The following is a 60,948-nucleotide window of genomic DNA, read 5'->3' as shown; positions in this document are numbered from 1 at the left end:
GGAGTTCAGACATTTTAAATGTTGTATTTTATTTCTTAATTGTATGTAAGTTTTTAGCATGGCCTGATCAGAGTTCTTAAATTTACATCTGACTTTTTATTAACAAGATTGAAGTGTTTTTAAAAGATCTCTAAATATATATGACTTTTTATCAAGATTTACTTGGCTTCTTTGTAAAGACTCGAGTAAGATTGAAGTGACTTTTAAAAACTACATCTTATCCTTTAAAATCCTGCTTCCATGTAGATGACATTGGAAGATGACTTCAGAATAGCTTAGACTATCTTTCTAACGGGTACTGCAACAGCTTAAGACCTACTTTTCTGCAAAAGCTGGTGAATTACCTTCCGGGAGCGGAGAGGAGCGGAGCGGAGCAGACCTATATGGACCGATATGAGGAGAACGTTGAGAGCGGAGCCGACAAATCCAATCCGAGGATCGAGGCCCAGTCTCTTACCTTCCAGGAGTGCAGTGGAGATCTTCCAGTGTGCTGGAGTTTTGAAAAAAAGAAGCCAACTGTGATGTCAGAGGAGAGCTGCAAGGTGATTGGTTGGTGAGTCACTGCTGTTAGTGTATTTAAATATCATAAAGAAAAGGGCAACGTTTTTTAGTTGAAAAAAAACCTCTGCTGATAAGTTGAGTACTACTAAAGTGTTTTTTTTATTCAGTGTAACTTATGAAGGACTTTAGATTGTAGTGGGTAGAACAAGGCCCCGAGTGTCATTAGCATTTTTTAATTAAGGGAGTAACTAATTAATCTAAGGGTAAGTCATGGCAGGAGAACTCAGTCCCGTGATATGCTCCTCCTGCGCGATGTGGGGATTCAGGAACCCTCCCAGTCTCCATGACGACCATGTGTGCAGGAAGTGTATCCAGCTGCAGCTACTGGCTACTCGCATTATGGAGCTGGAACTGCGGGTGGTTTCACTGTGGAGCATCCACGAAGCTGAGGGTGTCATGGATAGCATGTTTAGTGAGGTGGTCGCACCGCAGGTAATGGATGCACAGGCAGAAAAGGGATGGGTGACCACCAGATGGAATAGTAGGAGCAGGCAGGTAGTGCAGGAGTCCCCTGTGGCCATCCCCCTCTCAAACAGAGATACTGCTTTGGTTACTGTTGGGGGGATGACCTCCCAGGGGAAAAGAGCAACAGCGCGGTCCGTGGCACCACAAAGGGTTCTGCCGCACAGCAGGGGAGGAAAAGGGGTGGAAGAGCTATTGTGATAGGGGATTCTATCATAAGGGGTGCAGATAGGCGTTTCTGTGGCCGCAAACGAGACTCCAGGATGGTATGTTGCCTCCCTAATACTAGGGTCAAGGATGTTTCTGAGCAGCTGCCGGAAATTCTGAAAGGGGAGGGTGTGCAGCCAGAGATCGTGGTCCATATTGGTACGAACGACATAGGCAGGAAGAGAGATGAGCTTCTGCAAAGTGAATATAGGGAGTTAGGCAGAAGGTTAAAGAGCAGGACCTCTAGGGTTGTAATCTCAGGATTACTCACTGTGACACGTGCTAGTGCGGGTAGGAATAGGAGGATTAGGCAAATGAATGCGTTGCTGAAGACTGGCGAAGGCGGGAGGGCTTCAGGTACTTGGATCATTGGGATCTCTTCTGGTGTAGAGGTGACCAGTACAAGAGGGACGGGTTGTATCTGAACTGGAAGGGGACCAATATCCTTGTAGGGAGATTTTATAGTAATACACTGGAGGGTTTAAACTAGTCTTGCAGCGGGGGTGGGACCCAAAGTAGTAGTCTCTCCGATGAGATAGTTGAGGCAAATGGAGAGGTTAAAGCAAGCAAGTCCAGTAGGCAGGCCAGGCAGGGGCAGGACAGGGAGCGTGGAAGGTCTGGTGGGCTAAACTGCATTTACTTTAATGCAAGTATCCTTACAGGTAAGGCAGATGAACTCAGAGCATGGATCGGTACATGGGATTGTGGTATTGTAGCTATTACGGAAACGTGGTTGAGGGATGGGCAGGACTGGCAGCTCAATGTTCCGCGGTACCGATCCTTCCGGCGTGACAGAGGTGGAGGTAAGAGAGGAGGGGGAGTTGCACTATTGATTAGGGAGGACATCACGGCAGTACTTAGAGAGGATATCCCGGGGTGAATGTCCAGTGAGGCCATACTGGTAGAATTTAGAAATAATAAAAGGGTGATCCCTTTGATGGGATTATACTATAGGCCCCCCAATAGTCAGAGGGAAGTGGAGGAGCATATATGTAGGGAAATCACAGATAGGTATAGGAATTATAGGGTTGTAATAGTAGGTGATTTTAACTTCCCTAATATTGACTGGGACTGCCTTAGTGCTAAGGGATCAGATGGGGAAGAATTTGTTAAGTGAGTCCAGGATAGTTTTCTGAAGCAGTACGTGGATGGCCCGACTAGAGAAGGGGCTACACTCGATCTCCTCTTAGGAAATGAGAATGGGCAGGTGGTTGATATGGCAGTGGGGGAGCACTTTGGGACCAGTGACCATAACTCTATGAGCTTCAAGGTAGTTATGAAAAAGAATAGGACTGGTCCTCAGGTTGAAGTCCTAAATTGGGGGAAGGCTAATTTCCAGGGCATCAGACAGGAACTCTCAAAAGTTGAATGGGAGAGGCTGTTTACAGGTAAAGGGACGTCTGGCAAGTGGGAGGTTTTTAAAAGTGAGATAGGAAGAGTTCAGGGCCAGCATGTTCCTGTTCGATGGAAGGGCAAGGCTGGCAAGTTTAGGGAACCTTGGTTGACGAGGGATATTGAGGGTCTGGTCAGGACAAAGAAGGAGGCATACGCCAGGTGTAGGCAGCTGGGATCGAGCGAGTCCCTCGAGAAGTATAGGGGATATAGCAGTATACTTAAGAAGGAAATTAGGAGGGCGAAAAGGGGCCATGAGATTTCCCTGGCAGATAAGATAAAGGAGAATCCTAAAAGATTATATAAGTGTATTAAGAGTAAAAGGGTAGCCAGGGAGAGAGTAGGTCCCCTTAAGGATCAGTGTGGCAATCTATGTGTGAAGCCACGCGAAATGGGCGAGGTCTTAAATGAATATTTCTCGTCTGTATTTACCGTGGAGAAGGTCATGGAAGCGAGTGAGTTCAAGGGAGGGAACAGCGATATCCTGCAGCATATCAACATTACAAAGGAGGAGGTGTTGGAGGTTTTGAAGCGCATTAAGGTGGATATATCCCCAGGGCCTGATCAGATGTATCCTACGATGCTATGGGAAGCAAGGGAGGAGATTGCTGGGGCGCTGGCAGAGATTTTTGTATTATCGTTAGCCACGGGCGAGGTACCGGAAGACTGGAGGATAGCTAATTTGTTAATTAATAAATTAAATAACAAATCATGTCGCCTCTTTCTCTTCTAAACTCTTTCGGAGACAAGCCCAGCTTGTCCAATCTTTCCTCGTAAGACAGCCCACCCATTCCATATATTAGTCTCGTAAACTTTCTCTGTACTACCTCCAATGCATTTACATCCTTCCGCAAATAAGGAGACCAGTACAGTACTCAGTACTGCAGAAGAGGTCTCACCAATGTCCTGTATAGCTGAAGCATAACCTCCCTACTATTGTATTCAATTCCCATGTTGATAAATGATAACATTCTATAGCTTTCCTAATTACATGCTGGACCTGCATACTAACCTTTTGCAATTCATGCCCTCGGACACCCAGATCCCTCTGCATCTCAGAGCTCTGCAATCTCTCACCATTTAGATAATATGCGATTTTATTCTTCCTGCCATAGTGGACAATTTCCGACTTTCCCACATTATACTCCATTTGCCAGGTCTTTGCCCAATCACTTAACCTATCGATATACCTTTGTAGCCCCCTTATGTCCTCTTCACAACCTACTTTCCTACCTATCTTTGTGATCAGCAAATTTAGCAACAATACCTTCGGTCCCTTCATCTCAGTCATTTATATAAATTGTAAAAAGTTGAGGCCCCAGCACAGATCCCTGTGGCACACCACTCGTTACTTCTTGCCAACCAGAATGTGACCCATTTATGCTGACTCTCTGTTTCCTGTCAGCTAGCCAATCTTCTATCCATGCCAATATGTTACCCCCGACACCATGAGCTTTTATTTTCTGCAATAACCTTTGATATGGCACCTTATCCTTCTGGAAATCGAAATACAATACATCCACTGGTTCCCCTTTATCCACAGCACATGTAACTCCCTCAAAGAACTCCAATAAATTGGTTAAACATGATTTCCCTTTCAAAAAACCATGTTGACTCTGCCTGATTACCTTAATTTTTTCTAAATGCCCTGCTATAACATCCTCTGTAATAGCTCCAAACATTTTCCCCTCAGACAAATGTTAAGCTAACTGGCCTGTCGTTTCCTGCTTTCTGTCTCCCTCCCTTTTTGAATAAATGAGTTACATTCACTCTTTTCCAATCTAACGGAACCTTCTCGAATCTAGGGAATTTTGGAATATTAAAACCAGCGCATCAACTGTCTCACTAGCCAATTCAGGACCTGGCGACTTGTCAACCCGCAGCTCCAACAATTTGTTTAGTACCACTTCCCTGGTGGTTGTAATTTTCTTGAGTTCCTCCATCCCTTCAATTTCCTGATATACGGCTAATACTGGGATGTTATTTGTATCCTCAATAGTGAAGACCGATGCAAAGTATCTGTTCAATTCATCTGCCATCTCTTAATTATCCATTATTAATTCCCCAGACACACTTTCTATTGGACCAACAGTCGCTTTGTTAACTCTTTTCTTTTTAAAATATCTATCGAAACTCTTACTAGTTGTCTTGAAATTTCTTGCGAGCTTTCTCTCATACTCTAATTTTACCTTCCTTATCAATCTTTTAGTCATTCTTTGCTGTTTTATTTATATTCTGTCCAATCTTCTGACCTGCCTCCCACCTTTGCACAATTATAGGCTTTTTCTTTAAGTTTGATAGTATCTTTAACTGTTTTCGTGAACCATGGATGGTGAGTCCCACCTTTGGAACTTTTCTTTCTCGTTGAAATGTATCTATTCTGTGTATTCTGAAATATCCCCTTAAATGTCTGCCACTGCATCTCTATTGACTTATCCCTTAACCTAATTTGCCAGTTCACTTTAGCTAGCTCTGCTTTCATGACCTTATAATTGCCCTTATTAAAATTTAAAATACTAGTCTGGGACCCACTCTCCTCTCCCTCAAACTGAATGTAAAATTCAATCATATTATAATCGCTACTACCTAGGGGCACCTTAACTATGAGGTCATTAATTAATCCTATCTCGTTGCACAATGCCAGGTCTAGTATAGCCTGCTCTCTGGTTGGCTCCAGAATGTATTGTTCCAAGAAATTATCCCCAAAACATTCTATGTATTCCTCATCTAGGCTACCTCTGCCCATCTGAATTTTCCAATCTATATGTAGATTAAAATCCCCCATAATTATCACAGTACCTTTCTGACAAGCTGCCATTATTTCCTTCTTTATATCCCATCCGACAGTGTGGTTAATGTTAGGTGGCCTGTACACCACTCCCATAAGAGACTTCTTGCCTTTATGATTTCTCATTTGTACTCAAACTGCTTCTGCATCCTGATCTCCAGAACTCAGGTCATCCCTCTCTATTACGCTAATACCATCATTAATTAACAGAGCTACCCCGCCACCTTTTCCTAGCTTCCTGTCCTTCCAAAATGCCATGTCACCTCCAATATTCACATCCCAATCTATGTCGCCCTGCAGCCATGTCTCTGTAATGACTATCAGATCGTACTTATTTATTCTATTTGTGCTCCCAGTTCATCTGTTTTGTTTCAAATGCTCCATGCATTCAGATACAGAGCATTTAGTTTTGTCCTTTTATTATTTTTGTCACATCTAGCCTTATCTGTCGATTTACTCTCAGATTTGTACATTCTGTCCCTTCCTGTCACAGTCTGTTTATCATTTCCCATATTTATAATTTTCTCTCTTGCCTTGTCTCTCCTCCTTGATTCACCATATCTTCCCAAATTTGATCCCTTGCCCCCACTATTCAGTTTAAAACCTTCTCTACTTCCCTCGTTATGTGGCTCGCTGGAACACCGACACCGGCACGGTTCAGGTGCCGACAGTCCCAACGGTACAGCCACCTCTTTCCCCAGTACTGGTGCCAATGCCCCACGAACCAGAACCCACTACTACCACACCAGTCTTTCAGCCGCACATTACTTTCTCTAATCTTATTTGTCCTATGCCAATTTGCACATGGCTCAGGTAATAATCCAGAGATGATTAACTTTGAGGTTCTGCTTCTTAATTTGGTGCCTAGTTCCTCATACTGACTTTGCAGAACCTCTATCCTTGTCCTGCCTATGTCTTTGGTACCGACATGGACCACGACGACTGGATCCTCCCCCTCCCATTGTATGTTTCGCTCCAGCCCTGAGCAGACGTCCTGAATCCTGGCACCGGCAGGCAACACAGCCGTCTGGACTCTTGCTTTTGCTGCAGAGAACAGAGTCAATCCACCTTATTATACTGTCCCCTACTACAACTACATTCCTTTTTTCTCCCTCTTTGAGCCACAAACACTTACTGCAGACGTGTTTGCCCTGGATCACACTGGCATCCAGGAACTCCCACATGCTGCAGCTGTGACACATCACCTGTCCTGTCATCCTTAACGTGTTTCAATGAACTACTTAAATATTTTATTCAATTATTCATTTTATTGCATATTTTATTAAACTTACCACTAGTTTGTTTACTATTTTAAACGTTAGGACTGAAATGGATCTTAATCACTTACCAGATGCGCATCAAGCAGGTCGGTTCTTCCAAACCAATCAACTACCTGCTTGCCTGTGATGTCACAGCTTACCAGATCCTCACCAAACAGCTCCTTCCACTGCACCGAAGAAAGAACCAAATCCTGTAAACTCACCCCAGCGGCTCTCTGTTTCCCTGCTCTCACTCTCCATTGTGACATCACTCCTCGATTTTTTTTCCCCTGCTCTGCTCCTCTCTCTCTCGCTGTGTCTCCGAGTCTGTGCTTTTGGCGCATTTCTTCATTTGTTGTTCCGTTGTGCTCCTCTGTGTCTGGTCCAAAACCTGACGCTGGTGGGACTTGAACCCACAACCTTTGAATATCGTCTTAATCATTATTTAGAAGTCCAACACGCTATCCATTGCGCCACAGAACCTCACATATTTTTATTAACATCACTAAGGCCTTTGATCTTGTCAGCAGAGACGGCCTCTTCAAGCTGCGATGGAACATAGGCTGCCCTCCTGACCTCTTCGGCATCATCTCTTCTTTCCACGAGAACATGCACAGTTCCATCAGTTACAATGGAGCAACATCGGACGCTTTCAAGATCAGCAGTGGGGTAAAGCAGGGCTGCGCGCTGGCGCCAACTCTCTTAGGAACAGAGGAACATAGGAGTAAGCTATTCAGCCCGTCGAGCCTGCTCTGTCATTCAATTCGATCATGGCTGATCACCTACCTCAAAGCCCCTTTCCCATGCTATCCCCATATCCCTTGATGTCATGAGTATCAAGATTTCTATCAATTTCTGTCTTGAACATGCTCAATGATTGAGCTGCCACAGCCCTCTGGGGCACAGTATTCCAATGATTCACCACCGTCTGAGTGAAGAAATTCCACCCATCTCAGTTTTAAATGGCCTACTCCTTATTCTGAGACGATGTCCTTTGGTTTTAGACTCACCAACCAGGGCAAACATCCTGTCTACATCCACACTGTCACGCCCTGTAAGAATTTTGTCAGTTTCAATCAGATCACCTCTCATTCTTCTAAACTTTAAGGAATACAGGCCCAGTTTCCTCATCAGACAATCCCACCATCCCAGGGATTAGTCTGGTGACATAAAAACAAGAAATGCTGGAACCACTCAGCAGGTCTGGCAGCATCTGTGAAAAGAGAAGCAGAGTTAATGTTTCAGGTCAGTGACCCATCTTCAGAACTGACATATATTAGAAAAGTCACAGGTTATAAGCAAGTGGGGTGGGGGTGGGGCAAGAGATAACAAAGGAGAAGGTGTAGATTGGACAAGGCCACATAGCTGACCAAAAGGTCATGCAGCAAAGGCAAACAATATGTTAATGGTGTGTTGAAAGACAAAGCATTAGTACAGATTAGGTGTTAATGGACTGAATATTGAACAGCAGGAAGTACAAACCTGAAAAAAAACAGTAGGTAAGCAAACTGAACAAACTGAGATGAAATGAAATAAATGCAAAAAAAAGATTAGTCTGTTGACCCTCTGTTTCACCACCTCTATGGCAAGTGTATCCTTAGTAAGATGAGGAGACTAAACTGTACACAATATTCCAGTGCGGATTCACCAAGGCTCCATACAATTGCAGCAAGACATCTTTACTCCTGTAATCAAGACCCCTCGTGTGGGTACAACATACCATTTGCCTTCCTAATTGATTGCTGCACCTGCACAAGAGCTTTTAGTGTCTCAGGAACAAGGACACCCAGGTCCCTTTGGACATCGACACTTCCCAACCTCTCACCATTTAAGAAATACTCTGTCTTTCTGTTTATTCTACCAAAGTGAATAACTTCACACTTATTCACATTATATTCCATGTTCTTGCCCATTCACTTAGCCTCTCCAGGTCCCCTGGAAGCCTCTCTGCATCCTCCTCACAACTCACACTTCACCGAGCTTTGTGTCGTCTACAAACTTGGAAATATTACATTTAATCCCCACATCCAAATCATTTATATAGGTTGTTAACAGCTGTGGCTCCAACACTGATCCTTGCAGTACCCCAATAGTAACAGCCTGCCATCCTGAGAAGGACCCGTTATTCCTGCTCTCTGTTTTCGGTCTGTGAACCAATTCTCAATCCATATCAGTATATTATCCCCAAGCCTATGTGCTCTAATTTTGTTTACTCACCTCCTGTGTGGGACCTTACCAAAGGAAAATACAAATACCACACATCCACTGGTTCTCCTTTATCTGTTCTATAGGTAACATCCTCAAAAATTTCAACAGGTTTTTCAAACCTGTTTTCCTTTTCATAAATCTATGTTGACTCTGCCCAATTATGTCATCATTTTCGAACTGTCCAGTTATCACATCCTTTATAATTGGCATATTCTTCTCCATGCTGCTATTGTACACTTTCAATTACTCAGATATAGGTGTTCACCTGCACATCAGAGCTGACGACAAGCTGTTCAACTTGGCAAGACTGTGCGCCAAGACCAAAGTGGGTAAATTCCTAGTCTGTGACTTGCTATTTGCTGATGATGCTGTGCTGACATCCCATAATGAAGTTCAGTCACAGCAGCTTGGAGATCGGTTCTCCCTGGCCTGCAAAGAGTTTGGACTGACAATCAGCATCAGGAAGATGAAAGTTACGGGCCAGGACGTAGAGACTCCACTTTCCATCAACATCGACAACCTCACTTTGGAGGTTGTCAACAGCTTCACATACCTTCAATCAACAATCACCAGCAATCTGTCCCTTGATACTGAAATCAGCACCAGGATTGCCAATGCTGCAGCTGTCATGTCAAAGTTGAGAAGACAAGTGTGAACCGACAGCAAACTGACCGAAAATACAAAGCTCCACGTGTACCAGGCTTGTGTTCTCAGCACCGTCCTTTATAGTAGAGAAGCATCAACAACTTATACAAGCCAAAAAAAGCGGCTGTACAGCTTCCACCTCCACTGCCTCAGATGGATACTGGGCATCTCCTGGCAGGACAGAGTGCCGAATGCGGAAGTACACCAGCGTGCAGGGATCCGCAGCATGTTTCCCCTCTTGAGTCAGCGGTGACTCTGTTGACTGGGCCAAATGGATGACGGTCACATTGCCAAATACATGCTCTCTGGTGAGCTTGCTATCAGCATGAGATCAACAGGTCATGGAAAAAAATCAAGTCCTTTGGAGAGGTTTGAGTTAATTCAGGAGAGTGGGCATGGATTTATCAATGGGAGTTCATGCTTGACTAATCTAACTGCATTTGTTGATAAACTATCTGAGAATATTGATGAAGGGAATGCAGTGGATGTTGTTTATATGGATGTTACGAACGCATTTTATAAAGTACCACATAAACGGGTGGTTAACAAAATTGGGGTTCATGGATTAGGAGGGTCAGTGTCCATTTGGAGAGTAAATTGTTTTAAAGACTGAAAACAGCGAGTCATATTAAATGGTTCTTGGTCAGACTGGAGGATAGTCGACAGTGGTGTTCCCCAAGGGTCAGTGCCAGAACCACTGCTTTTTTTGCTAAAGGTAAGTGACTTGGATCTTGGAATACAGAGTAGAATCTCAAAATATGCCGATGACACCAAACTTGGAGGAGCGGCAAACAGTGAGGATGATATGAACTGCCTGCAACAGGACAGTGACAGGCTAGCAGAATGGGCAGACAGGTGGCAGATGGAATTTAATAGTGACAAGTGTGAGGTGATGTATTTTGGCATAAGGAATAGGGAGAGGCAATATATACTTAATGGCACAGTTATAAAGAGTGAGCTGGAATAGAGGGATTTGGGGTTCATGTGCATCAATCTTTGAAGGAGGCAAGTCATATTGCGAGAGTGGTTCGCAAAGCATATGGGATCTTGGGCTTTATAAATAGAGGCATTGAGTACAAAAGCAGGGAAGTTATGCTGAACCATTATAAAACTCTGGTTAGGCCCCAATTGGAGTGTTGCTTCCAGTTCTGCTCAGCAGACTTTAGAAAGAATGTGAGAGTCCTTGAGAGGACGCAGAGGCGATTTACCAGAATGGATCCAGGGATGGGGGATTTTAGTTACAAGGTTAGGTTGGAAAAGCTAGGATTATTCTGCCTTTCTCAAAGGAGATTGAGTGGAGAATTGATAGAGGTGTATAACAACTCCAGAGAACAGGCAATCCTGGACTGGGTATTGTGTAATGAGAAAGGATTAGTTAACAATCTTGTTGTGTGGGGTCCCTTGGGGAAGTGCACCCATAATATGATAAAATTCTTCATTAAGATGGAGAGTGAGAGAGTTGATTCCGAGACTCGGGTCCTGAATCTAAACAAAGAAAACTATGAAGGTATGAGGCGGGAGTTGGCTATGATAGATTGGGGAACGTTACTTAAAGGGTTGACAGTGGATAGGCAATGGCTAGCATTTAAAGAGCGCATGGATGAATTACAACAATTGTTCATTCCTGTCTGTGCAAAAGTAAAACAGGAAGGGTGGCTCAACTGTGGCTTACAAAAGAAATTAAGGAAAGTATTAGATCCAAGGAGGAGAAATATAAAATGGCCAGAACAAGCAGCAAACCTGAAGATTGTGAGCAGTTTGGAATTTAGCAGAGGAGGACAAAAGGATTGATTAAGAAGGGGGAAATAGAGTATGAGAGTAAGCTAGCAGAGAACATAAAAACTGACTGTAAAAGCTTCTATAGATATGTGTAGAGAAAAAGATTAGTGAAGACAAATGTGGGCCCTTTACAGTCAGAAACGGGGGAATTTATAATGGGGAACAAAGAAATGGCAGACCAATTAAATACATACTTTGGATCTGTCTTCACAAAGGAGGATACAAATTATCTCCCAGAAATGTTGGGGAACATAGGGTCTAGTGAGAAGGAGGAACTGGATGAAATCAGTATTAGTAGGGAATGTTTGGGAAATTGATGGGATTGAAGGCCGATAAATCCCCAGGGCCTGATAATCTACATCCCAGAGTACTTAAGGAAGTGGCCCTTGAAATAGCAGATGCAGTTCTGGTCTTTTTTCAAAATTCTATCGACTCTGGAACAGTTCCAATGGATTGGACGGTAGTTAATGTAACTCCACTATTTAAAAAAAGAGGCAGAAAGAAAACAGCGAATTATATACCGGTTAGCCTGACATCAGTCGTGGGGAAAATGCTGGAGTCCATTATAAAAGATGTAATAGCAGAGTGCAATAATAACTCGTCTCCACTCCTAGTATTTCTAAATCCCACACATTCACTATAATGTGAACAATTATTTCCTGTTGTGTCTCTCTCAGATTTGTAAACTTCACTGTATTGGAGTGAGGTGACATCTACTGGCAGAAAGCAAGAACTGCAATCAAACAGCAGAAACTCCACAGTCTGTCAGGGTGAAAGAAACATTGCAATGTGAGGCAACAGCGAAGTGGTTTGATTGGGTAGATGGAGACATGATTCCACTTGTGGTGGTGTGTGAAGCAAAGGCCAGAAATACAAAATTTTCATTAATAAAAGAAATGAGGAATTCATGAAAAATGTAGTAACGGAGTGAATGGTTAGAATGTGGATAGAATAGAAAGTGAGATTGGATGGACAGAAGCAGTCTGAAAGGATGGCTGAAACAAAAGGTGAGTGCCCTGAAATGTTAACTGTGTTTCTCACAGCACAGATGCTGCCAGAGCTGCTGAACATTTCCAGCACTTTCTGTTTTTATTTCAGCATTTGCAGGATGTTGCTTTGATCTGAAAAAAAATGGATGATTGGCTGGGGGGTTCCAGTGAAATTCCACAGCAGCTAATAAAATTTGACCTGTCAGTGGCTCGTTGGTCTAGGGGTATGATTCTTGTTTTGGGAGTATGGTTAATTAACATGCGAGAGATCCCGGGTTCAAGTCCCGGACGAGCCCTGGTCTGCTGGCATTTTTAGATTAAGGTTATCTATTGGTTTCAGCCTTGCAGAAGGTGGAATTGACTTCCCTCCGGAGCTGGCTTGAGGACCAGACAATTGGATTCAAAGAGCTTGTCGACAAAATTGTAATTAACTCAATGTACAGATAACCAACTGGGAATATAACGTTGTTGCAGTAATTGAGACCTGACTCCAAAAACAACAGGACTGGGTTCTGGACTGGAATGGAATGGAATTCTTCAGTGTTTCTGTTGTTTGGCTTGCATTGACTCATCGATTTTCTTGTTTTTCACTTTGTCGATGCCTTTGAATAATTGTGGATCCTTCTTCAGGGTGTCTTCTTTCACCAGGTAGTTCTGACTTCTGATGATGTTGATTGTAATCAGCTTCAATTCGCTGATAGTTTTGGAAGTGAGCAGATTTCCTTTGCTTGAGTCTGCAACATGGAACTCAGTCTGACATGTGGACCCATGGGAGGATTTGAATGCCACCCCTGCCTTGGAGTTGCATCCATCCAATAAGAGACCGAGTAGAAGTGACAGTTCTGTCAGTCGAATATGAGACTTTTAATGGCAGGGTTGTGAGTTTGAGTGCCATTCTGTTTTTCCCTTTTGTAAGGCTTCATGAGCAGAGAGTACAGGGAGTGGTTGAAATGAGCAAGTCTCGCTTTGATTCAGGTTTCTTACCTCTCAGCAGCATCTCACTATGAAAGATTGAATTTGATCTCATTTCATTCTCAGCACGGGGTCTGTGCGGCTCAGTGGCACTTCTGGCTGTCTCCCGCTTCACAATCCATCAGTACTGAGAAAGCAATGGGGAATATTACTCACATGTTGTGTTCTTTAATTTTTTGGAAAACTTGAATGTATGTATTTTCTTCCAAAACAAGGACACCAAGCCACTGTTAATGTAGGGCTGAAATAGCTCAGTTGGGAGAGCGTTAGACTGAAGATTTAAAGGTCCCTGATTCAATCCCGGGTTTCAGCAATTTTGCTTCCTTATGCGTCCCTTGCCTTGGTTCTGATTTTCCGGTTGCACAATTTACTTTGAGATTATTTACCAAGCACCAGTGGATTGAATTTGAGAAACAACACAGAGTCATTTACAGCACAGAAGGTGGTCGTTTGGCCTATCACGTCAATGCTGGCTCTCCCGGAGCAATCTAGTCAGTTCCACTCACCTGCTCGGTCCCTTTCCTCCTGCAAGTTTCTTTCCTTCAAGTATCCATCTAATTTCCTTTTCAAATCATTGATTGTCTCTGCTTCCACCACACTCGTGGGCCAAGACATTACTACCCACAGCATAAAAAATTCCACCTCATCAAGGATGGGAAATACTTATATCTTCTATATTTGCTTATTCTCTATTTCTATGAGAATAGACTGACAATCAACATGAAAGGAAACCCAAAAATCTGAGAGCAGCATGTAAATGATAAGTGGGTAGTAAGAGGTTGAGTCGGGCCTATGAGGGACAAAAAGGATAATATAAGCTTCGAGGTGCAGGGCAATGTTAATCTACTTAATGAGTACTTTGTATCAGTGATCACTGAGGAAGTGGAATTTGACAAAATGTCAGTCGAAGTGAAGAGAGTAGAGTCAATGGAGAGGGTACAAATTGAGAGAGGGAGGTTTTAAAAAGGCTGGCTGTGCTTAGGGAAGATAAATCACCTGGTCCGGATGGCTCACATCCCAGGTTGCGAAAGGAAATGCGGATGCAGATCACGGAAGGGCTTGCTATAGTCTTCCAATCTTCCCTGGATACGGGTGAGGTGCCAGAGGATTAAACAGTGGCAAATGCGACACCCTTATTCAAGAAAGGGTGTAAGGACAGTCCGGGTAACTACAGGCTAGTTAGATTAACAGCAGCGGTGGGTAAGGTTTTAGAAAGAATAATCAGGGTAAAAAATCAACAGTCACTTGGAGAGGTTCGAGTTAATTAAGGAGAGTGAGCATGGATTTATAAATGGGAGTTCATGCTTGACTAATCTAACTGCATTTTTTGATGAACTAACAGAGCAGGTTGATGAAGGGAATGCAGTGGATGTTGTTTATATGGATTTTAAGGAAGTGTTTGACAAGGTACCACATAAAAGGGCGGTTAACAAAATTGAGGTTCGTGGTTTAGGAGGGTCAGTGTCCAATTGGATAGAAAATTGGTTTAAGGACAGAAAACAGCGATTCTTATTAAATGGTTCTTTGTCAGACTGGAGGATAGTCGACAGTGGTGTTCCCCAAGGGTCAGTGCTCGAACCACTGCTTTTTTTGCTAAAGGTAAGTGACTTGGATCTTGGAATACAGAGTAGAATCTCAAAATATGCCGATGACACCAAACCTGGAGGAGCGGCAAACAGTGAAGATGATATGAACTGCCTGCAACAGGACAGTGATAGGCTAGCAGAATGGGCAGACAGGTGGCAGATGGAATTTAATAGTGACAAGTGTGAGGTGATGTATTTTGGCAGAAGGAATAGGGAGAGGCAATATTTACTTAATGGCACAGTTCTAAAGAGTGTACTGGAATAGAGGGACTTGGGGTTCATGTGCATCAATCTTTGAAGGAGGCAAGTCATATTGCGAGAGTGGTTCGCAAAGCATATGGGATCTTGGGCTTTATAAATAGAGGCATTGAGTACAAAAGCAGGGAAGTTATGCTGAACCATTATCAAGCTCTGGTTAGGCCCCAGTTGGCGTGTTGCTTCCAGTTTTGCTTACCACACTTAAGAAAGAATGTGAGCGTCCTTGAGAGGATGCAGAGGAAATTCACCAGAATGGATCCAGCTATGGAGGATTTTAGTTACAAGGTTAGGTTGGAAAAGCTAGGGTTGTTCTACCTGCATCAAAGGAGAGTGAGGGGAGAATTGATAGATGTGTTTTCGGCTCTGACAGTTTTAAATAAGTTGGCAAGGAAACATTGTTCCCGTTAACTATTGGTACAAGGACTAGGGGACACAGATTGAAGGTTTTGGACAGGAGATACAGGGGGAATGTGCGCAAGAACTTTCTTACACTGATTGGTGATGATCTGTAACTGGCTGCCCACGGGGGCAGTGGAAATGGAGACAATCGAGGATTACAAAAGGAATTTGAATGGGCACTTGAAGGAAATAATTTTACAGGGCAATGGGGATCGAGCAGACAAGTAATAACTCGTCTCCACTCCTAGTATTTCTAAATCCCACACATTCACTATAATGTGAACAATTCTTTCCTGTTGTGTCTCTCTCAGATTTGTAAACTTCACTGTATTGGAGTGAAGTGACATCTACTGGCAAGAAACAAGAACTGCCGTGATGAGATCAGCCATGATTGTATTGAATGGCAGAGCAGGCTCGAGTGGCTGACTTGCCGACTCCGGCTCCTCGTTCTTATGTTCATAGAATCATACAGCACAGAAGGAGGCCATTCGGCCCCATTGTGTCTCTGCTGACTCTCTGACAAAAAGATGCAATTAGTCCAACCCCCTGCCTATTTCCCCAAAATCCTGGAGAATTTCACTTTGAAATATTTGTCCAATTCCTTTATGAAAGTTATAATTGAATCTGTTTCCACCACCCTGTCAGACAATTCATTCCAAATCCGAATCAGTTACTGGGTAAAAAGATCTCTCCTCACTTCCCCTTGACATTTTTGGCCAATTATTTTAAATCTGTGTCCTCTGGTTACTGACCCCCAGGACAGTGGAAACAGTTTCTCCCTCTCTACCCTATGAAAATCCTTCATGATTCTGAACACCTCTATTAAATCTTCCCTTAACCTTCTCTACTCTGAAGAGAACAATCCCAGCTTCACCAGCATGTCCAGAGAACTGACACCCCGCATCTCTGGGATCATTCTCGTAAATCTCCTCTGAACTGTCTCAGAAGCTTTGATGTCCTTTCTAAAGCCTGGTGCCCAGAACTGGACACATTACTCGAGCTGAGATCGAGCCAGCGACGCCCACATCCCACGAACGAATAAAAAAACGCTCCCGAACCAGACCCCAATTCTTATCCATTTATAGACGCCGTTTCGGGGAGCCGGGAAAAGCTTCACCACCGCCATCCGCAGGGATACAGATGGGATTGTTCCATCTTATTGTGGCCCTGAGGCCCTGCTCCAGCTGTGTGAGCCCGCAAAGTCTTCTCGCACTTTGTGAATATCCAACTCCGAACCCGCAGCTCTTGCTGCTGACAAAGCTCTCTACCGCGCCTGCGCGCCCCGCTCCTGTCACAGATCGGGCGGATTCTAGGCCGCTGAGCATGCTGGGTATCACACCTGTCATTAATGCTATTCTTTCAGCTGAAAGGTTTTATGACGTACATTTCATGACCTGGAATCGTCGTGAGTGTTTTCTTTTGCACCTGTCAGTGCCTGGGAGGATAGAGTCAGCTTCACTTTGTAGCCATGAGTTTCTGGTGTGAGAAAGTGGTGTTTAACTCAGTATATTTCAGTTTTTGGTCTGTGACTGTGGGTATTATTCAGTACTTGTTTGTTTCTGCTATTTCTCTGTGAGTTTCACCACATATCTTTCAACAACTTGTATGTGAGCATCAGCTTTTGTCTATATCTATCAGTTTCTGAGAAGTGAGAAAGGGTTTGATTCTATCCCTATCAGTTTCTGTTACATGCATGTGTCTTGAATCTGCACCTCCTCTGAGTGTGTCTTCTTCTCTGTACTTGTAGGTGAGTATGTGTTTTGCTTTGTATCTCTCAGTCTTTGAAGTGTGAGCCTGGGTTTGTACCTAATTTCCTTTGTACCTTGCAGTTGGGATATGAAAGAAAGATTTTTACACGTTACCTGCCAACCGCTGCTACGTGACTGTGGGTTTCACACTGTATCTGTCAATTTCTTGTCTGGTAATGCGAAGTTTACAGTGTACCTGTCAGTTTCTTGTATGTGAGTGTTGATTTCACTCTGAAAAGAATCATAGATCATAGAATAGTTACAGAACAAAAGGAAGCCATTCAGCTCATCGTGCTTGTGCTGCTTCTATGCACGAGCAACTCAGCTCATGCCACAGACTCATGTATTCCATGAAAACATGCAATTTTTCCACTTCAGATAATTATATTATACCATTTTGAAAGCCATGGTTGAATCAGCCTCCATCACACTCTCAAGCAGTGCATATCAGATCTTAACCACTCGCTGTGCAAAAGAAGTTTTTCCTCATGTTGCCTTTGGTTCTTTTGCCATTCACCTTAAATCGGTGTCCTCTGGTTACAGAGCTTTGAATAATATTCCCCATTGCTTTCTCAGCACTGATGGATTGTGAAGCAGGAGACAGCCAGAAGTCCCACTGAGCCGCACTGACCCCGAGCTGAGAATGAAATGAGATGAAGTTCAATCTTTCACAGCGAGATGCTGCAGAGAGATGAGACCCGAATCAAAGTGAGACTTTCTCATACTTTTGCTGAATTTCATTTCAAACACTCTTTGTACTCTCTGCTAATGAAGCCTTAAAAAAGGGAAAACAAAATGGCACTCAAACTCACCACCCTGAAATTAAAAGTTTAATGTTTGACTGACTGAACTGTCACTTCTACTCGGTCTCTTATTGGATGGATGCAACTGTATTCTTCAACGCAGGGGTGGCATTCAAATCCTCCCATGGGTCCACATGTCAGACTGAGTTCCATGTTGTAGACTCAAGCAAAGGAAATCTGTTCAGTTCCAAAACTATCAGTGAGTTGAAGCTCATTACGATCATCATCATCAGAGGTCAGAACTACCTGGTGAAAGAAGACAATCTGAAGAAGGATCCACAATTATTCAAAGGCATAGACAAAGTGAAAAACAAGAAAATCGATGAGTCAATGCAAGCCAAACAGCAGAAACACTGAAGAATTCCATTCCATTCCAGTCCAGAACCCAGTCCTGTTGTTTTTGGAGTCAGGTCACAATTACTGCAACAACTTTATATTCCCACTTGGCTATCTGTACATTTAGCTAATCAAGCTCTTTGAATCCAGCTCTCTGGTCCTCAAGCAGGCTCCATATGGAAATCAATTCGCCTTCTGCAAGGCTGAAACCAATCAATGACCTTAAACTAAAAATGCCAAAGAAGAAGGGCTTGTCTAGGATTTGAACCCGGGATCTCTCACACATTAATTAATCCATCACCCTATGCAAGGATCATACCCCTAGATCAACATGCCACTGATATCAAAACTTCCTTTTAGCTCCTGTGGAATTTCACTGGCAGCCAAAGCCGACCATCCATTTTTTTTCAGATCAAAGCAACATCTGGCAAATTCTGAAATAAAAACAGAAAGTGTTGGAAATGTTCAGAAACTCTGGCAGCATCTGTGGAGAGAGAAACAGAGTTCACCTTTCAGGGCGTTTACCTTTCGTTTGAGCCATCCTTTCACACTGCTTCTGTCCACCCAATCTCACTTTCAATTTTATCTAGATTCCACCCACTCACTACCTAAATACATTTATCATGAATTCCTCATATCTTTTAATAATGACAATTTTATATTTCTGGCCTTTGCTTTGGACTCCACCACAAGTGGAATCATGTCTCCATCAACCCAATCAAACCCATTCACTATTTCCTCACATTGCAATGTTTCTTTCACCCTGACAGATGATGGAATTTCTGCTGCTTGATTGCAGTTCTTGCTTTCTGCCAGTAGATGTCACCTCACTCCAGTACTGTGAAGGTGACAAATCTGAGAGCACACAACAAGAAGTAATTGTTCACGTTGTTCATTGTTCAGTGAACAGGTCCCTCTATTCCTGCACACTCTTTCGAACTGTGCCATTAAGTATATATTGCCTCTCCCTATTCCTTCTGCTAAAATGCATCACCTCACACTAGTCACTATTAAAATCCATCTGCACCTGTCTGCCCATTCTGCTGGCCTATCACTGTCTTGTTGCAGGTGGTTCATTTCATCCTCACTGTTTGCCACTTCTCCAAGTTTGGTGTTATCGGCATATTTTGAGATTCTACTCTATATTCCAAGATCCAAGTCATTTATTTGTCGCAAGTAAAAAGCAGTGGTTCCAGCAGTGACCCTTGGGGAACAGCACTGTCGACAACCTTCCAGTCTGAGAATGAATCATTTATAACGACTTGCTGTTTTCTGTCTTTAAGCCAATTTTCTATCCAATTGGACACTGACCCTCCTATTCCATGAACCTCAATGTTGTTAATCACCCTTTTATGTGTCGTTTCGAGCAGGTGAGTGGAACTGAGTTGTTGGCTCCGATAATTGCTGCAGTCACTGCGATCCCCCTTAATTTTGTACAAGGTGACAATGTTTGCAGCATGCATGTTTTGAGCCCTTGTTGAGCTCGACTATGGAGGGCTCACTGTCCAGTTCCTCCATGACAGGGAAGTCTGGAATGGCACTGAGAGCGACTTCAATGACAATGTTCTCCGTTATGTAGAGTTCAAGATAATGCTCCACTCACCTTTCCATCTGCTTGTTAGGTTCAGTGATGATCACCCCTCTCTTTGTCTTCAAAAGGTGCTGATTTAGTTACTACTGGGCCCATTGCTTTCTTAATTCCTTCATACATCCCTCTAGCATCCCCGGATTCATCAGCAGAGTTTTAACCAGTATTGATTGGTGCAGTGCCGAGCAGTCTGCAGAAACTTGATTCTGGCAGCTCTGAGAGCATTTAGATGTTGTTTGCTGGGGACTTGTTTGTAGTTCATGAGGGCTCTCCTCTTAGTTACAGTAACTGACTCCATTTCAGTCCAATAAGCCTCAAACCAGTCAGCATTCCTCCCATCTCTTTTCCTATACACAGTGAGTGCAGAGTTATAGATGGTGGTGTGCAGATGATTCCACTTTGACACTGCACTGAGGCCTTGAGCATTGTTGTCTGAAAGAGCCTGATCAAGGATGTTGAGGAACTCCTGGGTCCTTTCTGGATCAGTGGTTCGGCAAGTGTTGATCAGAAGACGAGCTTGCATCATGGATGGATGAAGCTTCCTTGGCTGAAGCCTGACCTTGTTACACACCAGGGAGTGATCAGTGTCACAGTCAGCGCTGTGATAGCTGCGAGTGATGAGGACACTGCTGAGGGTGTTATGTCTGGTGAAGATAAGGTCTAGCTGGTGCCAATGGCATGATCTCGGATGTCTCCAGGACACCTTGCAGCACAGCTTGACCTGGAAGTAGCTGTTCATCACACAGAATCCATGGTGACAGCATAGCTCCAGCAATCTCTGTCCATTTTCGTTCATCTTGCCAATCCCCTGGTGCCCTATGCACATTGGCAAAGCTGTGTAGTCAGTACCCAAGCTTGTGTTGAAGTCTCCTAGAAGGTACAGTCCCTCAGTGCTGGGAATTCTACTGATGGCAGTGTCAAGTGTCACATAGAATTGATCCTTGACATCTGGGGTGGAGGTGAGTGTCGGGACATAGATGCACATGAGATTAACTGGGCCCACACTTGTTGACTAGTGAAGAGGAAGAAGTCTCTCTGAGCCTACTGTGGGTGGTTCACTCATCTGAAGTGGCGTGTATTTTACTGTGAAACCCACTCCATGCTCACGAGTTGCCTCTTGGGCTTTCCCCTGCCAGAAGAAGGTGTAGTGTTTCTCTTTGAGGGATCCACTTTGAACAAGTCTAGTTTCTTGCAGCACAGCAATGTCCACATTGAGCCTTGTGAGTTCCTTGTCGATCACAGCTGTCTTGTGTGTGTCATCAACCTGCAGAAGGTTGTCGGTAAGGCCAGGACACATGGTCCTTACATTCCAGCTTGTGATGCGAAGGACTGGTGTCTTCTTTGTTGAGTTTGTTTTTCTCGGTGCATAGATAATCAATCCGCCTGTTGAGAGATGACTCTCTAAGCTCCAAGCACCCATTGAAGCAAGCAGGTCGTGGCTTCACAGCACCTCACTAACTGGGGGCTGCCCAGCTTGGAGTGAATGGTAGCTATCCAATGAGACACTAAGAGCTCTCCCACTGTCCGAAGTAACCCCTGGCGCTCATACTCTGCACCAATTGAATGAGAGCTTATAATCAGTAACTGTTTATTCCCGGGTTGTGCTCATGTTTAACCACAAAGCTGGAGTGTCCTCTCCAGGGCACAGGCCTGGGCAAACAGTATGGAGACCCTGAGCATCAGGACCCCCTCTCAGCATTGCTCGTATTGTCCAAAGGAAAGGAAAAGCCAGTACTGTTTGTTACCAGCTCTGCTGTCGGAGTTGCTGGAAAACTGCCTGATAAGTCACAGGTAACCGCCTCCAGGACTCCACTCCGGATTTACTGTCCAGGTTTACTGCCTCAGCCTTCTTATTTATTTATTTAGAGATACAGTACTGAAACAGGTCCTTCCAGCCCACCGAGTCTGTACCGACCATCAACCACCCATTTATACTAATCCTACATTAATCCCATATTCCTACCACATCCCCTCAATTCCCCCACCACCTACCTACACTAGTGGCAATTTACAATGGCCAATTTACCTATCAACCTGCAAGTCTTTGGCTGTGGGAGGAAACCAGAGCACCCGGCAGAAACCCACGCAGTCACAGGGAGAACTTGTAAACTCTGCACAGGCAGTACCCAGAATCGAACGCGGGTCACTAGAGGTGTGAGGCTGCTGTGCTAACCACTGTGCCACTGTGTCTTCTCGAGACACCCCTTGAGAAGTGAGACTTTTTGCCCAGAGATGGGGCTCTGTTTCTTGGCATCAGGATGGAACCACACACCAGTGGGCCTGCATGACATGCACAAGGATATCACACACTGCCCCATCTCTGGTACAGATCAGAGTCAGACACTGAACAGATTGCAACCCACAAGGACATCACAACCTTCCCGCTCTCTGGGACAGGTCAGTGTGATACACCAAACAAACAGCACCCCACAGGGACCTCACAAATGCCACGTCCCTGTGACAGATCAAGGTCAGACACTGCAAATATTGCAACCGCAGGAATGTCACAAATTGCCCCATCCCTCGGACAGCTCGGGGTCTGACATTGAACATATTGCAACAACAAGGACATTACTGTATAACTCCCTCCATTCTGAAAAACAAGCATTCACCCTACTTTTTACCCTGCAGCCAATTTTGGATCCACACTGCCACTGCCTCTTTAATCCCATCTGCTTGAATTTTGTTAGCAAGTCATAGAGAGATGCAAAACTGAAACAGGCCATCCGGCCCACTGAGTCTGTGTTGACCAACCACCACCCATTTATAGTAATCCGACAGCAATCCCATATTCCCTACCACGTCCCCACCATTCTCTTACCTACACTAGGAGCAATTTACAACAGCCAATTTACCTATCAACCTGCAGTCTTTGCTTGTGGGAGGAAACCGGAGCACCCAGCAGAAACACACACAGTCACAGGGAGAACTTGCAAACTCTGCACAGGCAGTACCCAGAACTGAACCTGGGTTGCGAGAGCTGTGAGGTTGCAGTGCCAACCACTGTGCCATTCAGGGCGGCACAGTGGCGCAGTGGTTAGCACTGCAGCCTCACAGCTCCAGGGACCCGGGTTCGATTCTGGGTACTGCTTGTGTGGAGTTTGTAAGTTCTCCCTGTGTCTGCGTGGGTTTTCTCCGGGTGCTCCGGTTTCCTCCCACAAGCCAAAAGACTTGCAGGTTGGTAGGTAAATTGACCATTATAAAATTGTCAGTAGTATAGGTAGGTGGTAGGGAAATATAGGGACAGGTGGGGATATTTGGTAGGAATATGGGATTAGTGTAGGATTAGTATAAATGGGTGGTTGATGGTCGGCACAGACTCGGTGGGCCGAAGGGCCTGTTTCAGTGCTGTATCTCTAATCTAATCTAATCATTGTGCTGCCCCAAGTCTAGTTTATGGTACCTTTTCAAACACAATTTTGATGTCCAGACACGTACCATCAACCTCACCACCCTCGTCAACTCTCTCTGAAACTTCATCAAAGAAATTAATTCATTAATTATTTCAGACACAATCTTCTGTTAACCAATCTGTACTGGCTGTCATTTATTAGCCCATGTTCTACCAAGTGACAGTTAATTTCCTCCTGGATAATTGTCTCTAAAAGTTTCCCCACCACCGACATTAGACTAATTGGTCTGTAGTTCCTGGGTTTATCTCTCTTTTTAAACAGGGCTGTAATATTCACAATCCTTGCAGACTTATCTTTTAATTCTGGAAAATCTATTGCAGATAATCACTTTGGGCATGACTTTAACCAATTTAAGCAACAGGATACTTGATTAATAAGTCCAGAACTTTTATTGAGAGTAAAATAGTACTTAATAATTGAAAGTAAAATTATACTTAACAAACTTGGGGAATATAACTTGACAGCTCTGGGGACTGGTCGAGCTTGGTCTCAGAGTGTCACGGTCCTCTTTGTCCAGTATAGATCCCTCATCAGGTGGAGAACTTGGTCGATGATCTGAGCCTTTACCCCTGAGATCTTCTAGTGTTCCTGCACACTGAAACCAGACAAGATCCCTACTTTTAACCCCTGGATGGCCATCACACCACCATGTAAAATAATAATTGGTCCCAGCTGTTGCTAGGTACATTTAATTAGTTCTTAATAATGTCTTCCACGAACAGTCACCTGTCCTCAGAATCTCAGATATGAGTACAATGGAGTGGTTTCACACTGTCTCCCAATCTGATCTGAAACAAGTTTCCTGTTCATTAAATCAAGACTCTTGAAGGTCACGATGTGGCATACCATGGGTTTTATCAGGGGTCCGAGAAAGGTCCATTGTTTGAATAAATTTAGCTGAAACTGCCCTTTCCCACAAAGACACAGAAACTCACAGTAAATAGATTGAACTAACTTTAAATGAAAACCCATTCTCTCTAAAATGTTTATTGATTCATTAATTATAACTCAATCAAGGTTCATTACTTTTACAATCATCTGTTTCAGGATGGGTAGCTACTCATTAATTATACAGGATATAAACATTAGTACTGAACACAAAATGGTTCCTTTGGTCATGTGTTAATTATAAAATGGCTTTCGTAATGTTGTTAGTTATGACAATGGATACATTATAAAAATGGTCAAGTTAAACTAAGATCGAACTACCCAAGCTTACCTCCATCCTCCAGTCCTCTGGCATCATTCCCATATTCAAGGAGGATTGAAAGATTGTGGTTCGAGTCTCCTCTATTTCCACCCTTACTTCCCTCAGCAACCCAGGATGCAGCCCATCCAGACCGGGTGACTTTTCTACTGTGAGCACTGCTAAGCTTGTAATTGTCTCCTCTTTATCTATTTTCATCTCCTCCAAATTCTCCACTTCCTCCTCCTTTACTGTGACATTTGCAGCACCCGTCTGTTTTGTGACAGATGAAATCTACTTAATTAGTGCCTCAGCCACACCCTCTGCCTCCACAGGATCTCCTAATTGACTCACCATTTCATTGACTGTCCATATGTTGGTAAAAGACTTCAGTGTTCCCAGTTATGTGACCTGCTAATCTTTTCTCATACATTCTCTTGCTGATCTCATTTCCTTTTTCAGCTCTCCTCTGTACTTTCTGTATTCTGCTTGTTTCTCTACTGCATATGAATCCTCACATGATTTCTCAGTGAATGGTTTTTGAACTATTTTGTAAAAGGATTTAATTTTGTAAATTTCTCCCTAGCTCCCCTCATGGTCAGGCAGAAAGTTTAACTGCTGTGTTTTCAAACAGCAACAGCTTTATTTGAAAAGCCATTGGGACAGGATTCCGGGTTTTAATCCAGTCACAAATCTGGTTCTGACGTCTTGTGGCTCCAGCTGTCACATGACCTGTCAGAGGATGACCTCATAATTGACCCAGTCATGGAGCTGTGGGTTGATGTTTAAATTGTTTCAAAATAATTTTCCAGAAGGACAATCAAAATGAATCCATATATAAAAGGTAGATTTTGTGAATTTGTGCTCCCAGTGGAAATTCCTGCAGAGTCTGCTGGTTTTCATATCCCCAATTCCCCACAGGAAGCTCTGTGCACGGAGTCTGTATTCATTACATCAACATTATACAGAATCATTTCATGGGAGACCTCAGTGTGAATTGTAGACAGGTGGGTCAGTTTTAACTATCAAAGTAACACAGAAGCAAAATACTGCTGATACTGGAAATCTGAAATAAAAACAAAAAATGCTGGAAATACTCAGCAGGTCTGGCAGCATCTGTGGAGAGAGAAACAGAGTTCACGTTTCAGATCTGTGACCTTTCATCAGAACTGAGCTGAAATTGTCTGAGGGACTGCGATTGTGGAATCAATTTCAGGGTCAAAGACATTGTACTTGGTAAGGATAGGAAGATGGAGATTATTAAGTATAGTGCAACAATATAGATGCTTTTACATTATTTTAATCAAAATTGATTTAAACTTTGTGCTCATGAATCCTATCTTTTGATCACAATGACACTGATAACAATGGAAAAAGCAAGACTTGCATTTCACGACCACAGGACATTGCAAAGCCTTTTACAGCCAATGAAGGAAGGACTTTTCAAGTGTAGTCACTCAACAGTACAATAGAGTACCCGACAATAAAGATGTATAAGATTCTCACCACACAACTGCCAGACAATGACCATTCCAAACAAGAGAGAATCTAACCATCTCCCTTTGACATTCAATGGCATTGCCATCGCTGAATCCCCCACTCTCAACAACCTGGGGGTTACCATTGAGCAGAAACTGAACTGCAGTAGCCAGATAAATATTATGGCTACAAGAGCAGGTCAAGGGACTAGGAATCCTACGGCAAGTAACTCACCTCCTGACTCCCCAAAGCCTGTACATTAGTCAGGGGTATGATGGAATACTCTCCACTTGTCTGGCTGGGTGCAGCTCCAACAATACTCAATAAACTCAACAGGACAAAGCAGCCCGCTTGATTGGCACCCCATTTACAACATTCATGCCCTCCATCACTGGCACATAGTGGCAGCAGTGTGTACCATCCACAAGATGCACTGCAGCAATGTGCCAAGGCTCCTGAGACAGCACCTTCCAAACCCGCGACCTTTATCACCTAGAAGGACAAGGGCAGCAGATGCATGGGAACACCACAACCTGCAAGTTCCCCTCCAAGCCACACACCATCCTGAATTGTAACTGTCTCACCGTTCCTTCACTGTTGCTGGGTCAAAATCCTGGAACTCTCTTCATAACAGCAGCACATGGACTGCAGTGGTTCAAGAAGGCAGCTCAGCACCACCTTCTCAAGGCAATTAGGGATGGATAATAAATGCTGGCCTAGCCAGTGACACCCACCTCCCATGAATGAATAAAAAAAATGATAATATCCTGTAATCCTCCAAAGTAGAAAATACAGATGGAAATGAAAAATAATAAAACACAGTCAGCATGGATTTCACAAAGAAAGACTTGATTAACCTTATCTTTGAAAAATCAACAGCAAGAGTAATATAGCAGATGTAGAAGAGTTTAAGTTAATAAAGCCTCATCCATTTATGTGCTTGAACCAACAAATTGTGCGTTAACAAACAAACACACTAACTGACAGAGCTGGGTGTTGTTCTTTCTAAATTACCCTAAAGTAGGGTGTTAATGAGTTAAAGCTTCAGGTTGCTGCAACCAGAATAGCCATTGTCCACTTTCAGTTTTACTGTTATAAATAAAGGGTGGAACATTCATCGTGAATCTATAGAAACAGTCTGGTCCTGCACACTGCAGACACATCCACGTCATCACCAACCAGCTCTCCTATAATTGGTGCAGTTATTTGACTTTGCCCCATTCGCTCCATGGAATTACTTTTAAAAGATTTTAAATTACAAGCAGTTTTGTTAATGTTCAGCCTTTGAGAATAAATCATTCCCTGGCCACAGTGGAGAGAGCATAAAATATAAAACTGTAGATTACCAGGTAACACAGTGAAAGCTGATCAGCTAATCTATAATTACTTACTTTTCTTACTTTTCCTCTTGCTATTCGGTTTTTCATCATTTTCAGTTCCTGACTCCGGATATTATTGTGATTAAATGTGAAAAGATGCACTGTGTCTCAGCCCCGGTATATTGACTCTTTCTCTGCACAGTGCTGTGTACACTCAGATACTGACACTGTCTCTCCCTCCCTCCATTTTCCAGCCCTGACGGTGCAGAAAGCGCTGCTCAAAGTTACACATTCTGACTGTCTGCAGTTGATTAGTGAGAGATTATTAACATATCCTTCTGCAGCGCTGCCTCGGTTAATAACAGCAGATAGAAGTCACATTTCAGGTACAGAAACAGACGCATCAATTATTCACTCTTTCCCAGAGTGAGTGAGGCCGGGACAAGCAGCAACATTCCATCCCCACACTCTGCAATTACCCAGCACCAGCGGAAAGCAGTGAATACAGATTCAATCAGTGGGTTAATGTCCATGACAGGGATGCAAGATTCCACAGCCCAGGACAAACATCCCCATACACCGAGAAAAAGCTCAGGAAAACCCAGGGGAGTTAATATCCCAGTCACTGAGCATTCCAGTAACATTGAACATTTCCTGAACTGAGTGAACCTTTCAAAGTACAGAAGTGAGGACGAGGTCAAAAAGGTCTGAACAGTTGAGGTGACTGAGTGGTTTCAGCTTCTCTGTTCAGGTTGCAGCTTTCACTGGAGGCATGTGTTTAAATCCCACTTCTGACAAGTTGATTTTCAGTTACTTTGCAGAGCTTCCTTGAAGGTTTGAGGTAGAGTAAATACTGAGGAACTGTTTCTAACTGCTGAACGGTCAATAACCGAAGGTTACAGATTTAAGGTGACTCACAAAACCAGAAGGAACTTGAGGAAAAATTCCTTTCTGCAACGTGTGGTTAGAATTTCAGTTATGTGGATAGATTGGAGAAGCTGGGGTTGTTCTCCTTGGAGAGGAGATTTGATAGAGGTGTTCACAATCATGAGGGGTCGTGACAGACCCGATAGAGAGAAACTGTTGGTAGAAGGATTGAGGTAAAAGCTGTGGCTCAGTCGGTCATACTCACCTCGAAATCACAAGCTTCTGGGTTCAGATTTCACAGCTGACACTCCAGTGCAGCACTGAGGGTGTTGAAGGTGCTGCCTTTCAGGTGTGATGTTAAACCAAGACCTGGTCTGCATGTTTGGGTGAATGTAAAAGATCCCATGCTGCAATTTCAAACAAGTGAAGAGCAATTCTCCCTGGTGTTGTGATCAATATTTGCCCCTCAATCAGATCAGTTGGTCATTATCACATTGCTGTTTGTGAATATCAGCTGCTGCATTTCTGACATTACAACAGTGATTACACTTCAAAAGTATTTCATTGTCCACAAAGTGCTTTGATATATCCAGTGGTCTTGAAAGGTGCTATAGAAATGCAAGTCTTTCTTTTCTTTATCGCAACACATTGCTGTGTAAAAAATGGTTCTTCATGTCACCTCTGGTTCTTCTCCAATCACCTGATATCTGTGTCCTCTGCTTACTGACCCTTTTACAACAGGAAACAGTTTCTCCTGATTTAAACTATTGAAAACGTCCATGATATTGAACAAATGTGTCAAATGTCTTCTGGATTTTCTCTGCTGCAAGGAGAACAACCCCAGCTTCTCCAATCTCTCCACATAACTGAAATCCCTCACCCTGCTACCATTGTGGTAAATCTCCTTTTTATTCTTTCATGGGATGTGGGCACTGCTGACACAATGTGATTCCTGTCAACGCAGCGGCCCGCTGACATCATCGGACTGTGCCAAGCTGTGCATAGGCACAGCTACATCTTGCCAGGATTAAGTGGCACATGCGTAGGATGATGTCATTGCGCAGCGCCAACATCATCGCATATCTGCACCTGGTCCATCTTCGCACATGTGCGCTAAAGAGTCATCGGGTATCCAGCCCCTCTCTCAGCTGGAGGAAGCGGCTGAATAGGAGACTTTGAGGCTGGAGCTCTCCCCCCTCGGCAACTCGCTCCAGGCCTCGACGCTTCCTCCCCTCAGCCGCTCGCTCCACACCTCGATGCTCCCCTGGACAATTGTTCCCCACTCGCGTCATCCAGCTCTATGGCCGCTTGCTCTCTGCCCCCCAACCCCCGCTCCAGCCGCTAGCACGAGGCCGTGCCACTTCCCTCCTCCAGGCCACTCACTACTCACTCCTACGTCACACTTTGCAGCCCACCTTGCTTCTTCGGGCGGCACGTGGAGACTGGACAAACGTGGGAGCAAGTAGCCGAGAGAAGGGAAGCAGCGCAGCCCAGAGCTAGCGGCTGGAGGGGAGGGGGGGTGGGGAGTGAGCGAACGACTGGAGAATGGGGTGACATGATCGGGAGACAATCGGCCAGGGAAGTAGGGGGGGAGCAGCGAGGTCTGGAGCGAGCGACTGTGGAGGGTGGAAGCGGCCGGTGCAAAGCAGGGGGAGAAAGCGAGTTGTGCCACTTAGTGGTTGCGTTGTCAGCAAACGCAGCCTTTATTGTCCATCCTTAATTGCCCTTGAGAAGGTGGTGGTGAGCTGCCTTTTTGGAGCTGCTGCAGTCCATGTGTTGTACGTAGACCCACAGTGCTGTTCGGAAGGGAGTTCCAAGATTTTGATCCAGTGACAGTGAAGGAATGATGATATAGTTCCCAGTCAGGACAGTGTGTAACTTGGAGGGGAGCTTGCAGATGGTGGTGTTCCCATTCATCCAATGTCCTTCTAGGCGGCCGAGATTGGGTGTTTGGAAGGTGCTGTCGAAGGAGGCTTGGTGAGTTGCTGCAGTGCATCTTGTAGATGGTACACACTGCTGCCACTGTTCACTGGTGGTGCAGGAAGTGAATATTTAAAGTAGTGGATGGAGTGCTGATCAAGTGATATGCTTTGTCCTGGATGGTGTTGAGTTTCTTTGGTGTTGTTGGAGCTCCACTCATCCAGGCAAGTGGGGAGTATTACATCACACTCCTGACTTGTGCCTGTAGATGGTGGACAGGAGGTGAGTTACTTGCAGCAGAATTCCCAGCCTCTGACCTGCTCTTGTAGCTACGGTATTTTTATGACTGATCCAATTCAGTTTCTGCTCATTGGTAACCCCCCGGATGTTGATTGTGAAGGATTCAGCAATGGTAATGTCATTGACTGTCAAGGGGAGATGGTTAGATTCACTCTTGTTGGAAATGGCCATTGCCTGGCATTTTTGTGGCGTGCATGTTACTTGCCACTTATCAGTCCAAGCCCAATCTTGCCCAGGTCTCTCTACATGTGGACACGGACTGCTTCAGTATCTGAGGAGTTACTAATGCAACTGAACATTTTGCAATCATCAGTGAACATTTCCACTTCTGACCTTATGATGGAAGGAAGTTTATTGATGAAGCAACTGAAGACGGTTGGAACCTAGGACACTACCCTGAGGAACTCCTGAGCGATGTCTGGTACTGAGATGATTGGCCACCAACAACCAGCACCATATTCCTTTGCGCAAGGTATGACTCCAACCAGTGGAGATTTTTCTCCTTGATTGCCATTGACTTCAATTTTGCAATGGCTCCTTGATGCCCTTGGCAAGAACAGTCACTGTCACCTCACCTCACCTCCTGAATTCAGCTCTTCTGTCCATATTTGGGCCAAGGCCATAATGAGGTCAGGAACTAAGTGGCCCTGGCGGAACCCAAAATGAGCATTGGTGAGTAGGTTATTGCTGTGTAAGTGCTGCTTGATAGCACTGTCAGCGACACCTTCCATCACTTTACTGATGATCAAGAGGAGGCTGATCGGGCAGGAATTGACCGGGTTGGATTTGTCCTGCCTTTTGTATACAGAACGTACCTGGGCAATTTTCCACATTGCTGGGTAGATGCCAGTGTTGTAGCTTGGCGGGTGGTGTGGCTAGTTCTGGAGCACAAGTCTTCAGCACTGCAGCCAGGATGTTGTCAGTATCCAGAGCCTTCAGCCATTTCTTGATATCATGTGGAGTGAAGTGGATTTAGCTGAAGATTGGCACCTGTGATGCTGGGGACCTCAGGAGGAGGCCGAGATGGATCATCTACTTGGCACTTCTGGCTGAAGATGGTTGCAAATGATTCAACCTTGTATTTTGCACTGATATACTGGTCTCCCCTATCATTAAGGATGGGGATATTTGTGGAGCCTCGTCCTCCTGTTAATTGTTTAATTATCCACCACCATTCAGGACTGGATGTGGCAGGACTGCAGAGCTTTGATCTGATCTGTTGGTTGTGAGATCACTCAGCTTTATCTATTGCATGCTGCTTCCGCTATATGACATGCAAGTAGTCCTGTGTTGTAGCTTCACTCATTTTTAGGTCTGCTTGGTGCTGTTCCTGACATGCCCTCCTGCACACTTCATTGAAGCACTATTGCTCCCTTGGCTTGATGGTAATGGTAGAGTGAGGGATATGCCAGGCCATGAGGTAACATATTGTGTTTAAATACAATTCTGCTGCTGCTGATGGCCCACAGTGCCTCATGGATGCCCAGTTTTGAGCTGCCAGATCTGTTCATTTCTTCCCTCAGATATAATTGAAAAAAAAATTCTGAAGAAATGCATGAACTAAATAAAAAGGAGAGAGAAATAAATACTGACAAAATGGATGGCAGCATTTGGAAGGTAAAAAGATTTCAGTTTTATTATCGATTAGTGAGAGGCATATATCACACTTTGGGGCTTCTGGAAGTGGATTTACTGATAATCTGGGGAATTGATAGGAAGCTGCTTCATAGTTGGTGGAACAAATTCCCGCCTTTGGGGTGGAGCCAACAGCTGCATCCGTCCAATAACAGACAGAGTAGAAGTACTGTATCAGGCCTTGTTAACTCAGTTGGTACAGCATGAGACTTTTAATCTCAGGGTCTTGGATTTGAGAGCCTTGTTGTGTGGTTGTTCTTCCCTTTTTCAGTCTTCATCAGCAGAGAGTTCAAGGATTGTTTGAAATTAAATTCAACAACATCACCAGATTTCAACGACTCCCACCCCGCCCCCTCCCAGTGTAATTGACAGAACTCTCTACCTCTGCCTTCCCCCTTCCCCTCCCTCCCAGAACTGCGACACGGTTCCCCTTGTCCTCATTTTCCACCCCACCTGCCTCCACATCCAAAGGATCATCCTCCACCATTTCTGCCACCACCAGCGTGATGCCACCACTAAACGCATCCTCCACTCCCCTGTCAGCATTCCGAAGGGATTGTTCCCTCCACGACACCCTGGTTCACTCCTCCATTACCCCCAATACCTCGTCCCCTTCCCATGGCACATTCCCATGCAATCGCAGGAGATATAATACCTGCCCTTTTCCCTCCTCTCTGCTCATTATCTAAAGCCCCAAACATTCCTTTTAGGTGAAGCAGCAATTTACTTGTACTTCTTTCAATTATGTATACTGTATTCATTGCTCACAATGCGGTCTCCTCTAAACTGGGGAGACCAAACGCAGATTAGATGGAACACCTCTGCTCAGGCCGAAAGCATGATCCTGAGCTTCTGGTTGCTTGCCATTTCAACACACCCCCCTGCTCTCATGTCAACATTTCTGTCTTTGGCCTGTTCCAGTGTTCCAGTGAAAATCAACCCAAGCTCGAGGAGCAGCACCTGACCTTTTGATTCGGCACTCTGCAGCCTTGTGGATTGAACATTGTGTTCAATAACATCAGAGCATGACTGGTGTCAGGCAACCACAAGCATTAACACACTCTTTGCATTTGTCCCAGGACAGCTTTGTTATTTAATCTCTCCAGCCCTCTGCCCTATCAAACACCTTCCCCTTTGTTCTCTCCCACATGCCCCTCCCCTTCACTTGTTTAAAACCGAATTCTTTTCTAACCTGTGTCAGTTCTGATGAAAGGTCACAGACCAGAAACATTAACTCTGTTTCTCTCACCACAGATGCTGCCAGAGCTATTGAGTATTTCCAGCACTTTTTGCTTTTATTTCAGATTTCCAGCATCTGCAGTATTTTGCTTTTATTGTGTCAGAAAGTCTTTCCTTGATTCAGGACTCTGACCTCTCTCCAGAATCTCTCTGCTAAAGATTGAACTTTATCTCATTTCACTCACAGCTCAGGGTCAGTGTGGCACAGTGGGACTTCTGGCTGTCTCCCACTTCACAGTCCATCAGTACTAAGAAAACAATGGGGAATATTACTCACATGTTGTGTTCTGTAACTTTTTACAAACACTTTAATGTATATATTGTCTTCCAAAGCAGTGACAGAATGGTGGCTTTAGTGTGTTGTTGAAATAGCTTTGTTGAGTTCGTGTTGTACTAACAGTTAAACAGTTCTTGGTTCAATCCCAGGTTTTGGCACTTTCAACCTCTCCTGTGTCTTTTTCTTTGGCTTCAATTGTCAAGCTGCATGATTTACTCTGAAATTAGCACCAGAGAACCAAGGCACCAGCGAGCATGAGGAGCTGAAATTAGCACAGATCAAATCCACTTAATATTTCTGACTGAAGATGGTTGCAAATGCTTCAGCTTCATCTTTTGCACTGACGTGCTCTGCACCACCATCATTGAGGATGTGAATGTTTTTGGAGCCTCCTCATCTTGTTAGTTATTTAATTATCCACCACCATTCACGACTGGATGTGGCAGGACTGTGGAGCTGTGATCTGATCCTGAGGGAGATATCCGTGCGTGGAGTGGCGGGATGTATGGAGAGTGATCCTGAAGATGGTGTCCGAGCCTGGAGTGGAAGCTTTCTGTGGAGGTACAGGAGTAGGCCATTCAGCCCCAGTGTTTTATAAAGGTTTAGCATAACTTATTTGCTTTTACTCTATGCCTCTATTCATAAAGCCAAGTGTCCTGTTTGCTCTTAGCAACCTTTTCAAACCTTGATCAAAAAAGATTGGTGTACATTGTCTCATTCTTCCTCCCAAACTGTATCACTTCACAATTTTCTGTGTAAAATGTTATCTGTTGTGTGAAAGCCCATTTTACCAGTGTGTTTAAGTTCCTCTGAACTGTGTTACTGTCACTGGCATAGGACGAAATTCACGAGCATTCTTTGATGCTATCTCCGTGGAAAGAGCAATCTTACACACTAGCTCAAATTGGGATTTTGTGTGTTTGGTATCTTTCCTCATCCACCAATATAAGCACAAATCTGTCTCATAATGTACGGTCTAAGAATGTGCCAATGTTGCAATGTGGTGATAAATTCTTCAGTGTCACAATGTACTCACCAACTGTTTCACTACTTTTCTGATTTCTGGATCCAAGTTTGTAGCTTTCCGCGATCTCTAGTGGCTTAGGGTTGAGCCTCACTTCAACGAAGAAACGGAAAGTTATGATTTAAAAATTACACTGTCGATCATTCACATCTCTGTCTTCTCCTGAACTTCGAGTTCAAATTTGTTTGTGACGTTGAGTCACACGTTAAGACAGCACAGTCTTTGTCTTTGTGAAGGAATTGATTTGGGAATGGCTGTTTGAAACTGTCCCTTCTTGCACAGAAATTCAGTGCAAATACTTGATCACTCACAATTTCCTTGAGAGAAATTTGTTCACAATCGCATTCGACACGGAAACTGCCTCAGCATTAATCTCACTGAAGCAGAATGTGACCGTGTTGTATGTTTCGGAATGTTGGTGCCGTTATTTGTCGTTTTTAACCGAGACCGGGACACAGGGAAAGGTTCATCCGAGTTTGGAATATATTATCATTCAGGAGGAAGAAAAATCAACAGGAACCAAATAAGAAAACCCAGTCTCCAGATTTGAGAATCTGGAGATCCGCTTTGGGAAAGTGAATCAGAGCAGAATGAAGGGTGAACAGTCCAACTGCCCAGAAGAGATGAAAACACGTCTCAGTCAACACGTTCCCCTGGTTTATGATGCTGGAACATTCCTCACACAGAAATGATTCAACCCAATGACAAACATTCTTACAGCTGATAATTTATGCTACTGATTTGAGGACTGTCTCATGTGGTTACCGAGTGACGACGAGAAGATATTAAACTTTGTTCTATTCAATCTAGCTGTGATGAAGTTTGAATTTTTCTACCTTTTATAAACAGTATTTGAAGGGTCTCGGTAACAATGTTCAGTGTTGATGAGAGCGGGGTCTGGGTGAGAAGCTGCTGAGTGTGACAGGGTCAGGACTGGATGCAGGAAGTTCTCTGACAGTCTCCCTCTATCTCTCTAATGGGTTTGAGTTGATTTACGACTGGTAGCTTTTATTTTACTTTTCTTATTTAGAGATACAGCACTGAAACAGGCCCTTCGGCCCACCGAGTCTGTGCCAACCAGCAACCACCCATTTATACTAATCCTACATTAATCCCATATTCTCTACCACATCCCCAACATTCTCCTACCACGTACCTACACAAGGGACAATTTCCAATGGCCAATTTATCTATCAACCTGCAAGTCTTTTGGAGGTGGAAAGAAACCAGCGCACCCGGCGGAAACCCACACAGACACAGGGAGAACTTGCAAACTCCACACAGGCAGTACCCAGAACTGAATCCTGGTCGCTGGAGCTGTGAGGCTGCGGTGCAAACCATTGCGCCACTGTGCTGCTGTTGGTGTTTTGATAAATGAAGGAAGTTCCCTCCACCCATTATTTTTGGACAGACAGTGTGGTATAAGGATGTAAAGGGTTAATGCTGAAGATAGTGGGATCAACCCCTCCCACTGTCAGAGTGATGATGGAACAGTCACATAAGATGAAGTTTGGGAGAAGAGGGAGCAGCACCAAGGATATTGTGTAAATTAGAAAAGAGTTCTTAGTTCTTTCAGCAGGAACTGTGTCCAGAAAATATCGAGAAACTCACAATTTTATTATTCAGGAGTAGGAACACAGATATTAATTCCAAGTGACAGTTCTGGGACCAATTAACAAAAAAAGTAGAGAACAATATTGCTCACTGATTGAAATCCCCCAGTGAGGAGACAGTTAAACAGGTGATCTGTTGGGGTATCCTTCGATCCAAGGTGTCAGCAACATTTAATCTCCATTTTTGGTGAAATTCTCTGTTATTTGCAATTTTTTTTATCAGCTTTGATGGGCGAGTGAAAAAACTGAAAAAATTGAACAGTTCCATCCATTCTTTTCTTCCTTCTTATCTTCTTTCCATCAGTTTCTCTTTTCTGTCCCAGATCAATATAATGATGAGAATCCCAATTTAATCTGCTGTTTCTGGTGTTTTATCCATTCCAATCAAAATTTCAACATTCCAATCAAATCTATTTGTTATTCCACAGTGTCTCTCCATGTGTTTTATTCTGTTGTATTCTCTCACAGTCTGTTTGATGATCAATGTAACATCTCACTCTCTGTTCTGGTGAAGATCAGAAGCAGTGATATCTGTTTACACCACCCGACAAGTCGGCCTGAGGCTGTGCCACGCTGATCATGTGGAGTTAAAGCAATTCTTCCAGTCAGTTAGTTCAGTTGTCATTTCATGAGAAATTCGGTCATCATGACTTCTTCAGTGACCTAATGGTTCAGGTGTCTGAGTGATGTTAATCATGATGTGATGAAATGATTGTATGTTCCAGTCTTTCCGTGGTGGGTTTTCACACTGAGTAGAAACGTGTTGGACATGGTCTGGAAATGTTTCACACCGCTCCATTCCCAAATTCATTTACTGACAGAAGATATATTTCCATCATTGCACAGCTGGCTGCATAGCCAGAAACTGTGCTGAAGGTGACAGCTATGCCTCTACAGCTGACAAGGTGGCCGAGAGGTTAAGGTGATGGACTGCTAATCCATTGTGCTCTGCCCACGTGGGATCGAATCCCATCCTTGTCGCTAGTTTATGAACTGTTTAGTGTATCGTTTATGTTGGGGGAGTTTATGTGTGAAGTCAGCCTCGAAACCTGTTCTTGTCAATGTCCAGACAGTGATTCCAGAATTTGTTATACTTATTTAAACTTGAGACAGACAATTGGAATTCTTCACTCAAACTGCACTGGAATGAAGATCAAATAGGGATCACGAAACGGAGCAGGATTTTTCCTCCCCTCCTTCCTTCCATCTTTACTTTCTCTGGATTTGCGCCAAGTGAAAGACAAATGGGAAAAGCAAATGGCGAGGGAGCAGATGCCGAAAATTTTCCTTTGGCAAGAAATTTATTTTCAAATCTTCTTGATAGATTAAGTGAGTGAGCAATGCTTTGGCAGATGGAGTTTAAAATGAGGGGTCATCTACTACCTACGATAGATCAGAGTGTTTTTTTGTAAGAGGTGAGATGTTAGAAACGGCGGAGGAGCAGAGACCCGAATACTGAATTAATAAAAGCGAGTGGACTGGTAGAAAATAATGTGAAAAGTGAACAGAATCTGAAGATTGGAACTCATGTTGCAGTGATATAAAGCTCTGTGCTCCTGAAGTAAATGTCCAAGCCCAGATTGTGGGGAATCTGTGGAGAGTGATTTTGTTTTTATTCATTCTTGGGTGTGAGTATCGCTGACAAGGCTAGCATTTATTACCCATTTATATTGCCGTTGAGAAGGTGGTGGAGAGCTGCCTTCTTGAACTGGTGCAGTCCATATGGTGCAGGAACACCCACAGTGCTATTGGGGAGGGAGTTCCAGGATTGTGACCCAACAACAGTGAAGAAATGGCGATATCGTTCCAAGTCAGGATGGTGAGTGACTTGGAGGGGAACCTGCAGGTAGTGAGTTCCCATGCATCTGCTGCCCTTGTCCTTCGAGGTGGTAGTGGTCACGAGTTTGGAAGGTGCTGTTGAAGGATACTTGGCGAGTTGCTGCAGTGCATGTGGAGATGGTACACACTGCAGCCACTGTTTACTGGTTGTGGAGGGATTGAATGTTTAAGGTGGCGGGTGAGGTGCCGATCAAGTGCGCTGCTTTGTCCTGGATGGTGTTGAGCTTCTTGAGTGTTGTTGAGTGGGATGTATTCCATCACACTCCTGACTTGTGCCTTGTAGATGGTGGACAGGATTTGGGGTGTCAGGAGGTGAGATACTTGCTGCAGAATTCGTAATCTCTGACCTGCGCTTATAGCCACAGCATAGATGTGACTGGTCCAGTTACATTTCTGGTCAAGATGTTGATGGTGGGGGATTTAACGATGATAATGCTTCTGAATATCAAAAGGTAGATTTTTTTCTCTCTCATTGGAGATGTTCACTGCTTGACACTTGTGTGGCCAGAAGGTTGCTTGTCACTTATCAGCTCAAGCCTGAATGTTGCTCAGGTCTTGCTGCTTGCAGGCACAGACTGCTTCAGTATCTGAAAAGTTGTGAATCATCATCTAACATTCCCACTTCTGACTTATGTTGAAGAGAAAGTCGTCAATGAAACAGCTGGGAAGTTTGGGTCTACGACACTACCCTGAGAAACTCCTGAGGCAATGTCCTGGGCTGAGATGATTGGCCTCCACTCACCACAACATCTTGTTTTGTGCTAGGTATGACTTCAACAAGTGGAGGGTTTTCCCCCTGATTCCCATTGACTTCAATTTTGAGAGGCATCCTTGATGCCACACGCACTCAAGGGCAATCACTCTCACCTCTCCTCTGGAATTCCAGTCTTTCGTCTCTGTTTGGACCAAGCTGCAATGAGATCATAAGAACAGAAGATCGGAAGAACTCTTCACAGGAGTAGGCCATTAGGCCCCTCGAGCTTGCTCCGCCATTCAATAGGATCATGGCTGACCTGATCATGACCTCAACCCCACTTTCTTGCCTGCCCACATAACCCTTGGCTCTCTTGTAGATAAAAATCTTGAAGACATTCAATGACCCAGCCTCCACTGCTCTCTGCGGTAAAGAATTCCAAAGATTAATGACCCTCTGAGAGAAGAAATACCTTCTTAAATGTAAAAGCCCTAAATCTGAAACTGTGTCTCCTAGTTCTAGATTCCACCACGAGAGGAAACATCCTCTCAGCATCTACCCTGTCAAGCCCCCTCAGAATCTTATATGTCTCAATACGTTCTCCTTTCATTTTACTCAACTCCAATGAGTATCGGTCCAACCTGCTCAACTTTCCTCATGAGACAACACCTTCATCACAGGAATTAATCCAATGAACCTTCTCTGAACTGCCTCCAATGCAAGTATATCCCTCCTTAAATAAGGAGACCAAAACTGTACACAGTACTCTAGGTGTGGTTTCACCAGCACCATGTACATTTGTAGCAAGACTTCTCTACTTTTATACTCCATCCCCCTTGCAATAAAGGGTAACATTCCATTTGCCATCCTAATTATTTGCTGTGCCTGCATGGTAACTTTTTGTGATTCATGTACGAGGACACCCAGATCCTTCTACACCGCAGCATTCTGTAATCTCTCACAATTTAAATAATATTTTCCTTTTCTATTCTTCCTACCAAAGTGGATAACCTCACATTTTCCCACATTATACTCTATCTGCCAAATTATTTCCTGGAGTTGAGAGACCCTGGCAGAACCTAAATTGAGCATTGATGATCAGATTATTGCGAAGTGTGTGGTGCTTGATAGCACTGTTGGTGACATCTTCCATCACTTTGCTGATGATTGATAGTAGACTGATGGGGCGGCAATTGGTCAGATTGGATTTGTCATGCATTTTTTTTGTGGAGAGGGCACACTTGGGCAACTTTCCACATTGTCAAGTAGATGCCCGTGTTGTATCTCTACTGGAACAGCTTGGCTGAGGGCGCAGCTAGTTCTGGAGCACAAGTCTTCAGTACTAGTGTGGAAGTGAGCAGAAAGGCATGGCACTATGCTTAATGGGAAATATAGCCAAGTTAGGAATAGTAGCTTTGCTGAGCTTTGATTTTAAGTGGCAGAAACCACAATGAAATAGTTAAAAGTAAAGGCAGAGCGTGTGAGACTGTAAAGACTAGCCGACACTGGTAATTGCAAAGACATCTGTTCTTTATGGCCTGATTGTGTGACTCCCTGTGGTTTGGAACAAATGGACTCCTGTGAATCAAATGATCTCCATCCCTGTGTGAGTGATAAGGAGTGCTCGGCCCCTCTTATCTTCGTGAACTGCCACGACTTGATGCAGCTGCAGACTGCATGAAACACTCAGGAATGTACACCTAACAGAGATAGCAGGATGCGCCGCAATTACTTGTCACAAGGTAGAGACAGACTCATGATCCATGTAGGGAGTGAGACTAGAATAATTATTGATGATTCCTATGCTCTTGCTAATTAGCTTGCTTGTCCGCTTTGTTTTATCTTGCTGGTACAAAACAATGTTTTATTAGGAACAAGTATGTATTGAAAATGGAGTGTATTGTAACCTCAGTAACAGCTGTACTGCATGTCACCACGTGGGTGAAGTCGAATTGGATCGCACTGATTGGTTAAACAGGGGGGTGTAGCATGAATCTTAATGTATAAACAGTAGTACCTGTATCAAAAAACTTCACTTACTCTAGTGGACCAGACAGACTCTGGGTGGAGTCAGTGTTGTTGCATTAGAGTAAGTCAGCCGGCTAAATGGGCAAATAAAGTAATTGATTTTACCTACACATCCGACTCAGTATATTTACTGAACCAGACTGAAGCCAAAAAGAACTCAGATTTACACTAGAGCCGGAATGTTGTTAGGGCCCATAGTCTTTGCTGTATCGAGTGCCTTCAGCTATTTCTTGCCATTATGTGGAGTGAAGCAAATTGGCTGAAAACTGGAAGCTGTGATGCTGGGGACCTCAAGAGGCCGAGATGAATCATCCACTGAGCAATTTCTGACTGAAGATGGTTTCAAATGCTTCAGCTTCATCTTTTGCACTGACGTGCTCGGCTCCACCAACATTGAGGATAGGGATGTTTTTGGAGCCTCCTCATCTGGTTCGTTATTTAATTGTCCTCCACCTTTCATGACTGGATACCTAGTTTCTCAGGGCAGTGTCCAAGGCCCAACCATCCTCAGCTGTTTCATTGATGGCTTTCTCTTCAACATAAGTGAGAAGTGGGAATGTTCGCTGATGATTCACAACTCCTCAGATACTGAAGCAGTCTGTGCCTGCAAGCAGCAAGACCTGAACAACATTCAGGTTTGAACTGATAAGTGACAAGCAACATTCTTTAATCGGATCCTGATTGAGATATCCGTGCGTGGAGCGGTGGGATGTATGGAGAGTGATTCTGAAGAGGATGTCTGAGCCTGGAGGGCAGAATCTGTGGAGAGTGGTCCTCAAAGGATGTCCGTGTCTGGAGATTTAGGATCTCTGAAGAGGGTCTCCGAGCCCATAGTGCTGGGATCAATGGAGAGTGATCCTGAAGTGGGTGTCCGAACCTGGAATGGCGGGATCTGTGGAGAGTGATCCTGAAGTGGGTGTCTGAGCCTGGAGGGCAGAATCTGTGGAGCGTGATCCTGACGAGTGTGTGTAAACCTGGAATGGAAGCTTTCTGTAGAGGTACAGGTGGAGGCCCTTCATTCCCAGTATTTTATAAATGTTTAGCATAACTTATATGCTTTTACTCTATGCCTCTATTAATAAAGCCAAGTGTCCTGTTTGCTCTTAGTTACCTTTTCAATCCTTCTAACATTGGTGTACATTGTCTCTCTGCTCCTGCACCCAGTTTAGAATTGTAACGTTTCATTTATCTGGCATTCTTCCTTCCAAATTGTATCACTTCACACTTCTCTGTGTAAAATTTCATCTGTTATGTGAAAGCCCATTTTACCATTTTGTTTTAAGTTCCCCAGAAGTGTGTTACGATCACTGGCATAGGACAGAATTCCTGAGCATTCTTTGATGCTATCTCCATAGACAGAGCAATCGTTTACGCGAGCTCAAATGTAGGATTTTGTGTGTTTAGTATCTTATTTCACCCACCAATATAAGCACAAATATGTCACGTAAATCCTGTTCACTGCAGTCCCTGCTGCTGTTTGCTGCCTATATTTACAGACTTTAATCTCAACCTCGTCACCATGTTCTCTAATATATTCAGGGGGCATCAGCAGAGAAAATGTTCAAGCGTGGCAAGTGCAAGGAAGTGTTTATTTATGTCATTATGTCATGAACATAATATACAAATTTTACATGTGTGAATCATCAATATGTGTCTTCATAAATGGAACCCCGTCACAATAAACACTGCCACCTTTCAATGTTTAGCAGACAGGTTTGACGGCCTGATGTGTGTGGTTCCCATATTAATGTGTTTGTACAAAGTTCGGGGAAAGATGGAGATACGAATAATTTACAGGGAAATCTTTTAAGCATATTACCACATCTCTCACTCACAAAGATCTGCAAACACATGGATTCCAAAAGAACCTGAGTACAAAATCACCTAAAATAAACACAGCCAGAGAGACTTGCAATAACCTGTAGCTCAGGGAAAATACATGATGTTATGGAAGGGATTCTGTTTCTTCTGTTAAAATATTTTTTGAAGAAGTCATAATTAAACTGAATAAATGTAGGACCAGTTCTTTTTCAAGAGAGCACCAAAAGAACCAATTTGGCAACTATGTTTACTGGTTGTCACATGATTCAAGTTAAATATAGAGCAGAAACCCTGGTAACCGGGAGAAATATGGTTCGCGAAGTCAGTCTTGCCCCTTGATTGGACAACCTTGGCAGCAGCAGCGCAAACCTCAGACAGCAGAAAACTCAGAACCTTTGGTTGTAGCAGTCAGTGTGTTTTACCTGCTGGAGTGAGCAGCTGATAAAGTTAGCCTGAAGAATCGTCAAGGAAGGAGAGAAGACCACAACCCAGTTTGTTTTCCAGAAAATCTTTAAAAGACCCTGAGAAGTCCACTGAGTTAATTCATCTTGTCGCATGTCTTTGAAGAAGGCCTGCTAAAATTAATTCTCAATGCCTTCTGAAAAGAACTGTTCTAAAATACCCTAGTGACCTGTCTACGTATACTCGGAAGTTAGACTGTATTCCAGTTTTGGAGCAACATATCTCATCTGATGATTTCTTCAAAAATGAGTAAATAAACAGCCCAAGAGGTTTTTTTTGTCTGTAACAGAGTGCTGAATTAAAAAAAAATCCCTTTTATTTTTTCAGCTATCCGGTGTGTGTGTGCGCGTGTGGCTCGAAGATAAAAAAAGGACTTTAAAAGTTGTTCAAGGTGAAAAAGGAACTTTTATAATTTCCACCTGTGTGTTTATGCTTTACTTCATGACTAGTTAAAACTTGTTCGACAATAAATGGATAATTTTGTTGTTCATTAATGAAACCTGGTCAGTGTCTTCTATTCTGGGAAAAATAGAGTACATGATTGACTGTATCAGTAGTGGGAAAAGTTCACATCGATGTTGTGACCTGTGGAGAAGTGGGATGAGAATAAAGAGTGCCCTCCTCTGCCCTTAGTTGTCACAGCACTTGTGATCTGGCTCAGCAGCTTAATTGGTTCGAGTGTTTGTCTAAAAATCAGAAAATCTTGGATTCATATCATGGCTTCAAAAGTTTAGCTATCAATCATTTACATCCATTTTCTTGTGAACTTTAACTTTTCTTATGAATTTCATTCACAAAAGAAAACAGCTCAGTGGTCGCCTTTGTGAAGGATGTGAGTTTGAAATGGCTGTTCCTTCTCGTACAGATGTCCAGTGCTAATATTTCAACGGCAACTCAATCCCCTACAATTTCTTTGAGAGCAATGTGTTTGCAGTTGCATTTAACCTGGAAAACAGCTCAACATTAATCTCACTGAAGGAAAGTGTGACCGTGTTGTCTGTTTCAGAGTGTTTGTGTTTTTTTGTGTCTCTTTTAACCAAGACTATAACACGACGCAAAGGGGAGGGTTGATCCGAGGTTTAGAATATATTATCATTCAGGAGCAAGAAAAATCAAATAGAACAAAATAAGAAAACCCAGTCGCCAGATTTGAGAATCTGTAGATCCGCTTTGGGAAAGTGAATCAGAGCAGAATGAAGGGTGAACTGTCTGACTGCCCAGAAGAGATGAAGACACAGCTCAGTCAGCACGTTCCCCTGGTTTATGATGCTGGAACATTCCTCACACAGAAATTATTCAATCAATATTCATCTGCCAAGTCGGTCTGAGGCTGTGCCTCTCTGATCATGTGGAATTAAAGCAATTCTTCCAGTCAGTTAGTTCAGTTGTCATTTCATGAGAAATTCGGTCATCATGACTTCGTCAGTGACCTCATGGTTCAGGTGTCTGAGTGATGTTAATCATGATGTGATCAAATGATTGTATGTTCCAGTCTTTCCGTGGTGGGTTTTCACACTGAGTAGAAACGTGTTGGACATGGTCTGGAAATGTTTCACACCGCTCCATTCCCAACAGGCCATGACCTGATGTGATGCAAATTTCATTTACTTACAGAAGCTGCATTTCCATCATTGCACATCTGGCTGCACAGCCAGGATCTGTACTGTCCAAACAGCTGACAAGGTGGTCGAGAGGTTAAGACGGTGGCGTATTAATGCATTTTGCTTTGCATGTGTGGGTTCGGATCCCAATTTTGTCGTTAGTTTATGAAGTGTCTAGTACATTGTTGTGGGGGAGCTTTTGTGGAAAGTTGGCCTGGAAACATGTTCTTATCAATATCTCGCTGGTGATTCCAGAATTGTTTATACTTTATTAAAATTGAGACAGACAATCGGAATTCTTCACCCAAATTGGACTGGAATGAAGATCAAATAGGGATCACGAAAAGGAGGAAGATTTTTCCCTCCCTCCTTCCTTCCATCTTTACTTTCTCTGGATTTACACCAAATGAAAGACTAACGGGAAAAGCAAACGGCGAGGGAGTAGAAGCAGAACATTATCCTTTGGCAAGAAATTTATTTTCAAATCTTCTTGATAGATTAAGTGAGTGAGCAATGTTTTGGCAGATGGAGTTTAAAATGTGGGGTCATCTAGGACCTACGAAAGACAGATCAGAGTGTTTTTTATAAGTGGTGAGATGTTAGAAACTGGAGAAGCAGAGACCCACGTGCTGAATCACTAAACACTAACGGACTGGTAGAAAATAATGTGAAAGGTGAATGGAATCTGAAGATTGGAACTCACGTTGTAGTTAAATAAAGCTCTGTGCTCCTGAAGTAAATGTCCAAGCCTGAATTGTGGGGAATCTGTGGAGAATGATTTGTTTTTTATTTATTCTTGGGTGTGAGTATCGCTGGCAAGGCTGGCATTTATTGTCCATCCCTAATTGCCCTTGAGAACGTGGTGGGGAGCTGCCTTCTTGAACTGCTGCAGTCAATGTGGTGTGGGAACACCCACAGTGCTATTGCAGAGGGAGTTCCAGGATTTTGACCCAACAACAGTGAAGAAATGGTGATATAGTTCCAAGTCATGATGGTGAGTGACTTGGAGGTGAACCTGCAGGTGGTGGTGTTCCCATGCATCTGCTGCCCTTGTCCTTCGAGGTAGTGATCACGGGTTTGGATGGTGCTGTCGAACGTTACTTAGCGAGTTACTGCAGTGCATCTTGTAAGTGGTACACACTGCTGCCACTGTGCTCTGGTGGTGGAGGGAGTGAATGTTTAAGGTGGTGGGTGAGGTACCGATGAAGAGGACTGCTTTGTCCTGGGTGGTATTGAGCTTTTTATATGTTTTTGGAGCTGCAGCTATCCAGAAAAGTGGAGAGTATTCCATCACACTCCTGACTTGTGCCTTGTAGACAATGGACAGGCTTTGGCATGTCAGGAGGTGAGATACTTGCTGCAGAATTCCCAATTTCTGACCTACGCTAAAAGCCGCAGCATAGATGTGACTGGTCCAGTTTAGGTTATAATCAATGGTAACCCCCAAGATGTTGTTGGTGAGGGATTCAGTGATGATAATGCTGCTGAGTATTAAAAGGTAGATGGTTTGATTCTCTCTCATTGGAGATGTTCACTGCGTGGCACTTTTGTGGCAACCAAGTCGCTTGTCACTTATCAGCTCAAGCCTGAATGTTGTTCAGGTCTCGCTGCTTGCAGACATGGACTGCTTCAGTATCTGAGGAGTTGTGAATCATCACCTAACATTCCCACTTCTGACTTAAGTTGAGGGGAAACTCATTAATAAAACTGCTGAGGATGGTTGAGCCTAGGACACTACCCTGAGAAACTCCTGAGGCAATGTCCTGGATTGAGATGATCGGCCTCCACCAACCATAATCATCTTGCTTTGTGCTCGGTATGACTCCAACAAGTGGACAATTTTCCCCTGATTCCCATTGATTTCAATTGTGCTAGGGTTCCTTGATGCCACACTCACTCAAGGGTAATTACTCTCACCTCTCCTCTGGAATTCCACTCTTTTGTCTCTATTTGGAACAAGCTGCAATGAGATCACAAGAACAGAAATAGTAGCAGCAGGAGGCCATTTGACGCCTCGAGCCTTCTCCGGCATTCAATAGGATCATGGCTGATCTGATCCTGGCATCAAGCCCACTTTCTTGCCTGCCCCCCATAACCCTTGACTTCCTTGTAGATAAAAATCCAAAGATGAACGACTGTCTGAGAGAAGAAATTCCTCCTCATTTCCTTCTTAAATGGAAAATCCCTAATTCTGAAACTGTGTCCCCTAGTTCTAGATTCCACCACGAGGGGAAACATCCTCTCAGCATCTACCCTGTCAAGACACTTCAGAATCTTATATGTCTCAATACGATCACCTCTCATGTTTCTAAACTCCAATCAGTATAGGTCCAACCTGCTCAATCCTCCTCACAAGACAACCCCTTCATCACAGGAATAAATCCAGTGAAACTTCTCTGAACTTTTTTAAAATTTCCAACATATACTTTATTCGTTAAAAAAACTATAAAAAGATACATTACAAAACAGTTCAAAAACAGCACCAAGTCAACAATACAAAGATTGCAAAGGCGATCAGTTTCCTTCAGTACAGGAGTGAATTGCCTCACAACCCTTCCATTTCATTTTACCTGCCATGTACTTTTTGCAGCAAACAAATATTTTCTGGAATAAAAACAAGAAATACTGGAACCACTCAGCACGTCTGGCAGCATCTGTGGAAAGAGAAGCAGAGTTAACGTTTCGGGTCACTGACCCTTCTTCGAAACTGACAAATATTAAAAATGTCACAGGTTATAAGCAAGTGAGGTGGGGGTGGGGCAAGAGATAACAAAGGAGAAGGTGCAGGTTGGACAAGGCCACATCGCTGACCAAAAGGTCAGCAATATAAAAGGTTGTAAAAAATGTAAAAAAGCAAAAAAGAAGAAAAAAGAAATAACAACGAAAAATGAAAGTAAAATGGGGGGCTGTCATGCTCTGAAATTATTGAACTCAATGTTCAGTCTGGCAGGCTGTCGTGTGCCTAATCGATAGATGAGATGCTGTTCCTCGAGCTTGCGTTGATGTTCACTGGAACACTGCAGCAATCCCAGGACAGAGATGTGAGCATGAGAGCAGGGGGGAGTGTTGAAATGGCAAGACACCGGAAGCTCAGGGTCCTGCTTGCAGACCGAGCGGAGGTGTTCCGCAAAACGGTCACCCAGTCTGCGCTTGGTCTCCCCAATATAGAGGAGACCACATTGTGAGCAGCGAATACAGTATACTACATCGAAAGAAGTGCAAGTAAATCGCTGCTTCACCTGAAAGGAGTATTTGGGGCCTGGGATAGTGAGGAGAGAGGAGGTAAATGGGCAGATATTACACCTCCTGCGATTGCAGGGGAAGGTGCCATGGGATGGGAACGAGGTGGTGGGGGTAATGGAGGAGTGGACCAGGTTGTCGCGGAGGGAACGATCCCTTCGGAATGCTGACAGGGGAAGGGAGGGGAAGATGCGACTGGTAGTGGCATCACGCTGGAGGTGGCGAAAATGGCCAAGGATGATCCTTTGGATATGGAGGCTGATGGGGTGGAAAGTGAGGACAAGGGGAACCCTGTCATGGTTCTGGGAGGGAGGGGAAGGGTTGAGGGCAGAAGTACGGGAAATGGGCCGGACACGGTTGAGGGCCCTGTCAACAACAGTGGGGGGGATTCCTCGGTTGAGGAAAAATGAGGTCATACCAGAAGCACCGTCATGGAAGGTAGCATCATCAGAGCAGATGCATCGAAGACGGAGAAACTTGGAGAATGGAATGGAGTCCTTACAGGAGGTAGGGTGTGAAGAAGTGTAGTCGAGGTAGCTGTGGGAGCCGGTGGGCTTATAATGGATATTGGGAGACAACCTATCCCCAGAGATGGAGACAGAGAAGTCGAGGAAGGGAAGGGAAGTGTCAGAGATGGACCACGTATGGGTGAGAGAAGAGTGGAAATTGGAAGCAAAGTTGATAAAGTTTTCCAGTTCGGGGCGGGAGCAGGAAATGGCACCAATACAGTCATCAATGTACCGGAAAAAGAGTTGGGGGAGGGGGCCTGAGTAGGGCTGGAACAAAGAATGCTCGACATATCCCACAAAAAGACAGGCATAACTAGGACCCATGCGGGTACCCATAGCGGCACCTTTTACTTGAAGGAAGTGCGTGGAGTTGAAGGAGAAGTTGTTCAATGTGAGAACAAGTTCAGCTAGGCGAAGGAGGATGGTGGTGGATGGGGACTGGTTGGGCCTCTGTTCCAGGAAGAAGCGGAGAGCCCTCAAGCCATCCTGGCGGGTGATGGAGGTGCAGCGCGATTGGACGTCCATAGTGAAGAGGAGGCGGTTGGGACCAGGAAACTGGAAATTGTCAAAATAACGTAAGGCGTCAGAAGAGTCACGGATGTAGTTGGGAAGAGACTGGACCAGCGGAGAAAAGATAGAGTCAAGATAGGAAGAAATAAGTTAAGTGGGGCAGGAGCAGGCTGACACAATGGGTCTGCCGGGACGTACCCGTTTGTGGATTGTGGGAAGGAGGTAGAAGCGGGCTGTCCGTTGGAAGCTGTCGAGGGAAGATCTCCAGAGGAGATGAGGTCAGTGACAGTCCTTTGGACGGTGGCTTGATGTTCGGTGATGGGGTCATGGTCCAGAGGGAGGTAGGAAGAAGTGTCTGTGAGTTGGCACTGAGCCTCTGCAAGGTAGAGGTCGGTACGCCATACAACAACAGCACCACCCTTGTCTGCAGGTTTGATGACCATGTCGGGGTTAGACCTGAGAGAACGGAGTGCCTCAAGATCAGAGGGGGACAGGTTAGAGTGAGTGAGGGGGGCAAAGAAATTGAGATGACAAATGTCTAGCCGACAGTTTTCAATGAAGAGATCAAGAGCGGGTAAGTGGCCAGCGGGGGGGGGGGGGGGGGGGGGTCCAAGTAGAGGGAGAATGCTGGAGGTGGGAGAATGGGTCTGCTGGTCCGGAGGAGGACTCCTGGTCAAAGAAGTGAGCCTGGAGGCGGAGAAATATTTTCTGGATACAGCCCGAGGGGATTTCCATGGATCCAGTCCCTCACTTCACCTTGGTGGGGGTACCTTACACAGTGGTCTTCCCCAGTGAACCTTTGCAGCGGCTGCCCCAAGCTGTCGTGCGTCCCTCAGCACGAAGTCTTGGACTTTGGAATGTGCCAGTCTGCAACATTCGGTCGTGGACAACTCTTTGCGCTGGACGACCAGCAAGTTTCGGGCAGACCAAAGGGCGTCTTTCACCGAATTAATAGTCTTCCAGCAGCAGTTGATGTTTATCTCGGTGTGCATCCCTGAGAACAGCCTGCAGAGCACAGACTCCTGTGTTACACAGCTGCTTGGGATGAACCGCGATAAAAACCACAGCATCTTTTTCTACACCTGCTTTGCAAAGACAGACAGGGCAGTCCTCTCTCCTCTGTCTTGTTTGTTTGCTGTATTGAACCCTTTGCTGAGTCTATTAGGAAGGATGCAAGCATAAGGGGGGGTTACAATCCGAGGCAGTGGAGTCACTCAGGTTAAAACTTCCCTGTACCTGGATGACGTCGCCGTCTTTTGCTCGGATCTGCTGTCCGTTCGCAGACTGATCAGCATCTGCGACCAGTTCGAACTCGCCTCGGTAGCCAAAGTTAACCACGGCAAGTGCGAGTCCATGTTCTTTGGGAACTGGGCTGACCGATCCTTTGTCCCCTTCACCATCAGGTCAGACTACCTGATGGTGCTGGGGATATGGTTTGGAAGGGCTGGGACGTGCACCAAAACCTGGAAGTAGCGAGTAGCCAGGATACACCATAAGCTGAGCATGTGGGAGCAGCGATCTCTCTCCATTGTGGGTAAGAACCTGGTGATCAGGTGCGAGGCGCTCACGTTGCTGTACGTGGTGCAGGTCTGGCCCATATGCCACTCCTGCGCTGTGGCGATCACCCGAGCCATTTTCCGCTTCATTTGGGGTTCCAAAATGGACCAGGTCTGGAGGGACACGATGTTCAAACCCCTGGATAAGGGCGGGAAAAATTTACCCAACGTCGCCCTCATCCTGATGACTACCTTCGTGTGCGGCTGCATCAAGCTGTGCGCAGATTCCCAGTGCACAATCTCCAAGTGTCACTACGTGCTGAGGTTCTATCTGTCCCCAGCGTTGTGAAGGATGGGCCTGCTCACATTGCCGCGGAATGCTCCATCCTGTTGGACCGTGCCGTACCACCTATCCTTCGTGGGAAAGTTTCTGTGGAAAAACATCTTTGACCACTAATCCTTCAGGTAGTGGTCTGCACGGAATGTCCTCAAGGCCCTACAGGAAAAGGAGATGGTGGATCCAGTCGGATGGTACCCCGAGCAAACTTCCAAAGTCATTTGGCGGAATGCCTCATCACCAGAACTTTCAAACAAGCACCAAGATGAAACTTGGCTGGTGGTGAGAAGAGCCCTCCCCATCAGATCCTTCCTGCACGCCCGAAGTCTAACCCCCTCCGCACAATGCCCTCGAGGTGGCTGTGGTGGGGAAGAGACAGTTGCCCACCTCTTTCTCTGAATTGCCTCCAATGCAAGTATATCCCTCCTTAAATAAGGAGACCAAAACTGTACACAGTACTCCAGGTGTGGTTTCACCAACACCCTGTACATTTGGAGCAATACTTCTCTCCTTTTATACTCCATTCCCCTTTGTAATAAAGGGTGACATTCCATTTGCCTTCCTAATTATTTGCTCTACCTGCATGCTAACTTTTTGTGATTCATGTACGAAGACACCCAGATCCTTCTATATCGCAGCATTCTGTAGTCTCTCGCAATTTAAATAATATTTAATTTATCTGTTCTTACTACCAAAGTGAATAACCTCACATTTTCCCACATTATACTCCAGCTTCCAAATGTTTGCCTGGATCCGAGAGGCCCTGGCGGAATCTAAACTGAGCATCGATGAGCAGATTATTGCTAAATGCGTGGTGATTGATAGCACTGTTAATGACATCTTCCATCACTTTGCTGATGATTGATAGTAGACTGATGGGGCGGTAATTGGTCAGATTGGATTTGTCCTGCTTTTTTTTATGGACAGGACACACCTGGGTAATTTTCCACATTGTCGAGTAGCTGTTTGTGTTGTAGCTCAAAAAAAAATTATCTTAATAAATTATCGGCTGTAAGCACGTTTGTCATCGGGTTGAATAATTTCTGTGTGAGGAATGTTCCAGCATCATAAACCAGGGGAACGTGCTGACTGAGCTGTGTCTTCATCTCTTCTGGGCAGTCGGACAGTTCACCCTTCATTCTGCTCTGATTCACTTTCCCAAAGCGGATCTACAGATTCTCACATCTGGAGACTGGGTTTTCTTGTTAGGTTCCTTTTGATTTTTCTTGCTCCTGAATGATAATATATGCCAACCTTGGATCAACCTTGCGTTGTGTCCCAGTCTTGGTTAGGAGCGACACATAACGGCACCAACACTCTGAAACAAACAACACGGTCACTCTTTCCTTCAGTGAGATTAATGTTGAGGCGGTTTCCATGTTGAATGCAATTGTGAACAAATTTATCACAAAGAAATTGTGGGTGATTTGAGCATTTGCACTGAATTTCTGTGCAAGGAGGGGCAGTTTCAAACAGCCATTCCGAAATCACTTCCTTCACAAAGACAAAGACTGTGCTGTCTTAATGTGTCACTCAACTTCACAAACAAATTTGAACTCGAAGTTCAGGAGAAGACAGAGTGGTGAATGATTGATAGTGTTATCTTTGGATGAGAAAAGATACTAAACATACAAAATCCAACATTTGAGCTGGCATGTAAGATTGATCTTTCCATGGAGATGTTCACTGGAACACTGGAACAGGCCCAAGACAGAAATGTTGACATGAGAGCAGGGGGTAGTGTTGAAATGGCAAGGAACCAGAAGCTCGGGGTCATGCTTTCGGACTGAGCCGAGGTGTTCCATCTAATCTGCGTTTGGTCTCCCCAGTTTAGAGGAGACCACATTGTGAGCAGTGAATACAGTATACATAATTGAAAGAAGTACAAGTAAATCGCTGCTTCACCTGAAAGGAGTGTTTGGGCTTTAGATAATGAGCAGAGAGGAGGGAAAAGGGCAGCTATTATATCTCCTGCGATTGCATGAGAAGGTGCCTTGGGAAGGGGACGAGGTGTCAGGGATAATGGAGGAGTGGACCAGGGTGTCGTGGAGGGACCGATCCCTTCGGAATGTTGACAGGGGATGGGAAGATGAGGTAGGTGGTTCCATCACGCTGGAGGTGGCGGAAATTGTGGAGGATGATCCTTTGGATGTGGAGGCAGGTGGGGTGGAAAGTGATTCGCAGTTCTGGGAGGGAACGGAATGGGGAGGGCAGAGGTTGAGGGACCTGTCAACTACACTGGGAGGGTGGGGGGTGGGGTGGTGGTGGGGCGGCAGGGTTGAAATCTAGTGATGTTGTTGAATTTAATTTCAAACACTCCTTGAACTCTCTGCCGATGAAGTCTGAAAAAGGGAAGAAGAACCAGACAACAAGGGTCTCAAATCGAAGACCCTGTGATTAAAAGTCTCATGCTCTCCCAACTGAGCTAACAAGGCCTGATACAGTACTACTACTCTGTCTGTTATTGGACGGATGCAGCTGTTGGCTCCACCCCAAGGGTGAGAATTTGTTCCACCAAACATGAAGCAGTTTCCTATCAATTCCCCAGATTATCAGTCAATCTACTTACAGAAGCCCCAAAGTGTGATATATTCCTCTCACTCATCAATAATAAAACTTTCTTTTCACCTTCGAAATGCTGCCATCTATTTTGTCAATATTTATTTCTCTCTCCTTTTTATTTAATTCATGCATTCCTTTGGAATTTTTTCCCAATTATTTCTGAGGGAAGAACTGAACAGATCTGGCAACTCAAAACTGGGCATCCATGAGACACTGTGGGTCATCAGCAGCATCAGAATTGTATTTAAACACAATATGTTACCTCCTGGCCTGGCATATCCCTCACTCTACAATTACCATCAAGCCAAGGGAGCAATAGTGGTTCAATGAAGTGTGCAGGAGGGCATGTCAGGAGCAGCACCAAGCAGACCTAAAAATGAGGTGTCAACCTGGTGAAGCTACAACACAGGATTACTTGCATGTCAAACAGTGGAAGCAGCATGCAATAGACAGAGCTAAGCGATCTCACAACCAACAGATCAGATCAAAGCTCTGCAGTCCTGCCACATCCAGTCCTGAATGGTGGTGGATAATTAAACAACTAACAGGAGTCACAGAGAGTCATAGAGTCGTACAGCATAGAACCAGGCCCTTCGGCCCACCGCGTCCATGCCGACCATAATGCCCATCTGTACTAATCCTACCTGCCTGCATTAATTCCATATCCCTCCATGCCTTGCTCATTCAGGTACCTGTCCAGATGCCTCATAAATGTCACTGCTGTTCATGCCTCCACCAGGCAGCTCATTCCAGATACCCACGATTCTTTCTGTGAAAAATTAACCCCTTTGATCCCCTTTAAACCTCCTCCCTCTTACCTTAAATCTATGCCCTCTAGTTTTTGTCACCCCTACATGGGAAACAGACTCTGGCTATCTACACTATCTATGCCTCTCATAATTTTATATACCTCTATCATGTCCCCTCTCAGCCTCCTTCACTCCAGGGAAAACAGACCCAGCCTATCCAATCTCTCTTCATAACTCAGGCCCTCCAAACCAGGCAGCATCCTTGTGAATCTTTTCTGCACCCTCTCTAGCTTAATCACATCTTTCCTGTAGTGCAGCCACCAGAACTGCACACAGTACTCCAAATGCGGCCTAACCAACGTTATGTACAACTGTAACATGACGTCCCAACTCTTGTACTCAATGCCTCAGCCGATGAAGTCAAGCATGCCATCCGCCTTCTTCACCACCCTGTCTACCTGTGTTGCCACTTTCAGGGAACGATGTACTTGCACCCCAAGGTCTCTCTGCTCAACAACACTCCCCAAGGCCCTGCCATTCACTTTTTCTGTCCTGCCCTGTTTTAACTTCCCAAAATGCATCACTTCACACTTGTCCGCGTTAAATTCCATTTGCCAATCCCTTGCCCACTTTTCCAGTTGATCTATATCCTGTTGCAAACTTAGACAACCTTCTTCACTGTCCACTATACCACCAATTTTTGTGTCATCTGCAAACTTACTAATCATGCCCCTTACATTCACATCCAAGCCATTAACATATACGACAAGCAACAGAGGGCCCAGCACCGATCCCTGCGACACACCACTGGTCACTGGCCTCCAATCTGAAAAACAACCCTCCACTACCACTCTCTGCCTCCGATCACCAAGCCAATTTTGTATCCAATTGGCTAGCTCACCCTGGATCCCATGTGTTTGAACCTTCTGGACCAGCCTACCATGCAGGACCTTGTCAAAGGCCTTGATAAAGTCCATGTCGACAGCATTCATTGGCCTGCCCTTGTCAATCCTCTTGGTCACCTCCTCGGAAAACTCAATCAAAATCATGAGTCATGATTTCCCACGCACAAAGCCATGCTGACTATCCCTAATCTGACCTTGCCTTTCCAAATGCATATAAATCCTGTCTCTCAGAATCCCTTCCAAGAACTTTCCCACCACTGATGTAAGGCTCACCGGCCTGTAGTTCTCTGGCTTATCCCTGCTGCCCTTCTTAAATAAAGGCACAGCATTAGCTATCCTCCAGTCTTCCGGTACCTCACCTGTGGCTAACGATGATACAAAAATCTCTGCCAGCGCCCCAGCAATCTCCTCCCTTGCTTCCCATAGCATCCTAGGATACACCTGGTCAGACCCAGGGGATTTATCCACCTTAATGCGCTTCAATACCTCCAACACCACTTCCTTTGTAATGTTGATATGCTTCAGGATATTGCTGTTCCCTCCCTTGAACTCACTGGCTTCCATGACCTTCTCCACGGTAAATATGGACGAGGAATATTCATTTAAGACCTCGCCCATTTCACGTCTCTCCACACATAGATTACCACACTGATCCTTAAGGGGACCTACTGTCTCCCTGGCTACCCTTTTACTCTTAATATACTTATCGAATCTTTTAGGATTCTCCTTTATCTTATCTGCCAGGGAGATCTCATGGCCCCTTTTCGCCCTCCTAATTTCCTTCTTAAGTGTAGTCCTACATCCCCTATACTCCTCGAGGGTCTCGCTCGATCCCAGCTGCCTATACCTGACATATGCCTCCTTCTTTATCCTGACCAGGCCCTCAACACCCCTAGTCAACCAAGGTTCCCTAAACTTGCCAGCCTTGCCCTTCCATCTGACAGGAAAATGCCGGCCCTGAATTCTTCCGATCTCACTTTTAAAAGCATTCCACTTGCCAGACGTCCCTTTACCTGTAAACAGTCTCTCCCATTCAACTTTTGAGAGTTCCTGTCTGATGCCATCAAAATTAGCCTTCCCCCAATTTAGGACTTCAACCTGAGGACCAGTCCTATCCTGTTCCGTAACTATCTTGAAGCTAATAGAGTTATGGTCACTGGTCCCAAAGTGCTCCCCCACTGACACATCAACAACCTGCCCATCCTCATTTCCTAAGAGGCGGTCAAGTGTAGCCCCTTCTCCAGTAGGGCCATCCACGTACTGCTTCAGAAAACTATCCTGGACACACAACACATTTTTCCCCATCTGACCCCTTAGTACTAAAGCAGTCCCAGTCAATATTAGGGAAGTTAAAATCACCTACTATTACAACCCTATAATTCCTACACCTATCTGTGATTTCCCTACAAATATGCTCCTTCAATTCCCCCTGACTATTGGGGGGTCTATAGTATAATCCCATCAAAGTGATCACCCCTTTCTTATTTCTAAGTTCTACCCATATGGCCTCGCTTGTCATTCCCCCCGGGATATCCTTTCTAAGTACTGCCGTGATGTCCTCCCAAATCAATAGTGCAACCTCCTCTCTTACCTTCATCTCTGTCACGCTGGAAGGATCGGTACCCCGGAACATTGAGCTGCCAGTCCTGCTCATCCCTCAACCACGTTTCCGTAATAGCTATAATATCACAATCCCATGTACCGATCCATGAGTTCATCTGCCTTACCTGTAAGGCATCTTGCATTAAAGTAAATGCAGTTTAGTCTACCAGACCTTCCACGCTCCCCGTCCTGCATCTGCCCGGCCTGCCTACTGGACTTGCTTGCTTTGACCTCTATATTTGCCTCAAATATCTCATCAGAGAGACCACTACTTTGGGTCCCACCCCCCTGCCAGACTAGTTTAAACCCTCCCGAGTAGTACTAGCAAACCTCCCTGCAAGGATATTGGTCCCCCTCCAGTTTAGATGCAACCCGTCCCTCTTGTACAGGTCACCTCTGCACCAGAAGATCCAAGTACCTGAAGCCCTCCCGGCTACACCAGCTCTTCAGCCACGCATTCATTTGCCTAATCCTCCTATTCCTACCATCACAAGCACGTGGCACAGAAAGTAATCCTGAGATTACAACCCTAGAGGTCCTGCTTTTTAACCTTCTGCCTAACTCCCTATATTCACTTTGCAGGACCTCAACTCTCTTCCTGCCTATGTCGTTAGTACCAATATGGACCACGACCTCGAGCTGCTCACCGTCCCTTTTCAGAATGTCCTGCAGCCACTCCGAGACATCCTTGACCCTAGCACCAGGGAGACCAGATACCATCCTGGAGTCTCGTTTTTGGCCGCAGAAATGCCTATCTGCACCCCTTATAATGAATCCCCTATCACTAAAGCTCTTCCAAACCTTTTCCTCCCCTGCAGTGCTGCAGAGCCCTCTGTGGTGCCACAAACTCGGCTGTTGCTGCTTTCCCCTGGGTGGTCATCCCCCCAACAGTATCCAGAGCGATATATCTGTTTGAGTGGGGGATGGCCACAGGGAACCCCTGCACTACCTACCTGCGCCTACTACTCCATCTGGTGGTCACCCATCTCTTTTCTGCCAGTGCAGCCATTACCTGTGGTGCGACCACCTCACTAAACGTGCTGTCCACGACTTCCTCAGTATCGCGGATGCTCCACAGTGAATCCACCCGCAGCTCCAGCTCCCTAATGCGGGTAGCCAGTAGCTGCAGATAGATACACTTCCCGCACACGTGGTCATCAGGGACACTGGAAGCGTTCCTGATTTTCCACATAGCGCAGGAGAAGCATGTCACGGGGCTGAGCTCTCCTGCCATGACTTACCCTTAGGTTAATGAGTTACTCCCTTAATTAAAAAATACAAATTATACTAGAGGCCTTGTTCCACCCACTTCAACCCAAAGTCCTTAAAAAAAAACTTTAGTAGTACTCACCTTAACACCAGCGTTTTTTTTCCAACAAAAAAAACAACTTTCCCGTTTTTTAAGAGCTGCTACTCACCAACCAATCAGCATGCAGCTCTCCTCTGACATCACTGTTTGCCTTTTTTTTCAAAACTCCGGCGCGCTGGAAGAGGTTCAACTGCTCTCTGGTCCTGGAAGGTAAGGAGGACAAGGCTCCACAAATGCCCCCATCCTTAATGATAGGGGAGAACAGCATCTCAGTGCATAATACAAGGTTGAATCATTTGCAAACTTCTTCAGCCAGAAGTGCCAAGTAGATGATCCATCCTGGCCTCCTCCTGAGGTCCCCAGCATCACAGGTGACAATCTTCAGCTCATCCAATTCACTCCACATGATATCAAGAAATGGCTGAAGGCACTGGATACTGACAACATTCCGGCTGTAGTGCTGAAGATTTGTGCTTCAGAACTAGCCGCACCGCTAGCCAAGCTGTTCCAGTACAGTTACAACACTGGCATCTACCCGGCAATGTGTAAAATTGCCCAGGTATGTCCTGTACACAAAAAGCAGGACAAATCCAACCCGGTCAATTACTGCCCCGTCAGCCTCCTCTTGATCATCAGTAAAGTGATGGAAGGTGTCGTTGACAGTGCTATCAAGCAGCACTTACACAGCAATAACCTACTCACCGATGCTCATTTTGGTTTCTGCCAAGGCCACTCGTTTCCTGACCTCATTATGGCCTTGGCTCAAATCTGGACAAAAGAGCTGAATTCAGGAGGTGATATGAGGTAACAGTGACTGCTCCTGCCAAGGGCATCAAGGAGCCCTTGAAAAATTGAAGACAATGGCAATCAGGGGGAAACTCTCCACTAGTTGGAGTCATACCTAGCGCAAAGGAATATGGTGATGGTTGTGGATGGCCAATCATCTCAGTCCCAGAACATCGCTCAGGAGTTGCTCAGGGTCACGTCCTAGGCCCCAATCAACTTCAGCTGCTTCATCAATGACCTTCCCTCCATCATAAGGCCAGAAGTGGGGATGTTTGCTGATGATTGCAAAATGTTCAGTCACATTAGCAACTCCTCAGATACTGAAGCAGTCCGTGTCCATATGTAAAGAGACCCGGACAACATTGGGCTTGGGCTGATAAGTGGCAAGTAACATTCACGCCACAAAAATGCCAGGCAATGACCATCTCCAACAAGAGAGAATCTAACCATCTCCCCTTGACAGTCAATGACATTACCATTTCTGAATCCTTCACTATCAACACCCTGGGGATTACCATTGAGAAGAAACTGAATTGGATCAGTCAGAGGATGGTAATTCTGCTGGAAGTAACTCACCTCCTGTCCACCATCTACAAGGCACAAGTCAGGAGTGTGATGCAATACTCACCACTTGCCTGGATGAGTGCAGCTCCAACAACACCAAAGAAACTCAACACCTTCCAGGACAAAGCAGATCACTTGATCAGCACTCCATCCACTACTTTAAATATTCACTTCCTGCACCACCAGTGAACAGTGGCAGCAGTGTGTACCATCGACAAGATGCACTGCAGCAACTCACCAAACCTCCTTCTGCAGCACCTTCCAAACCCCCGATCTCGACCACCTAGAAGGACATTGGATGAATGGGAACACCACCATCTGCAAGCTCCCCTCCAAGTTACACACTGTCCTGACTGGGAACTATATCTCCGTTCCATCACTGTTACCGGATCAACATTCTGGAACTCCGTTCCGAACAGCACTGTGGGTTTACGTACAACATTTGGACTGCAGTGGCTCAAAAAAGGCAGCTCACCACCACCTTCTCAAGGGCAATTAAGGATGGACAATAAAGGCTGCGTTTGCTGACAATGCAACCACTAAGTGGCACAACTCGCTTTTTCCCCCTCCTTCGCACTGGCCGCTTCCACCCTCCACAGCTGCTCACTCCAGACCTCACTGCTCTCCCCCACTTCCCTGGCCGATTGTCCTCTGATCGCGCCACCCCATTCTCTGGTCGCTCGTTCCCTACCCCACCCCCTCCCCTCCAGCCGCAAGCTCCAGGTCGTGCTGCTTCCCTTCTCTCTGCCTCTTGCTCCCACGTTTGTCCAGTCTCCACGCGCCGCCCGAAGAAGCAAGGCGGGCTGTAAAGTGTGACGTAGGAGCGAGTTGTGAGTGGCCGAGAGGAAGGAAGTGGTACGGCTTTGAGCTAATGGCTGGAGCAGGGGTTGGGGGGCTGGGAGCGAGTGGCAGGAGAGCTGGGTGACGCGAGCGGGGAACAATCGGCCAGGGGAGCAGTGCGGTGTAGAGCGAGCGGCTGAGGGGAGGAAGCATCGAGGCCTGGAGCGAGTTGCCGAGGGGGGAGAGCTCCAGCCTCAAAGTCTCCCATTCAGCTGCTTCCTCCAGCTGAGTGAGAGGCTGGATACCTGATGACGCTGCAGCGTGCATGTGCGAAGATGGACCAGGCGTGAATATGCGATGACGTTGGCGCTGAGCCATGACATCATCCTGCGCATGTGCCCTTAATCATGGCAAGATGTCGCAGTGGCTATGCGCAGCTTGGCGCTCTCCGATGATGTCAGCGGGCCGCTCCGTTGACAGGAATCACATTCTGTCAGCAGTGCCCACATCCCAGGAAAGAATAAAAAAGAGATTTACCACAATGGTAGCAGGGTGAGTGACTTCAGTTATGTGGAGAGATTGGAGAAGCTGGGGTTGTTCTCCTTGCAGCAGAGAAAGTTCAGAAGAGATTTGACACATTTGTTCAAAATCACGAAGTTCTTCAACAGTTTAAATAAGGAGAAACTGTTTCCAGTGGGAAAAGGGTCAGTAAGCAGAGGACACAGATATCAGGTGATTGGCAGAAGAACCAGAGGTGACATGAAGAACCATTTTTTACACAGCAATGTGTTGTGAAAAAGAAAGAAAAGACTTGCATTTATATAGCACCTTTCCTGACCACTGGAAATATCAAAGCACTTTGTAAACAATGAAATACTTTTGAAGTGTAATCACTGTTGTAA

The 60,948-nt window shown here is 44.9% G+C and overlaps 3 non-coding genes across 3 annotated transcripts; 2 read left to right on the top strand and 1 right to left on the bottom strand.

Annotated features, from left to right (window-relative positions):
• Positions 1 to 7,061: 7,061 nt before the first annotated feature.
• trnar-ucu (transfer RNA arginine (anticodon UCU)) lies at positions 7,062 to 7,152 on the bottom strand. The gene is given in 2 exon segments: positions 7,062 to 7,097; positions 7,116 to 7,152. It is a non-coding gene; the product is annotated as a tRNA-Arg (tRNA).
• A 6,350-nt stretch (positions 7,153 to 13,502) lies between these two features.
• Positions 13,503 to 13,575, top strand: trnaf-gaa (transfer RNA phenylalanine (anticodon GAA)). Its single transcript has one exon. It is a non-coding gene; the product is annotated as a tRNA-Phe (tRNA).
• A 23,576-nt stretch (positions 13,576 to 37,151) lies between these two features.
• trnas-gcu (transfer RNA serine (anticodon GCU)) lies at positions 37,152 to 37,233 on the top strand. The gene has a single exon. It is a non-coding gene; the product is annotated as a tRNA-Ser (tRNA).
• The last annotated feature ends 23,715 nt before the right edge of the window (positions 37,234 to 60,948 follow it).

This window comes from Heterodontus francisci, unplaced genomic scaffold (genome assembly GCF_036365525.1).
Source record: "Heterodontus francisci isolate sHetFra1 unplaced genomic scaffold, sHetFra1.hap1 HAP1_SCAFFOLD_61, whole genome shotgun sequence".
Lineage (NCBI taxonomy): Eukaryota > Metazoa > Chordata > Chondrichthyes > Heterodontiformes > Heterodontidae > Heterodontus > Heterodontus francisci.
Note: the sequence above shows the minus strand (reverse complement) of the source record. Positions and strands in the feature narration are given on the sequence as shown.